This window comes from Pleurodeles waltl, chromosome 7 (assembly GCF_031143425.1).
Source record: "Pleurodeles waltl isolate 20211129_DDA chromosome 7, aPleWal1.hap1.20221129, whole genome shotgun sequence".
NCBI classification, from domain to species: Eukaryota; Metazoa; Chordata; class Amphibia; order Caudata; family Salamandridae; genus Pleurodeles; species Pleurodeles waltl.
Window position 1 is genome coordinate 183277578 of NC_090446.1, and position 72089 is coordinate 183349666.

Here is a 72089-nt window from a genome sequence, read left to right on the forward strand (position 1 = left end):
ATGCAAGGGAATTATATGGGTGTACCAGGGTGCCAATGAGAATTGGTAAATTTAGTCACTAGCCTGCAGTGACAAATTTAGAAAGCAGAGAGAGCATAAACACTGAGCTTCTGGTTAGCAGAGCCTCCGTGATACAGTTAGGCACCTCACAGGGAACACATACAGGGCACATACTATGAGCACTGGGGTCCTGCCTAGCAGGATCCCAGTGACACAAGGGCTAAAACAACATACATACAGTGAAAAATGGGGGTAACATGCCCGGCAAGATGGTACTTTCCTACAGATGGCTGTCAGGTGTCTGAGTGCTTGCGTTTGTGTACTTTGGGGGGAACAGACACAGTGGGAGAGGACACAGGGGACGTGTGCATGGATGGTTTGGAGGTGTCTGCCAGTGAGGTGTGTCTAGTGCTTGGTGTGGTGTTGATGATGGTAGTGGATGTTGATGTAGTGCATGCAGGGGTGAGTGTGGATGTAACTGGGTGGGAGGTGGAGGAGGAAGAGGGGGAGACAGTGGAAAAAGTGGATGTTGTTCTGTTTGCAAATGAATGTTATTTGTGTGAATGCCTGTGGGATGAAGTGTGGTGCTTGTGTTTGCCTGTGACACTCCTCTGTGTTGTCTTGTGTGCATGCTCGTTTGCCTGTGTGCCTGGGACGGGTTGGGGTTGAGGAGAATGGGACTGGGAAGTGGAAGTTTGAGGGGGATGGTTGAAACGGGGACAATGGCTGCCATCGGAAAGGAGGCCAGAACCTGAATCGATCTCTGTTGGGCCGCCAATCCACTGTGAATGCCCTCCAAGAATGCATTAGTCTGTTGCATCTGGGTTGCCAGCCCCTGGATGGCATTCACAATGGTTGAAGGCCCTACAGAGATGGATCACAGGAGGTCAATATCCTCCTCACTCAGGGCAGCAAGGCTCACTGGGGCAGGGATTGAGGTGCCTGCGGCGAAGGAGATGCCCACCCTCCTGGGTGAGCGGGGACCGGCAACTCGCTGAGGTGCTGCTTGGAGGGCGGTGCTGGTACAAGGGATGGAGGCTGTACCTGCAGCTGGGGTGGTGACAGAGGTGTCTGCCACCACCAGGGAGCTCCCATCAGAGGAGGTATCAGAGTCTGTGTTGTCCTCTCCAGTCTCCGCCGTGGTGCTCCCCTCGCCCTCTGTCCCACTGGTCGTCCCTCTCGGTGGACTCTGCCTCCAGGGTCCTGTGGGATGCAGCTCCTTCTGTCGCGGTACCTCTGCTCCTCTGCCAGATGATGCTAATGCACATAAGGACAGGATGACACAACAAGAAAGGGGGGAGAGAGACAAAGGATACACTGGGTCAATGACTGTCCTAACACCACAGTTGGTGTACACAGCACCTCCGCACAGAGGGAACAGGCCTACGCACTATGCATTACACTACCAGTGAAATGGCTACTCAACAAGGAATGAAGAGGGGTACACACCACCAACTGCAGCACACCTGGGACCCACGTAGCCCTGACCAGTAGTGAATACTAACAAGCTAGGTAAGAAGTATTTCATAATCAAACCCTTAGCCACCAGAGGACCTACACTGCTATGTCTGGCCTGGGCTAGGGGCACCCACTGACACACAACCACCCCTCCAGCCGTGAGCTTCAATGATGGCCACTCTACTCACCCCCTTGTGGCTGCTGTGATGCCCTCAAGTGCCCATACAGCTCAGAATAGGCCACCACCAGTATGCAGCCCATCATGGGGGTGAATGTCCGACAGGCACCCCTTCCTCGTTGGGAGGCCATCCCCAGCTGGGCCTCCATGGTCTTCCGTGCCCAAAGTTTCAGGTCCTCCCACCGTTTCTGACAGTAGGTGCTCCGCCCGCCATAGACCCCCAGGGTCCGCACTTCCTTGGCAATGGCACAACATATTCCCTTTTTTTGATTGGGGCTGACCTGCAGAGGCAATACAGACAGGAGAACAACATTGGACAAACAGTCCAACCAGTAACGTAAATGGCCGACCATACCCGTTTCCATCACCGTTGGCACACACATAGCCCAGCACACAACATGTACACCGCAAAGAGGACATCCACCCACCCCCATTACACGAGGCCTTCACACACACAACCCCATGCGTTCATGCCACATGCATCGTGCCCACAGTGTACTCACCTGCTGGTTTGGAGGCCCATACAGCAGTCCTTACTGGGGTAGGACCCCATCTACCAGTCGCTCCAACTCCTCAGAAGTGAAGGCTGGGGCTCTTTCCCCAGTCACACGGGCCATGGTAGGTTCCAGACACAGGTCACAGCAGCAAATGCAGTGTAGGTCCTTTCCTATGGAAGGTCAGGAAACAAGTGAGGAATCTGATAGAAAATGGCAGTCACGTCTGCGGCGGTGCATACCATCACTGCCGGCGTGGATCATCATTGGCCACTGTACCCCATAGGGTCCAATTATAACCAATGAGGAATTGCACGGCGGTTCATGACCGCCTACTGCCACGGCGCACAACGTCAGCTGCATAACCTCACTTCCACCTGTCCATCCACACAGGACAGGCGGACGCCATTTGAGGGGGAGGAGCAGGCCTATGGATTAATGCTGCATCACAGGATAAATAGGCACATACTTCACATATTACACTGTCCCATAACATGTTTGCAGATTGCAGACTGCTGTTGTGGCTCCATTGTTCAGCTTGTGACAGCCTCCTCACTCTTTTGTCCCTTAGATACCTATCGCTGCAGATGAATAGGAGACAGAAACATACCCCTGTGTACAGACCTCTGGTGGACTTGGCTACACTGGATGACAGGCATATAATACTCACCTATAGATTGAACAGGGTCACAATCACAGAGCTGTGGGCCCAATTGGAGCATGAACTGATATCTGCTATCCGTCACTGAACTGGGACCCCCCCCTCCTGTGCAAGTGCTATCAGTTCTCCATTTCCTGGCAACTGGATATTTCCAAGTGACAGTGGGCTTGGCAGCAGGAATGTCACAGCCAATGTTCTCAAATGTGCTGACAAGAGTGTTGTCTTCCCTGATAAAACAAATGTGCAGCTACATTGCATTCCCCCAGGTTGACGATTTGGCCACTGTGAAGGCCGGATTCTATGCAATGGGACATATCCCCAATATAATAGGTGTGACTGATGGAACACATATTGCATCCCCCCCGCCAGAATGAACAGGTGTTCAGGAATCGTAAGAGTTTCTGCTCCATGAATGTGCAGATGATGTGCTCGGCGGACCAGTTCATCTCCCACATCAATGCTAAGTACCCTGGGTCAGTGCATGATGCGTTTTTCGAGAGGAATAGCAGCATCCTATATGTGATGTCCCAACTACAGAGGCACAGGGTGTGGCTAATAGGTGAGCCCTGGTTCCCACCCACTGTATGTTGGTGTCTGCATATGATGTTGGCCATATAGGACAATGTGTGGCTAAATGTTGTTCCTCAATATTTGCAGGTGACTCTGGTTACCCAAACCTGTCATGGCTGCTGACCCCTGTGAGGAATCTCAGGACAAGGGCAGAAGAAGGTATAAATGAGGCATATGGGCAAACCAGAAGGTTAATTGAAAGGACCTTTGGCCATCTGAAGGCCAGGTTCCGGTGGCTTCATCTGACTGGTGGATCCCTGTGCTACTCACCCAAGAAGGTCTGTCAGATAGTAGTGGCATGCTTCATGTTGCACAACCTGTCCCTCAGGCACCATGCATCTTTTCTGCAGGAGGAGGAGACTGGAGATGCCCCTGTGGCAGCAGTGGACCCTGTAGACAGTGAGGATGAGGAGGCAGAGGATTAGGATGTCGACAACAGAACATCTGTGACACGTCAGTAATTCCAATGACACACAGGTGAGACAGTACCACTTTACATTTCTATTACTTTGGTTGTATTCTGTGTGGCATTGGCATGCTGGCATTTGCTACTTCTTTGCCCACTTACTGTTACCTCTGGATATTCATTTTGCAGATGTTGATGATTTGAAAAATACTCCTGGTGTGATTACAACAGTCAGCTAAAGTTTATTAATTCTATGCTCATTCTATGTACAGTTCATTTGCAATGGTTGTAGCTGTTTCAAGCAATACATATTTGAAATACATGACATACTCAAAGTTCATTTTGATCAAAGGGTGTTTATTGTAGTTCTAATATATAGAGGGAAAAGTGCAATGAGATGGCGTGATGATAGAGGAAAGTCCAGGGTATTGTTCCAGTCTGTTCGTAGCACAGGTGCATTGTCCATATGGACATAGGAAGGGGATCAACGGCAGTTCAAGGTGGACAAGGTGACAGAGTGAGACACAGGGGGGACAATCAGGAGAGTCTCATTTCCTCGCGGTGGTCTTGGCAAGTCTCTCTAGCTTCTGTCTGGTTCGCAGGGAATGTTTGCAGGGCCGTTCACCTTCTGCAGGGGCAGGGGTGCTGGTGGCCTGTGGGTCCTGTGGTGGGACCTTCTGGCCACTAGCGGCAGCGGAAGTAGAGGGCTGTTTAGATGACTGGCTAGTGGCAGGGGCCCGCTGGTGTGACACTGCCTCCCTCATAATGTTGGCCATGTCTGTTAGCACCCCTGCTATGGAGATCAGGGTGTTGCTGATAGTCTGCAAATCCTCCCTGATACTGTCCCTCCTGCAGCCACCTGTTCTCCAGCATGTTGCCTAGATTCTGGCCCATCGTGTCCTGGGAATGTTGGTAGGCTCCCAGGATCTCAGAGAGTGCCTCCTGGAGAGTCGGTTCCCTGCTCCTGTCCTGCCCCTGGCACACAGCAGTCCTCCCAGTGTCCCTGTTGGCCTGTGCCTCTGTCCCCTGATTGTCTTGTGTGCAAGGTGTGGGCTGGGGTCCCTGTGGGCACACTGCTGGTTGATGTGTTCTGGGGACACGCATGTTTGGGGACGCTGGGTGGGTGCTGTGATGTTGGTTCCATATGGGGGAGGCTCTGTGGTAGTCTGTGACTGGCCTTGGATGACCGGCTGTCCAGTTGTCCCTGATGGGCCAGGTAGATCGTCCACATCCTGAAGACCAGAGTTACTGTCATCACTGTGGGCCTCTTCTGTTGTGGGACTGGCTAGTGATGGCACCTCCTCTCCTGTGACATTGGCTGGGGTACCTGTGGGGATGTAAATAATGTATTGTGCTTCATGTGTATAACATATTGGACATCCCTGGCTTCCCCTCTATTGTTGGTGTTGCCCTGACAGCTTCTACTTGTGTATGTTGGTGTATGGTGGGATTGTTAGTTTCCCTATGCTGTGCATGATTTAGTGATGAGTGTCCATGCAGGGCTGTGAGGGGTGTCCATGCATTGGTACAGCATGCAGGGCTTGGCATTGGGATTTGTGTGATGTGATGGTGGAGTGTGTGGGATGGAGTGGAGTGATGGGAGTCAGGGTGTGTGATGGCATGCAGGTATTGGGGGTGATAACTGTTGAAAGTTGACTTACCAGAGTCCAGTCCTCCTCCAACTCCGGGGAGGCCCTCAGGATGCGGTATTGCCAGTACCTGCTCTTCCCATGCTGCGAGTTGGCGGTCCACCGCCAGTCCTCTGTATAGCGAGTTGTCGCAGTGTTCTTGGTGTCAGTCTTTTGCCAATGATTTGTATTCGTAAGGGGTTGTGGGGTACTGCGGGTGTGTTTTATAGTGGTGTCGGTGTCTGGGTGTGGTGTGTGTATGGGTTTCAGGTGTATGTTATTTGAATTGGCCAATTTTGGTGTTGTTTTGTATGTGGGTGTCCAGTGTGAGCGCAGCGGTATGTCCCGCCAATGGTTTACCACCGTTGAATGTCCGCCGAAGTGATTCATGGGTCATAATGTGATGGGTGTAACGGTGTAGGTTTTGGGACCCCCAGTTTATCACTGACCTTTGGTCTGGCGTATTTGTGTATGTGGCTGCATTCTGTTGGATTGGTGTGTGTGTCATAATATGTAAACGGATATCAGCCACCGCAGCGCTAAGTTGGCGGCCGTCAGTGTGGCGGTAAGTGGGATTTACTGCTAGTGTCATAATGAGGGCCTTAGCTCTGACGTAACCCCTCACTTGACTAACCTTTTTAACCAAGTAGTTGACTCACAAACAGTGTCCCCTACTATGGGAGATGCCTTATTCACAGTCATCCCTAAACCAGGAAAAAACCCTTGACTATGTACCTCTTATAAGCCTATCACCCCTCTCAATTTGGACGTGAAACTTTATGCCAAAATCCTGTCAAATAGACTGGAGGATATCATGCCTGACATAATTAGTCCTGACCAATCTAGGTTTATTAAAGGCCGCCAAATGCATGGCTGACATTTTGACTGACACAAGGAAGGGCTCTGACTATATCTGAGGTAACTTGGCACAGTTCCTCTCTAAGGGGCTCCAGGTTTTCTTCTGCCATCCCCCCGTATATGAGTACTCAACCTGTTCCAGGTATAGCCACCCTTGATCCCGTTCTCCCCCGGAGGTTGCTCTTGTTTTCCCATAAACCACCCCCACCTGGGATGGTTCCTACCTTTGACTAAGCATTGCAATCACTGTTTTTTCCATGCTAAATTGGTCCAATTGTTTTTCTAAGATGTGTTTGTTTCTACCTGTCTCCTTTTTATGATGTTTCATATTAAAGCGTGGTACCTTGTTAGCTAATCTGTATCACTGAACGATAACCAAGAAGCCTTAGGCCCTCATTATGAACTAGGTGGTCTGGGCCGCCATACCGGCGGTGGCGGCAAATCCCGCCATCCGGCATGGCGGCCCAGACCACCACATAATAGGCGGCCCTCCTCCACTGACAGGCAGCCTGGCGGTGGACAGCATCATTATCTGACAGGGCAGCACTGGTGAAAGGGGTGCTCCAGGACCCACTGGGGCCCCTGCACTGCCCACGCTCTTGGCATGGGCAGTGCAGGGGCCCCTGTGCAGTGCCCCATCGCACAGGTCACTGCCCAATTTACGGGCATTGATCTGCACGACGGATGCAGCTGCACCCGCCGCACAGAGCCATTGACGGCGGCTCCATGTGGAGCCTCTGGCAATGTCCCGACCAGGCATTCTGCTGGTCCGGCGGACAGAAACAGTGTTTCCGCCCGCCGGCCGAGCAGAATGTTTATAATACAGCCAGCGGAGTTACAGGGGGGCTGGCGGTCACTAGAAAGATCGCCAGCATGAACACGGTGGTGAAAACCGCTGTGTTGTTCATAATGAGGGCCGTAATTGTTATGTATACGTCTACAGTATAGGCCACTTAAACTCCAATAAAGAAAGTTTGACAAAAAAAAATTCCACATGAGCAATTAATGCACAATGAAATAATTCTGAAACTTTTTTTAGATGTAGTTGCAAATTTGATTTATCTATGATGGTATATAAACATTAAAACTCCAATTTCATGCCTGTGTAAGTGTTCTCATAGCAACACGTGTTTCATTAATCTCATTTGCTGAACATTAAAATACACATTTCTAAATTTCCTATTAATGTAAACATATGGAAAGCATAGTATTTTATAGATGACATGCGGTGTTAATAATATATAAAACTAATTTAACCTTGTCTCAATTATCACAGAGTAACTCATGGTATACTTATCTTAATTGTAATCATTTGAAGTGGTTAAGTCGACATATGCTATCCTCAATTATATACCACCCCAGAGTTTCTAAAATATATTCTGAAAGCATGTCTTTATTACACTGGCCTGGTCTATATCTCATTACATTGTGTGTTCGAATAATGAGCTTCGGGGCACTTTTTGTGATCATATATGTAGGTCTTAAGCTGCCAAGCATATACATGACCATACTCTTTCATTAACAGTCCTATAATATATTGATAATCTGTTAGGAGTTTGGTATTCTAAATATCAATAATTACTGTTATTCACATCAGTTCCCCATAAATACATGCCTGAGAAGTCAAAGCTTTGAACTTGGACCCTTTCACGATAATGTTAAACTTTTGAAAAAAGGGACTATTAGACTTGTATATCAGAACCATGTTTCATATAATATTGCTGTATTCTCGCAGAATCATGTCTCTAATTTGTTTATTACAGGTACTATAGCCACTGGTTCTTGCACAATGACAATTAGAAATTTCCAATACTGTCCTGCAAATAGTAAATAACAGAAAGTATCATCATTTAAACTATGGGTACTCACAAACATTTCCCCAGGGGCCAAAAAAATGTAGGGTCATATTTATAATCCCCTAGCTCCACCTTGTGCCACATTAACGTCATTATTTTTTACGTTAAAGTGGCCCGACAAGGCAGAAATCCCCACGCCCTATTTACAGAGTGGCGCAATGCATGACTTCAGAATGTGTGCTGTACAAAACCTTCTCTTGTGTTTGATTCAATAAACTATCAAAATAAAAAACAATCAAGACCAGAGAATTATGTGATTGTGCAGCTTTTCTTCATAATTATGAATTCACTACATAACCCATCATCCACAGATGTTAACAAAATAAAATTGTTTCTAGCTCAAATGGATCAAGATTTAGTAAAAACACATGGGTCAGTGTTGCTGTGCAGTGGAAAACTTTTTACAAAGGTTGTCTGTGCATCGTCTATTGCTTATTGCTATCTTTGGGTGTTAAACTGTCACTAATGAGGTGCAACCAATACCCAGACAGTGGTAACAAGTGTAAGAATGATGAAATAATGAAGGAATACTGCTCTGGTGGTGTCAGGGATCTGATCACAGGTGCCTGATGTCTTGGCACCGTTTACTGGAGTCCAACTAGACCAGGAGCCACTGACTAGCTATTGGAGGGTATTAGCTGGCCAGAGTTTCAGTACACTCTGGTACCCCCATGTTTCACAAAGAGAAAGGCTTGGTGGAATCAAGCTTCCCGTCTCCCTCTGTTGATGTCCTGCAAGCTTCCCTATCTTGAGCAGCTGTTTGCAATTGCCTTGTCTTCCAAGCCAATACAACAAGCCCCACAAATAGCCAGTCCTCTGCATCTACATTCAGGTTGCTGATTGATTCTTTTGCTCCTTCACAGCTGGCAAATTCCTTCACAGCAGAATCCATCCATCACAGAAAAAACCCACATTCCAGGTAGACAAAGGCAACAGGACCACAGGCAAAGAAGACTGCACAGGCTTGATCAGGAGGGTGGCAACCCTCCCCCCCCATCAAGGGTACGAGGATACAGGTATCCCTGACTATACTTTTATTGCTGTCACCACTGTCAGTCTACCATTGCCTTGGTAGAGAGGGCAGTAGCCACTCTCTGTGAAATAGGGGTGCACTATGCATGCCCACCTGAACTCAGAGCTATGCTTTAGGGTCTCAGTCCATGCAAACAGGGAGATCCTCAGTGGTCATACATGTTTGTCATGTTCACAAGGTATGGATCCAGAAACCATACAGTAACTTTTAAGTGACTTGCCTGTAGATCACCATAGGGCAGGGGAAGCATGTTCTCCAGAGACATGCAGAACACCTACCGTCCAACATCCCCTAACTGCAGAATTGCTCCTCTCACATAATTATATGTAATTTTGTGAAATTATAAAGTAATTCCACCTGATTATGCTACAAGTGAATTATGAGAGTTACACCCACCCCAGGGAAAAATGAAAAGTTAAAGTAATGTTATTGTTAGGTGAAAATGTCACTTAAAACATACCATTTTAAACTAAAAAACAAAACTGAAATCGACCTGTTTAATTATTTGAGCCAACTATATCTTGCACTTCCACAAAGAACTGCTTAGGATCTCACATATTACACGACTCACGCCACTGCCATACATAGTATAGAGTTAATGGGTGTACCTATGTGGGTCCATAGCATGGAAATAGAGTAAGACCTGGAGCCAGGCATGATTGTGTGTATAAAAAGTTATGTGGTGCACCTTTAACATGTCATTAAAGTTTGGGGTGCAAGTATTACTCATTGTTAAACAAGATAAATGCTGAACACACATAGGGGGTCATTCTGCCAGGGCCGGGGACCACGGAAGCACCGCCAACAGGCTGGCAGTGCTTCCTGGGCTATTCTGACCGCGGCGGTAAAGCCGGGTCAGAAAAGGGGAACCGGCGGTTTCCCGACGGTTTTCCCCTGGCCCAGGGAATCCTCCATGGTGGCGCTGCTTGCAGCGCCGCCATGGGGATTCCGACCCCCTTCCCGCCAGCCTGTTTCTGGCGGTTTTCACCGCCAGAACCAGGATGGCGGGAACGGGTGTCGTGGGGCCCCTGGGGGCCCCTGCACTGCCCATGCCACCGGCATGGGCAGTACAGGGGCCCCCTAACAGGGCCCAATACAGATTTTCACTGTCTGCTTGGCAGACAGTGAAAATCGCGACGGGTGCCACTGCACCCGTCGCACCCCTGCAACTCCGCCGGCTCCATTCGGAGCCGGCATCCTTGTTGCAGGGGCTTTCCCGCTGGGCCGGCGGGCGGCCTTTTGGCGGTCGCCCGCCGGCCCAGCGGGAAAGCCAGAATGGCCGCCACGGTCTCCTGACCGCGGAGCGGTCATTCGGCGGTAACCGCATGGCGGGCGGCGAACGCCACCCGCCACGGTCAGAATGACCGCCATAATCTGGATTTGCAGAGGTATGTTTGAAAGTAGGCTGAGATTTAAAGCCAAAGCCTATTCCAAAATGTCTGTGAGAAAGGCCAAACCTTCTCTTGCCAATAGATAACCCACCAGTAAATATTTGGGCATGTCCCCATATTAAATAGCTGTAATACAGTGCTATAGACACATTTTATGTAGCAAGGAGGTTTATAAGTGGGCCTGTGCGGAGATTAATGGAGTCCAACTCCGTGGAATTCCGCAGAGTTGAAAAAACCTTAGTGGAATTCTGCAGAGGCGTAGTTCTGTCACCCGTGGAGTCCTGAATGCGCCTGGTCTCGGAAGCGCTAAGCAGGGTCAGGCCTGGTCAGCCAGGCCCGACCCTGGTAAGCTACTCCGAGATCGGACACATTCAGGAGAGGGCCTCAGCACTAAAAGCTGCAGTTTCAGGCCTCTTGTGCACTGGCCTGTTCCGTGTGTAGTGCACATGGGACAGGCCAGTGCACAAGAGGCATGAAACAGCAGCTTTCTTTTCCTGCCTACATCTTCGGCCTGAATTTAGGGCAGGACCTTAGGCAGCAAAATCTGCCAGCCCTGTTGTGCACCGGCCTGCCCCATGTGCTGTGCACGCAGGTCAGGCCAGTGCACAAGAGGCCTGAAACAGCAGCTTTCACTGCTTATGGCCCTGGCCTGAATTCAGGCCAGGGTCGTACGCAGTGATATCTGCCGTTTCAGTCCTTGTTTGTTCACCAGTGTGCACAAACAAAAAAAGGAGAGTAAGAGATAAGGACTTAACTGAGTCTTCCTGGGGGTCCTCCTTTCCTTGTCATCTGACGGCAAAGAGTCTCTCTCCGCAGAAGCTGCCTCCCTCTGTGCACACTGCAGCCCAGTTATGGGCTGCCCAGCACTAGTGCAGACTGTCTGCCCATACTGGGCACAGGGTGAGCTCTGCTCCACTGGCAGGGGAGTTTTTGGACTTACTCGGCACTCCAAGCGAAGCGTGCAGTTCTAGAAACTTTGTTAACTCCACCAGTGGAGCAGAGCTCCCTGCACATCCCTAATTTTAAGGTGTGGATGTTTATTTAAAAAACTACTCCGAGGTATTGGAGATTGAAGAATAATGTAGAATGAAGGGGTGTCTGACTGGGAGGCAGTTTATCGCCCACTGATGTTGTAAGGCATAGCTCTACATTTGGATGCCACTGTGCCCTTCTCAAGAACGTGGGCCTCACAGAAGGTGTCTCTTAATTGGCAAATGTATATTTGCCAATCCCTTGACTTAAAAGTACAGGTCATATGAAGTCTTTAAGTGGTTAATGTGTTAATGTGTTGATTTACTTCAAGGCCACAAACCCTATAGAATAGTGTCTGTTGTAAGCATAAATGTAAAAGGACTACATATTTTAATGTTGTAAATATGTAAATATAAATATTTATACAAATTAGTGAGATATATTGAACCCCTTAAATGTACATATTTAATGTCTTTATAGTTTAAATAGTACGTTCCACTCACCTTAGAATGTTGAGTTTTGGATCACCCTGGAGTTTGGTTCAGAATGTTGAGTGTGTGTGTAGCGGCAGTTGATTGTGAGGAGTCATTGAATAAACATCTTACGTTCCAGCCTCTCTGCGTGATTACTACAGAAATAATTCTTTTGGCGACGAGGATGGGATACATCGTCTGTTGAGATCCATCTACCGAGGAACTGCGCAGGGGCAGTGTGACTCCTCACCCCTGAACCACCCCTGAACCAGGGAATTCGTGTTAGGCCTAGACGCCTGTGTAGGGTGGTAAAAGTTACGGCGTTCTCTCATCGGGTACAACTGAGAGGACATCGCTGTCAAGGAGGAAATTGACATTTTGAACTATTTGAGTCGGAAACTGGTGCGGATATGAGCTGTCACTGAGGTGCTGATTTGCGAACCAGGACGTATGGCAGTCCTTGGAACGGAGTAGGAGCACCACGTCGAGCGTGAGTACCTGGGGGCAGGCTGGAACCTTGTTGTTAAGATTCTCGACGTGGTGCATGGCTGTGCGTTGGCACAAAACTCCCCAACTTTCCTAACCTCATCGTGAGGTAGTTTGACAGCTCGACGGGGCCAACAGGGCGCTGTGTGGCTCACCTACAATCGTTCTGCCTCTTCAGAGGAAGGTTCCGACTAGCCGATCCGAAAGTGAAGTGCGCTCATCTCGGACGGTGGCAGTGTTCTCCGTCCCTCCAACCGAAGTTTTGTATCGTGTACACATTGTGCGCTGGAAGCGACGTTCCCGGTCTCGCGGGGAGACTGAAATCAAATTGAAGGTGAGGTGCGCTCATCGCGTGACAGTGGAGGCGTTCTCCGTCCCTCCAGCCGACTTTGTTAGCGGGTGCACATTGTCACGGAAAGCGGCGTTCCCAGTCTCTTTGAGAGACTGCATCGGACTACGCAATTGCGGTGAAGGAAAAAAAAAAAAAAAAAAAAGGGGCAATCGAGCAAATCTCCTGCTTTTCATTTGGCAGCGTCTCGTACCACGAGCCTGTGACGCTCCTCAAGAGATCGAGGATTAACCCCTGACTTTCCAGAACAAAATAACTTTTGAATCTCCAGTACAGAATATAATATTGGAAGTTTTTTAATATCTAAATCAAATCTGGTTGGGGATGTATTGATAAGTAGATGATTAAGGCTTTAGGAACTTAATTATTGTACATAACATTTTAACAATACTCGAAAGTAGATATTAACAGTAAACAAAAACAACAGGTAGTAAAGTGGTCATGGCTGCAGCTAGTATGTCTCAACCCCCTCCTTTCCTAAATGATACAGGGGAACCCAGTTTACTATGGAAAGATTGGAGACGTTTGTTTGAATCTTACCTCATAGCGATAGGAGGAGAGAAATTTTCACCACTAAGGAAACAGCATATCCTACTACACAATCTAGGGGTACAGGGACGTAAGGTATATGACAACTTAACAGATTTTGGAGAAGAAGTGGAGAACGAGGAAGAGGAACTGGATGTGTATGAAGAGACTCTTAGAAAATTGGAAGGTCATTTTGGGGTAAAAATAAATGTGGTGTTTGAAAGACACAAATTTTTCAGTAGAGTCCAAGGGAGGGATGAGAGAGTTTCGAGTTATATAGCCAGTCTTAGGGGTTTGGCTTCAACTTGCGATTTTGGTAACCTAGAAGACTCTCTTATTAGAGATCAATGGGTGAGATGTACTAATAATAGCAAAGTTCAGGAGAAACTGTTAATTATAAGTCCATCTTTGAAAGAAGCTATTGAGGTGGCTAAGAGCATTGAGCAAACAGCAGAATGTATAAGAGCTTTCAAAAATTCCAGCATAGTAGATGGAATAAAGGAAGTTAGAACTATATCTAACCAAGAAGACAAGGAACCTAGAGGTAGTGAGGAACTCAAAATCCAGGAAATTACTAATAAAAAAAATTTCATGGGGAATTTGAGGAACAAGTGTTACAGGTGTGGTAATACTAAACATTTGGCTAACAGCCCGGAATGTCCAGCTCGTAATTGCATATGCAGGAAGTGTGGGAACAAGGGGCATTATGCGAGAGCATGTAGGAGAGAAAAAGATGAGAATCTAAGTAGAAAAATTGTACATAAAGTGGAAGATACCCAAGACAGTTATAGCAAATTTGTACTACAAGTGAAGGAGGGCATGGATAACACAGGCCGTAAGACCACCTACCCTTCGTGCGAAATAGATCTTAATGGAGAACGTATATGGGTTTATGCTGATTCCTGTTCTCCATTTACCTTTATAAACTTTGACACATTTGAGAGTAAATTCAAGAGCAAGGGATATGAGTTACAACCAGCAGATATCTGTCCAGGTGGCTACAACAGTGATCCCATACCCCTGAAGGGAATGTTGTCCATGCACATAACCTTCAAGGGTAGATCCACTAAGGGTAAAGTGTATTTTACCAGTAAAGGCTCAAATCTTTTAGGATGGGAGCATCAACGGGATTTAGGTATACGTTTGGACCCTAACAAGGAGGAACCGGTATTGCTGGTAGGGAATACAGACAATGATTACACCGTGTGTAAGGAGTTCCCAAGCCTTTTTGAAGATAAACTGGGTCGTTTGGTAGATTATCAACACAAAATCATAGTTAAAGAAGGGGCAATTCCTATTGCACATAGAACAAGGCCGGTACCATTATTGATGCAAGAACCTCTGAAACAAGAATTGTGTCGTTTAGAGCAGTTGGGAATCATCGAACCAATTGATAGTGCGTTATGGGTCGCTCCGGTGGTGATTACAAAGAAAGCTGGAAGCAATGGGATACGGGTCTGTGTAGATCTGAGAGATTTGAACGCTAATATTTGGGTAGAGAGGTTCCCCTTACCAAAAATCAATGAGATGTTAAGTACAATGGGACCAGCCAAAATCTTTAGTGTTTTAGATCTCTCCTCAGCATATCACCAAGTGGAGCTTCATCCCTCCTCACGCTCTCTCACCTCATTTATCACACCTTTCGGAGCCTATAGGTACTGCAGGATGCCCTTTGGACTGGCCTCAGCTGCGGCGGTGTTCCAACGGATCATGCAGAAAATATTGGAAGGTATGGAACACGTGTTGTGTTTCCAAGATGATGTATTGATCTATGGTAACAGTAGACCTGAGCATGATGACACCCTAAGGAACGTTCTTCGAGCTTTACACAAAGCTGGAATGACAATTAGAAAAGAAAAATGTCAATTTGGGGTATCATCAGTAGAGTATTTAGGTCACAAAATTTCAGAGGAAGGGGTTAAACCCAAAAATGATCTGGTTAAAGCAGTAAAAGAGGCTTTAGCTCCCTCAAACAAACAAGAGCTTAGATCTTTTCTGGGCCTAGCCGAATACATGGCGAAATTTGTGCGGAATTTTGCTATAATTACAGCTCCTCTAAGAACACTTTTGAAAAAAAACAATCAATTTCTATGGAGCAGTGAATGCCAACAAGCGTTTTGTGACATTAAGGAAGCCATAATGCATTCACCACATTTAGGAAAATTTGATCCTAAATTAAAAACATATGTAACAACTGATGCCAGTAGCCAAGGGTTGGGAGCAATGTTAGGCCAGAAATCAAATGGGCAGGAGAAAATCGTGGCATTTGCTTCTAGAGCTTTAAATGAAGCAGAAAGAAGATACTCAACCATCGAAAGAGAAATGTTGGCTTGTTTTTGGGTCATAACTCATTTTAAATTCTTCTTATGGGGTTTACCATTTACAATCAAAACGGACCACAAACCATTAATCAATGTATTCACTACTCAAGGCAGGGAACGTGCTACTCCACGGATAGCCAAATGGTTATTAGGTCTGGAGGGGTACAATTTTAATGTAGAATACGTGCCAGGTGACAAAAACAACATCGCTGATTTTCTGTCCAGATCTACGGGAGGCAATAGAGTAAATGAGGAAGTAGCGGAACAAGAGGAGGATTTGCAAGAAAATGAATCCATATTGTGGATAGATCTTGCTAGCCTCACAAAAAAAGAATGGATAGAAGAAACAGAAAAGGATCAAACATTGCAATTAATTAAGAATAAAATTGTTAATGGGTGGCCTGATAAGGTTAAAGATGTAGAAGAACCTTTAAAAAGTTATTGGAATGTCAGATTTGAACTTCACATCTCAAATGACCTGGTAATGAGAGGTGAAAGAATCGTACCTCCTTGTAACTTGTGGACCAAACTTGTAGAACTGGCTCATGAGGGACACTTAGGTCGTAGTCTCACGAAAAACAAACTACGTGCCACGTACTGGTTCCCCCAAATGGACAGTGAGGTAGAGAGGATAGTGCAGGATTGTTGGGCATGTGCCGCGAGTGATAAATCTCACTCGACACGTAAGGCTCCACTGTCTCCTGTGAATATTCCGGTGAAACCATGGGATAAGCTTGGCCTGGATATATTAGGCCCAATGAGTTATTTAGGAAATAAAGGTCAGTACATGTTTGTCCTTGTTGACTATCATTCACACTGGACCATGTTCAAGATAGTTAACCAAATAACTACAATTGAAGTCATCAAATTTCTGACAGAAGCATTCATGAGAGAAGGTATCCCAAGCACATTGGTGACAGATAACGGAGTACAATTCACCTCGGACCACATGAAAGAGTTCTTGAAGAAGTGGGGGGTGCATCATTTTAGAACAGCATTGTACAATCCTAAGGCTAACGGTTTAGTCGAAAGAATGAATAGAGTGATTAAAGAGTGTATCCAAAGAGCCAAAGTATCAGGTATGCAAGGGGAAATAGCACTGAATGAGATGCTGTGGTCATATCATAATACCCCGAACTCAGTCACGGGTTTGTCACCTTTTCAATCATTGAAGGGAAGGCAACCTGGAACAAAATTGAGCCCTAATTGGTTAAGAGGTGGTGAACATGTGTGTGAACAAAGAGAGGTATCTGCCGAGTGTTTTAAACAAAAACAAAATAAGTATACGGAGTGGTACAATAGAAAATTTGGAACCAAAAACAAGCATTGGTATGTGGGTCAATGGGTGAAAGTTCGACTTCCTAGATGTGATCAAGATAGTAAAAGCAAATTTTCTAACCCCATTAAAATCAAAGAAGTACATCGTAACGTAGTTAAATTACAAGATGGTAAAGTATGGAGCATGGATCGCATTGTACCAAGCAATGGATGGATAAACAGGCCAAGAAAAGAGGCTGTGATTGTTGACAATGAAAGACAAGTTTCGAATACCTCTCAGAGAAGAACAAGTTCCCGTTACCGAAGATTTCCTGTGTGGCAGAGAGACTATGTACTCTATCCGTAAGGGAAGGAGATATGTTGTAAGCATAAATGTAAAAGGACTACATATTTTAATGTTGTAAATATGTAAATATAAATATTTATACATATTAGTGAGATATATTGAACCCCTTAACTGTACATATTTAATGTCTTTATAGTTTAAATAGTACGTTCCACTCACCTTAGAATGTTGAGTTTTGGATCACCCTGGAGTTTGGTTCAGAATGTTGAGTGTGTGTGTAGCGGCAGTTGATTGTGAGGAGTCATTGAATAAACATCTTACGTTCCAGCCTCTCTGCGTGATTACTACAGTGTCACAATGATTACCTGATGTCATTAGTGATGTCATCAATAATGTCATGGAATATGTGATGAACAATGTAAAATGGGAGATTTAAAAAAAAAAACATTTTTTACCTTTCGTAATGTCTTTGAATATGTGATGAGCAATGTAAAATGGGAGATCAAAAAATATTAGAATTTTTTGACCATCCATAAAGTAAGTGGCACTGCTGTGGTGAAAACATAACCAATGAGAGGATCTTGCAAGGATCCTGGGTGGGTTTTACTTTCTGTTTGGTACTCACAGGACTACAATGAGACCCGGGAAAATAAAAAAATTGTGTCCACTTTGATGATTTTGTTTATTTACACCTTGAGTCCTGAGAAGGTGTTGTTAAGGCTTTAGTGAAACTGTTTTGTTTTTAGGTATTGAGGTACTGCAGTACCTGAAAAAGTTATCACAGTACTTCTGGTACAGAGGAAAAACATCTCATTTGTTGCAATAACTGTTTTTGTATAATTATAGGACGTTCCCACCCTTTCCACAAAATTAGGGTTTAGCAAATTCATAGTTGTGTCTTGATCATCCTCTTGAAGAGATTTATTTTTAGGGAATTTTACTAAATAATAATGGGATCTCGTGGAGAAGCGGGATATGACAACCAGGACGAGGAACCCACCAGGATGAGAACAGAGTCCATTTTATAGCAGTTTTTTCAATTCCACCTGGGAGAAAAATGTTTTTGTCAAAATCACCATACGCAACATGTGCCAGAAGGAGTTAGGTAGAGGTACCGAAAAAAAGGACTCCTTTGGCACTGCAGGGATGAAAAAAAATCTTAAAGCCTGGCATAGCAGACAACTTTCTAGTGCAGAGAAACGATGTGATGATGAGGAGGCTTCCAACTCAAGTGTAGCACTCTCTGTGAAAGTTGGAGACAGTGTACCACCCGAAGTCTTGCAAACATAAAAGGATGTAAATCCAAACTACTCCAATATAGTCTTGTAGTGCACAGGGCTCAAAAATTGCTTTTAATGGAAGGCAAATTGTCTGAGTTCAGGACAAGTTGATCTACGTTCATCATTCAGATTACAGAGAATATTTTTGTTGACTCCAAGTTCGGATGCAATATTTTCTTTTTTGAGTTGAATTCCCGCCCGAAAAAAAAAACAAATATCTGGAAAAAAAGCTTTCAAAAAGAAAAAAGCTTCTTTTAGGAACCACATTTCTTGGTTAAAAAATAGAAAAAAATATGATGTTTGTCATATCTGTCTGTTAAAGTTACCTTTAGAGACCATTGTTAAAGGCTACAATGACCACTAAAAGGCTAGTCCACTGTTAAACACCCTAAGGCTTGATTTTGGGCACCCACAGGGAGTTCAGTGCAAGGTTTGGGCACCTGCAGGGGGTTGAATGCAGGGTCTGGGTGCAGGCATGGCCTTGTGGCCTCACTTTAATCCAAAACAACCTGGCCCACTCCAATTTACCCCAGTCCAATTCCAACCCACCCACTCCAATCCACTCCACCCTTTCCAATCCATTCCACCCCACTCCAATCAAGTCCACCACTACCCAATCCACCTCACTCCAATCCATCCCACTCCATGTCAATCCACTTTAATCCACCCCACACCAGTCCAATCCAGTCCACATCAATCCACTCTACGTCATCCCAATCCACCCCATTCCAAACCACCTTAATTTACCCCACTTCCGTCCATTATACCATTCCCCAATCAATCCAATCCACACCAATCCAATCCACCTGCCCACCAGTCCAATCCTCTTCAACCTAATCTCCTCACTCCACTCCTCTCCACTCCAATCCATCCATTCACTCCAGTCCACCCGAACCCAAACCAATCCAATCCACCTCATCCCAGTCCAGTCTATCCCACCACTATTCAAGAAACTTCAATCCACCACATTCACTCCAATCCACCCCAATCCATCCCACTCAATCCAATCTACCCACTCAATCCAAACCACCTCACTCCAATCTACTCCATGCCATCCCTGTCAAATCCGATATTCCCCAATCCGATCAACCCCACTCCAGTCTACCCCACTCCAGTCCAATTCACCCTTCACCAATCCAATCTACCTCACCTCAATGAAATCCACCCTGGTCCAATCCACCTGAATCCACCCCACCCCACCCCAGCCCAATTAAATCCACCCTTCCAGTCAACCGCACCCCAGGTGAATCCACTCCACTCTACTCCAATCCACCACAATGCACCCCACTCCACTCCAATCCACCCCACTCCACTCCAATCCACCCCATCCCAGTTCAGTCCAGTGCACTCCAATCCATCCAGCCTACCTCACTCCAATCCACTCCACTCCATTCCAATCCACTCCACTTCAATCCACCCCACTACAACCCACCTCACCCAATCCCAGTTCAGTCTATCCCACTCCATTCCAATTGATCCACACCACCCTAATTCAATCCAACACTCCAAACCTCAATCCAGTCCACCCCATCACATTTCAATTCTGCTCACTCAATCCAATTCATCTCACCGAAACCATCCTGCTCCACTCTAATCCATCACACTCGCTTTAATCTACCACACTCCACTCCAATCCACCTACTCTATCCCATTCCAACCCATTCCAGTTCATCCCATTGCAGCCCACCCCACTCCAATCCATTTCAATCTGCTCCCCTCTAATCTGCCCCACTTGAATCCAAAGCAACCTGGGCCAACCCAACCTGCCCCACTAAAATCCTAAACAACCCAATCCAGTCCAAAACAATCTGCTCCACTCTATTCCAATCCATCTCACCTCACCTCACCCCAGTCAATCCATGCCACTACATCTCAATTCACCACACTCCAATCCACCCACTTCAATCCAGTCCACTCCACATCAATCCAATCCACCCCCACACCGATCCAATCCAACCCAATTTAGGACAATCAGAGTTACCCCACTCCAATACAATACATAGCACTCAGATCCACCCCACCCGCCCAATCCAATCCATTCCAACCCACCCTACTCTAGTCAAACTCACCCTATTACAATCCAATCCACCCCACTCCAGCCAAGTCCACCGCTACCCAATCCACCTCACTCAATTCAATCCACCCCTCTCCAATAAAATGTACTTTAATTCACCCCACTCCAGTCAATCCACCCCACCCCAAACCACCTTGAACTACCCCACTTCAATCCAGCCTACCCCACTCCAGTACACTCCACCCCACTACAATCCACCCTAATCCAGTCCAACCCATTCCAGTTCATTCGACCCCATACCAATCCAATCCACTCCACACCAATCCAATCCAAAACAAACCAACCCATTCCAATCCAATCCCCTCCAACCCAACCCAGTTCGTTCCACCACACACCAATCCCATCCACTCCACACCAATCCAATCCACCCTATTCCAATCCACCCCACTCCACTCTACTCAACCTAATCAAATCCATCCCATTCCAATCCAATCCACCCAATTCCTATCTAATCCACCCCACTCCAATCCACAACAAGCAATCCAATACATCCCACCCCACCCCAATCCGATCCACTCCACTCTGATTCACCCCACTCCAGTAAACCCCAATCCAGTCCATCCCACTCCAGTCCACCCCACTCCAGTCCAATTTGCCCCACCCCAATCCAATCCACCCCACCTTAGTGCAATCCACCCCAGTCATATCTACCTCACTCAAATGCACTATACCCCAATCCTACCCACCCCACCCCAATCTAATCCACCCCATCCCACCCAAATACAATCCACCCCTCCAGTTCACGGCAACCCAATCCACCCCACCCAACCTCACCTCATTTAAATCCACTCCACCCCAATCCAATCCAACCCACTCCATCTAAATTCACTACACTCCAATACACCACAATCCACCGCACTACAATCTAGTCCACATCACACCAATCCAATCCACCCCATTCCCACCCTGTCCAATCTACACCACTCCAATCCAATACATACATTCCAATCTACACCACCCCACCCCAATCCACTCCAGTCCAATTCAACCCACCCCACCCCACCCTAGTTCAATCCATCCTACTCCAATCCAACCCACCCCACTCAAGTCCAACCCACCCTAGTCCAGTCAAACCCACTCTACTCCAATCCAATCCAATTCAATCTAATCCACCCCACTTCAATCAAGTCCACTGCTACCCAATCCACCTTACTCCAATACAATCCACTTTAATCCATCCCACTCCAGTCCAATCAATCCAGTCCACAATGATTCACCCTACTCCAGTCCTATCCGCTTCACTCCAGACCACATTAATCTACCCCACTTCAATCCAGCCTATCCCACTCCAAACCACCCCACTACAATCCACTCCACCCCACTACAGTTCACCCAACCACAATTCAATGCAATCCAACCCATCCCAGTTCATTCCACCCCTCTCCAATCCATCCACCACACTGCACCCCTCTCCAATCAATGCAGCCCACACCAATCCATTCCACTCCACACCAATCCGATCCAATCCACTCCAATTCAATCCCTGCAGTCTGATCCACCCTCACTCTGATACACCCCACTCTGATTCACCCCACCCTGATTCAACCCTCTCCAGTCCATCCCACTCCAGTCCACCCCACTCCAGTCCAATTCACCCCATCCCAATCCTACAGATCCTACCCCAATCTAATCTGCCACGCCCCAATCCAATCCACCCCTTCAGTCCCCTGGAACCCAATCCACCCCACCTCATTTCAATCCATTCCACCCCACTCCAATTCACTCCACTTCAATCCACCCCACTTCCACCCAGCCCACTCCAATCCACCCCACCCCACTCCCCTCCAATCCACCCCATCCCAGTTCAGTCCACTGCACTCCAGTCCAATCTATCCAGCCTACACGACTCCAATCTATCCCACTCCAATCCAATCCACTCTAATCTACCCACTACAGTCCACCCGACCCCAATCAAATCCACCCCATTCAAGTTCAATTCATTGCACTACAATCCTGTCCATCCAGCCTACCCCACTCCAATCCATCCCAGTCCAATCCATTCCACTCTAATCCACCTCACTACAGTCCTTCCGACCCCAATTAAATACACCCCACCACATCCCATTGCAGTCCACTGCACTACAGTTCAATCCATCCAGCCTACCCATCTCCAATCCATCATTTTCTAATCCAACCCACTCTAATCCACCCCACTAGAGTCCCCCCACTCCAATCTATCCACCACTGCACTCTCATCCACCCCACCTCAATACGAACCAATTCACTCCACTCCATTCCACCTCAATCTAATCCAACTCACCTCATCCCAATCCACCCCAATCCAAACCAATCCATCCCCCTGCAGCTCACCACACCCCCAATCCAATACACCCAACCACATTTCAGTCCACCCCACTCCAATCTACCCTCTCACCCCAATCCAATAAACTCTACTCCAGTCCATCCACTCTGCCCCAATCCACTCCACCTCACCCCATCCCTCTTCAGCCCACCCCACTCCAATCCATCCTGCCTCCCCCATTACAATCCATCCAGTCCAGCCCATCCCAATCCAACCCATCCCACTCCAATCCAATCCTCCAACCCAATCCACCCCTCTCCAATCTAATCCACACCACTTCACTACAATCTAATCCACCCCACTCCAGTCCAATGTAATCCACCCCATTCCAATCCAATCCACCCCTCACCAAAATACAAACACCCACCCCAATCCAATCTGAACAACCCCACTTGAATCCACCCTGTGATATCCACCTCACCCAATTTCAGTCCACCCCACTCCAATCCTATCCACCCCACACCAATCCACCACACTCCACTCAATCGATCCCATTTTACCACAATCCAATCCACCACTCTACTCCACTCTAATCCACCCCACTACCACAATCCACTCCACCCTATTCTGTCTCATTACAGTCCTCTCTATGACACACTCTGCCAATAAACCACTGAACTTCTACTCCCCTCTACTGTATAACACTGTACTCCTCCTACTGCACTCTATGATATTCCAACAAGTAGACTCTAAGACACTATGGCCCTCATTACGACGGATGGGGGAGAAGTGTAGCTATTTCTCTGTCTCCGGCACCCCGGTGTCCCCTGTGTCTGTTCTCACTTCTTTTCTCTACCTTTCAGTGCGGTTCCCTGCACCCCTCGCCCCTTCTGTATTTCAGTTTTCTAAACTTCATGCACGTGCCATCCTTTTCAGTGATCCTTCCAGAACCTTCCAATCCAGAGGGGTATATATTATCTAAATTTGATAAGACAACTTAATTTCTCTACATGTCTGTTACTGGTGATAAAACCCCGAGACGTTTATGACCCCGAGAGCTGTGTGTGAGACTATCAGCGACTTATTATAAAAAAAAAAAAAAAAGTGTAACTGGATTTCTCTGCGCAGATGGCTGGGAGCCATGCACTGAAATATAATTCAGTTGCACGCGGGGTGCAGTCAATGCGGAGGGAGCCAACCAGGTACAAGCATCCACACTGCAGAAAGGAATGGGGCAGGGGAATAGGGCCACCAATCCGTCCGGCACCCAGCGAGGTCTCACTCCGCCTTCATAGCCAGGACACTGGAATAATGCAAAAGTGGAGGACCAAGTTAAACAATAAGCTTGACTAAATTATACGGCAGGAAAATGTAAATTAAGCGGCGTATTGACACACAGTTAGATAGTATTAGTTTATTTTTTTTTCTCCATTTTTACACGTTGACATTGTCTGGGACAAAGTTTAATCTCCCGATTACCAGTGTAACACCCAGATACAGCAAAGTTTCCCGTGAGTAACTTCTGAAAACTCAAGCTAGAAACATTTTTTTGGTTAATATCTAAAGATTATACAGAAGATGTTAAAATATGGTGCAAATGCCACAGAACCATAATTATGCGTAAAACACATACAATTCCATCGGCCTTGATCATAGTGCATGTGAGAGCATGATAAATCAGGGATAAAGGAGAGGACGTTTGTTTTTAGGGGTCAGGGTTAAGAGAAAATGGGGTGGAAGGAATTTGCATTGCTTTCTGCTGCATATGACAAATACCATGTATGTGAAAGTGTTTCGTCGGTGGTATTTGCTACAGTGTGTGTATTTCTGAGTATCACTAGCAGTGAAATTTTCTCAAAATCAGCCCAGGCTGAGATGTGACTTCATAGGTGCATGCAAGAGAATAGAATAGAATAACTTCCAGAAAAAAATTAAAAAAATATTCGCTTAAGAAAACAAGAAGCCAATGGTGGCTGCAGCTGCATCAAAGAATTTAAGAAGGCAATGTAGGCATCCTCAGAGACTATCAGGCAAATTTATTAAGGGATTGCATTGTTCTTGCATGAAGCAAGCCAACTCAAGGCAACAAAAGTCCTTTAATGGGATTTATAAAGTCTCCCAAGATGCGATTTGGGCCACATTGCATGAATTTGAAAAGAAACGAACACAACACAGTGGCTATCTATGTTGCATTATATTTTGTTGTGGTAGATGTTCCATGGGTGGAGCATAGGTGTCCCCATGGAATTTGACGCAATCCCAGATTTATTAAAGCCAGTAAACCTAGGATTGAGCCAAAATGGGGTGGCTACCAAAGAGAGGCGTGACAAAGAGAAATACCTTCATTTGTACTCATTATTTCCTCTTTCCATTAATAATTGTGAGATGACGGTTCTGACTATCTGTTCTGCCATGATTTTTTTCTTTTGAATCAGCTGGACTTTTACCTTTTATTGTGAGGAAGCCTTATAGTGTGGGACTCACCCACAGTAAACTCATGATAAAACGGACTGCGCGTATTTACCGCTGCCTTGTTATGCAAAGGCTCCTGTGATGGCAACAAGAGTAGGAGGCCCAGGGCTGGCTACATGTGATCACATGTGCACATGCATGTGCACCTGTTTGAGGGCTGCGCAAGGAGGATTCCTGTTGTGCGCAGCCCAACAACTGCACCTAGGTAGCCTGGCACAGAGGGGACCACGTGGAGTGGGTTGTGACTTGGAGTAGGCCTTATGAGATGGGTGTACACATGTGAGGGATAGTCAGTGTGCTTACTGTCTAGATTGTAGTGATACTATTGTTAATGGAAAGGCTGACTTAGGGCACAACCCCAGGTCCCAAGGGTTCACAGACTCCGAAGCTGCACCAATGTTCAAGGCTACATAGATTACAAAAACATAGATGTGCCATTTATGGGTCATTCAGGAATGTTATCTTTCTCTGACACACCTCGGGATTAGGGCCAATTACTGCTCTATCCAGCTGCAAGTGCAGGGCCTTGCATCAATCAGCAAGCTGTCATTCTCTGCAAAGAACTGGCCTGCCCCAGGCCCCTCAGCGAGGAGGGGGCTCCTTGGAGGAATTGCAGGGAGAGTCCCTGATAGGAATGTAAAGGATGAGGGGCTAAGTCTCTCAGATCACATGTGGCAACTGACACCTGGATGACACCATTTTGAGCTTTCCCAGAAGACTGTGCAGGAAGGTTGGGACGGGACAGGGAAGTGATGTGGCACATCAGGATAGGCCAAAGGCACAGTCCTGCAGGACACTTTCGCCCCCACTTTAAAGGTCTTGCACAGGGTAGGGTTCTCTCTTGGCTGTGCTTCTCTGCAGAGCACTGGCACTGAAGACGGGATCCATGGACAACTGGAAAGAAGAGCACCCTGACTGCCCATTACTCTGCCTCTGAATGACCCCTGACCCAGTGGGAAACACATCCCAGGACTAGGTAAGCTGGTCCCATTATACCTCCTGAGGACCAGTAGGGGGAAAGTCTGGACTCTGGTGCAAGGAGAACATGCTGCCAAGAACAAAGGAAGAAACCCAGATGAAAGGCTGGCACAGCGAGTCAGTGGGACAGGCTCCCTACCTTGTTGGGAACCTTAAAGGGCAGGAGGCCTAAAGAAAGGGCTCAAGGTGGCCAGCGCTCACCACCAGGAGCAAAATTACCCAAAGGTCATCAAAAATGGCCCAACAAGTGATTTCCTTTAGGGGCTGTGTCAACTGTGCACCATTGATATGTTGAATGTTTCATTATTGTTAGAAATGGGGTCTTTGGTTGGCAGTCAGGTTACCCCCTGTCCAAGCAAGGACCTTCACTCTAGTCAGGGTAAGTCACACAGAATCCAAAGTATCCTTTGCCCACCCTCTGGTAGCTTGGCACTGAGCAGTCAGGCTTAACTTAGAAGGCAATGTGTAAAGTATTTGTGCAATAAATCATACAATGCCACAATATAACACCACAGAGTGTTTAGAAAAATATATAATATTTATTTGAATAAATGCAGGTCAAAACGATTAAAGATGAAATGAGCAAAAGAAGTGATATCAAGTGTCTTTAGAGTTAAAATATTACTCTAAAAGCAATACAAAGAGTCTTAAGTTCTCCTAGAAACAATAAGTGTCTCCCGCAGGGCAAAGTACCTGGTTTGCGTTGAAAAATCCTTGCAGAGGTCCGCAGAGGAGGAGATGCATGGAAAACGGTGAGTGTGCATCGGTTTCGCCCCTTCACACACGAAGTTGCGTCATTATTTTCCATGCGGGGAAGACGTTGCATCGATTTCCCGCGCACGGACTGGGATCCTCTTTGGGTTGCGGGGTTTTTAGATACCCCGGGGACGATGCGTGGAATCCTGGGCTTGCAGAGCAAAGTCATAGCGGCTGCATCGATTCCGGTAGACGATGCGTGGAATTTTCTTCCGCACGGCAGACGCTGCGTCGATTCCTCTCAGGAAGTCGGGTGGCGTAGTTCTGAGTTGATCCAGTAGGGTTGTGCGCTTAAGTTCCGGCCGCGTCGCTGGTGCTGCGTCGATCTTCTGTCTTGAAGTCGGGCTGCGTCATTCCGGACTCGGCATGCAGTGAAATTTTCACCGTAGGCAGGCTGTGCGTCATTCTTGGCAGGCGGTGCATCGAATTTTCACTGCATGGGAATTTCAGCTGCAGGAGAAAAGTCTTTTTGGTCCTGAGACTTCAGGGAACAGAAGGCAAGCTCTACTCAAGCCCTTGGAGAGCACTTCTGCAGCAAAGCAAGAGAGCAGCAAGATAGCAGGGCAACAGCAAGGCAGCAGTCCTCTTCAGAAAGCAGTCAGGTGAGCCCTATAGGCACCCAAGGCAGTTCTTCTTGTCAGGGTGCAGGTTCTGGTTAAGGTTTCTTCTCCAGGAAGTGTCTGAGGTGGTAGGACAGAGGCCCTGTTTTTATACCCAAATGTGCCTTTGAAGTGGGGGAGACTTCAAAGAGTGGCTTAGAAGTAAACCAGGCCCCCTTTCAGTTCAATCCTATCTGCCAGGGTCCCAGTAGGGGGTGTGACAGTCCTTTGTTTGAGAGCAGGCCCTCCACCCTCCCAGCCCAGGAAGACCCATTCAAATGCAGATGTATGCAAGTGAGGCTCAGTATCCTGTGTTTGGGGTGTGTCTGAGTGAATGCACAAGGAGCAGTCAACTAAACCCAGCCAGACGTGGATTGTAAGGCACAGAAAGATTTAAGTGCAGAGAAATGCTCACTTTCTAAAAGTGACATTTCTAAAATAGTAATATTAAATCCAATTTCACCAGGATTTTGTATTACCATTCTGGCCATACTAAATATGACCTTCCGACTCCTTTCAGATCAGCAGCTACCACTCAAACAATGTATGAAGGCAGCCCCAGTGTTAGTCTATGAAGGGAGCAGGCCTCACAGTACTGTATAAATGAATGTAGGAGTTTTACGCCACCAGGACATGTAAACTACACAGGTACATGTCCTGCCTTTTACCTACACAGCACCCTGCCCTAGGGGTTACCTAGGGCACACCTTAGGGGTGTCTTATATGTAGAGAAAGGGGAGTTTTAGGCTTGGCAAGTACTTTTAAATACCAGTCGAATTGGCAGTGAAACTGCACACACAGGCCTTGCAATGGCAGGCCTGAGACAAGTGGGTGGCACAATCAGTACTGTAGTCCCACTAGTAGCTTTTAATCTTCAGGCCCTGGGCACATATAGTGCACTCTAGTAGGGACTTATAAGTACATTAAATAGCCTAACTAGGTGTGATCCAATGTTACCATGTTTAAAGGGAGAGAGCATGTGCACTTAAGTACTGGTTAGCAGTGGTAAAGTGTGCAGAGTCTAAAAACCAGCAAAATCAGTATACCAAAAGTGGAGGGAGGCAGGCAAAAAGTTAGGGGTGACCACCCTAAGGCTGTCAGGTCTAACAAATATGGAATATGATGAACCTTGGCCCACACTCTTTAGAGGTGTGGGTACAATGCGTGGATCACTAGTGATCAAAGTAGATGCACTTTATTGCCAGTATTAGGTGCTCTAACTCCAAGTCACAGTCAAATATTGCATTGGAATACAAATGACTGGTCTGCCATGTGGGTTGTTGGTTTATATCTCCCTTTGGGAGAGACAAGAATGGTTACACAACATCATCCAAAAGTAATTCTAGCAGCTTGTGTATATTTGTAAATTGTTGCATAGTATAGAGTCGTGTGAGTGTAATAAATGTACCTTTACTTTATCAAAAGAGAAAGCAGAGACTGGGCAATTATTTATTGAGTGTTATTCTTGTGTGCTTGTGAATGGTGATTATGAGCACACACCACCTCCCTTAAGTAAGCCTTAGACTGATGTGCAACGCTACCCTATGAGAGTCAAGCATAACAATAGAGTGTTTGGTTCCCAGTGGTGGTCAAGTGCGAAACCATTACTTGTGCAGGCCACACAACTAATGACCCACCCTCCAACAATGATGCATTCTGCATCACACATAGAAAGAAGACATTGCCTCTTGATATATCTTCCTGCACAAAAATAATCCTGCACAAACGTAGGCACCTTTGCAACATAGTGCAATGTTGCCTGTGTTGGTGCTATAAAGCACACAATGCACCACAATTAAGAAGAGCAGGTGTACGCCATATCTTAGTAGATATGATGCATCTCTGTTCTCTCCCGTTCACACAATGTAACATAGCACGTTGTCTCGCTGGGTTGCATGAAATATTGGGAAATCTGCCCCTAGATACACATTTGGAAATCTGTTTCATTTCCAATTACCTCATTTTTGCTCTGAATAACTGACCTTTACATTGGCCTTCTAAACAGATGTTAAATGCATACTCAGATTTTAATGACAATGTCGTTGGCCTTTAACCTGCCATATTAGCTACTCAAGTTAGTCAGTTCTTTGTCTGCGGGGTTCTTGCATAAGTACAGGGACGGCATTGGGAATAATGGATATATTTTGGACCTGCTCCAAAAAATAATGTTCATTAGTAGTTGTTCATAGCAGTTTGTGCTACAGACATTATCCCTATTGTGTAAAAGGTATTAACTGCTGAAATATGTAATAGAAATCACATTTACAGCATATGGGTGATTGGGGTTATCAGACTGTTAACCACTGCTGGTATATATTACCCTTACGCCAGTGTTGGAATATGAAACACGTTCTACCAAGATCCTAGATGATGTACCTTTCAACAGGCATACAATTTTTGTAGCGGGGATCGTATCTCTTTCACGTCTTTCATTCTTCCTTCCCCGCCAGCTTCTACATCAAAGGAATGATCACACAACAGCCAGGATCAGAGTGGAAATTTTCTTTGGGGTGCCAAGTTGGACATTCTAAGTTCGAAAAGCCTCTTCGGTCCATGTCTCTCGTAGAAATAGCATGCTTAGCCTTATTGGAGCCAGGTTGCACCGGAGGCTTGAACTATGTCTTAGCTCTGAGGTGAATATTTCCTTTGCAGTACAGTGGGCTCTACTGGGTGATGTAGACTGTAGAGAGTTTACAAATCTGAGACAGAGATTCCCCATCTTTGCTTTTGAGTACAGTGTAGTTGTGTTGCCATGAACCATTTCCAGAGCAAAATAAGTGAATCACTTTGCCGAAAAACTTGAGGTATAAAAAATAAATGTTATCATGGACGGCTAGACCTCCAGACTGGAAGTTGACTGGCTCAAAAGGGCCTTGCTTCTTCCACTCGAAAGAACCCTCCTGCAGCTTCAAAAAACAGAATACTTCTCAGATTCCCTTACAGAAGTATTGTTGACTGCTGACTTGAGTAGTGGAGAGAGTTATCTTAAGCTCGTTATTAAACATTTGTTCTCTTTGTCAGAATATATATCATTAGTTTCTTGCCTTATGGTTCACTTAGACAACTGTACCCATTTCCTCAGAAAAGCCTGCCTTTTAGAGGAACTTGCTTCAAGATTCCTGGTTGCTTTTGATCAACGTCATGGTCATTATTGGTGGAATTGGTCGACAAGGATCATAGGTGCTGAGGTAGCTGAGATGAGCCCATGTCCAGAAGAAGCTAATCAGTCAGATTGTTAAATGGGGCCTAATTTTCTGTAATTAATGCTGCAATTTGTACACACGAATTTGCAACTTATTCCAAATAATTCAGATTTTCGAGCCTTGGACACTTTATCAAGCATGATTTGGAGCCCCGTTCAGAACTCTATTTCTTGCTGATAAACATCTGCAGGCTGTTTGGACTCAGCAACCAAAAAACATTCTCTTTGGCATTGACAGGAATCTCTATACAGACTCATCTTCAAGGTAACAACAACCCATCTCTTAGCTTCAGGTCTTTAGGCAAAGGACTATCTTGCTTATCTCCAAGAACACATAAAGGGTGCTGAGAGAAATAATTTGAAATAGTAGAAACTACCGTCAATCAATCTAGGCAGTATTCTCACCGACTGCTTTTCAAACCATGTGCCAAAAAAGTCAGAGGCTTAACTTTTGCGAAACCATAGTGACTCTGCTCCTCAAGGGAACAGACCATCGGACCAGCCAGGTGAGGCCCTGTCCAAAAGGGAACACAAGCAACCCCAGACCAGTTTCTGTCTTGTTGTGCCTCATTAGTGAGGCTGTTGTGTAGCCATTTTAGTTATTGCTCCATGCACGTTAGTTTAATACACTAGGCCGCTGTGCACTTTGATCTAGATATTTTTTTCGGCTTCGCATTGTTATTTTTACAATAACCAGTTTTACGATCTTGTTTTAATTTCTTCTATCTAACTGCTTTGCTTAGCCCAGCACTGTGTTCTCAAACAAGATATTCTTGATCACTTTGTGCTTCAGTCAAGGCTACAGCTTGGGACATTACTGGTGAATGTGGTAGAAGTGTAGTCTCTAACATTCGTCGAAAATACACATCCTTACGTAGGGACATTTTCTAAGAACATTAGCTGTGTTATTATAAAAACACGTCCTAGTCCCATTACACGTCATGAGGGAGATTCCAGCCAGGGAGCCACAACTGTATGCTGATTGCTGAATGCTTCGCTGCAGATGCTAATGCAGACTACAGGCCTTTGCTCAGGTATGAGGGTTGATGTCCTTCCGGGGGAACCTGAAAGGCAGGATTAGAGCTTAACTTGCTGTGCTCAAATTATGATTCAGATAGAAAATAGTCCAGCAATTCTAGTGGCAATATGATAGCGTTATTCTTATGCTTCACTCTCATCGTCACCATTTTAATATTGTCATGTTGTGTCGTTCTGGTATTTGCAGCTCACGCGTTGCTATCTAAAATGCAGTCATTTTATTAAACCAATCTTTAAAACCTATACTGCTTTCATTGTCATTTATATATGAGACCGAATTGCGAATGAGAGAACCGGATGCGACCTGAGTTACCACGACTTCCCTGAGAAGAATGATTTGTCATGCACTCAGCTGCCCAATTATCTCTACCTTTCGGGAGAGACGAGGCACTGCTAGTTAGCCGGAGCAAAACCCAGATTTAGAGCGACAGGTGTCACCCACAGTGGGTCAGACTCAGGGGGTCATTACAACATTGGCGGTAAAAGCCGCTTACCGCCGTGCAGAAGACCGCCAACACACTGCCGCGGCCGCGGAAATCCGCCACAGCTATTACGACCCACATCTCGAAATCCGACAAAATGCAGACACCCACACAAGTCCGCCACACCAAAAGTCAGTGATAAACTGGCGAAAACAAAACCTCCACCGTCACGCCAACAGAAGTACGCCCATGCTATCACGACCCACGAATCCACGCGGCGGTCTTTCAACCGCTGTATTCCATTGGCGGTTCACACCGCCGCGCTCAAAATACACACACATCTCCAAAACACCACCACATTGGACAATTTGAAATACACACACCTGATACACATACACACACCACTTCCACACACCCAATACAATATAAAACACACACCCACATCACCCACAAACCCCTACGACCACAATTACAGAGAGAAGGCCAGAGAGAGACACCACCATCAACAAACTAGCAGCCACAGGCACTCAACACCATCACCCACACAACTTCCATGCACAAAACACCACACACCACTAAATATCACCACACTTATCACCACACACACCACCCCACACATCACCTACACCACCCCATGGCACGGCAAAGACACCCCAGGTTCTCGGAGGAGGAGCTCAGGGTCATGGTGGAGGAAATCGTCCGGGTAGAGCCACAGCTATTTGGAGCACAGGTGCAGCACACCTCCATAGCTAGGAAGATGGAGCTATGGCGAAGAATAGTTGACAGGGTCAACGCAGTGGGACAGCACCCAAGAAATCGGGACAACATCAGGAAGAGGTGGAACGACCTATGGGGGAAGGTGCGATCCGTGGTCTCCAGACACCACCTGGCGGTACAGCGGACTGGCGGCGGACCCCCACCTCCTCCCCCACAACTAACAACATGGGAGGAGCAGGTCTTGGCGATTCTGCCTCCTGAGGGCCTCGCAGGAGTCGTGGAGGAATGGACTCTGGTAATTCAAACCTTTAACTATCAAATCCCCCACCCTACCTGCTTGCTATCACAGTCCCCCACCCTCGCCCCCTCCCCTATCACTCCAACTCCTCACAAATGTACTAATAACACAAACCACACATCCCAACACCAAGCCCTGCATGACACAACAAAGCATGGACACCCATCACTAAAGCATGCCCACTGCACATACCCATAACACCCCCCTCAACCATCATCACACAAGCCCCCACACAGGAATGCTAGCACTGGGGTATATGGTCACCCACCCATTGCACACCATGACACGCACAGATGCAATAATCATGCTTTTACACCCCTGCAGGACCACTACCCAACGTCACCAGACAGGAGGGTCCAGACATCTCCACCCCACCCACAGAACAGGCCCACAGTGATGACAGCAGCTCTGTCCAACTGGATCTAGATGACCAGCCCGGACCATCGTGGGCCTCTGGGCAGTCGGTTCCCCTCACACAGGCACAGCCCACCACAGACCTTCCACCCTCTGGTAACACCAGCACAGCACCCACCCAGCGGGCCCATACCTCCGTCCCCAGGACACGTCAATCAGCTGTGTGTCCACCACTACAGGGAACCCAGGATAACCCACCACCCCAACAACAACAGGGACCTGGGGGCAGTGGCAGTGGGCACACGGTCCAGGGGACAGAGGCACAGGAACACAGGGGAACTGGGAGGGCTGCCCTGCGACAGGGGGTGGACAGGCCAAGGGAACCCACTCTCCACGAGGCCCTCTCCTCCATCATGGGAGCATACCACCACTCCCAGGAGACGATGGCAACGGTCCTGACCAAGTTTCAGGAGACCCAGCGCATGCAGGAGGAATAGTATTTGGGGTTCAGGGAGGAACTCAGAACCATCAGCTCCACCCTGGGCACCATTGTAGGGGTGCTGAAGGAAATACTTAACACCAGGAGGGACACTGTGGCACTCCAAGGGGCCCCTGACACTAGCATGGACGATGAACTGCCCACCACCTCCGCCAGCGCTAGTGGACAGGAGGCACCGTCACAGGACCACCACACCAGCACCCCACCCCCTGCAGACGGAGAACCACCCCGCAAGCGGTCCCTGAGAACCAGGAACAAGACAGAGCACGATGCCAAGACCCCCGCCAAGAAATGAGACCACCCTGATTGTCAAACCACTGTCCCACTTTGTAACCCTGTCCATATTGGAACTGCCCCAGCTCTACTTCCTATGCCCATATGGGCAATGCACCTGTGAGACTAATAGACTGGACTCTGCCATGGACGTTCCTCCACCATCACCCCTCACCATTTTACAACCCCCCTCCAATATTGAGCACTTCAATAAACACCCTTGAAGCACAAAACAATCTGGAGTCAGTCTGTGATTTTGAAAATGTGTATTAGCAATGACAGTGACAAAATGCCTTTTCAAATGTAATGTCAACATACCTATGTCACACATCTCAAGTCCATGAGGAAGCTAAGCAGATGACACACGTTGGAAACCACACCTGTGAAACCGTAAGGGAAATGTACAACTCAGTGACCATATACTGGTTGAAATCGACAGACAGGATAGCGGTAGAAGTGTGAAAGTACTTGTAGTAGGCAGGAATGTTTTCTCACCTGTGTGTCACTGGAAATATTGCTGGATAACTGAGTCCCTGCTGTCAATGTCTTCTTCCTCTGCTTCCTCCTCATCACTGTCCACAGGCTCCACAGCTGCCACAACACCGTCATCTGGACCATCCTCCTGCAGAAAAGCCACCTTGTCGTCGCAAAGCCAAGTTGTGAAGCATACAGCAGGCCAAAATGATCTGGCACACCTTCTTTGGTGAGTAGAATAGGGAACCACCTGTCATATGGAGGCACCTGAACTGGCCTTCAGGAGGCAGAAGGTGCGTTTGATCACCCTCCTAGTCCGCCCATGGGCCTCATTGTAGTGTTCCTCTGCCCTGGTCCTGGGATTCCTCACTGGGGTCAGTAGGCATGACAGGTTGGGGTAACCAGAGTCCCCTAATAGCCACACCCGGTGCCTCTGGAGTTGACCCATCACATAAGGGATGCTGCTATTCCGCAGGATGTAGGTGTCATGCACAAAGCCAGGGAACATAGCATTTACCTGGGAGATTTACTGGTCTGCCAAACATACCATCTGTACATTCATGGAATGATAACTCTTCCAGTTCCCGTACACCTGTTAACTCCTGTGGGGGAGGACCAGAGCTACATGGGTCCCATCAATGGCACCTATGATGTTGGGGATATGTCCAAGGGCATAGAAGTCACCTTTCACTGTAGGCAAATCCTCCACCTGAGAGAAAACGATGTAGCTTCGCATGTGTTTCAGCAGGGCAGACAAGACTCTGGACAACACGCTGGAAAACATAGGCTGGGACATCCCTGATGCCATGGCCACTGTTGTTTGAAATGACCCACTTGCAAGGAAATGGAGCACTGATAGCACCTGCACTTGAGGGGGGATTCCTGTGGGATGGCGGATTGCTGACATCAGGTCAGGCTCCAACTGGGCACACAGTTCCTGGATTGTGGCACGGTCAAACCTGTAGCTGATGATCAAACTTCTTTCCTCCATTGTCAACAGGTCCATCAGCGGTCGGTACACCGGAGGATTCCACCATCTCCTCACATGTCCCAGTGGACGGTGCCTAGTAAGGACAACAGCGACCACAGAGTCAAACAACTCAGAGGTATGTACCCACAGTCTACACAGAACACCATTCATACACAAAATGTGGCCTGTATTTGTGTTGTGAGACAAGGCCTAGGTATGTGTGACGCAGTTGGTAATTAGGCCATGTGGGCCCCTGAAATGGCGGCTGCCTGACCTGTAAAGTGGAATAATGGGATGGGAGGTAACTGCGCTGGCATTGTACACCGTCGCGGTAGGCGGTCGAAGACCGTGGCGCAATGCTGCATTGGTTAACATTGGACCCTATGGGTCCCAGGAGCCAACGACGATGTACACCGGCGGTGATGGTACGCACTGCCGCGGACGTGACCGCCGCGGACGTGACCGCCATTTTCTATCTGTTCAATCACTCGATACCTGATCTTCGGCAGGAGAGGACCTACACTGCAAGTGCTGCTGTGACCTCGGTCTGGAAGAGACAATGGCTCGTGCGTCTGGGGAAAGGGCCCCTGCCTTCACTGCAGAGGAGTTGGAGAGGCTTGTGGACGGGGTCTTCCCCCAGTACACGCTACTCTACGGTCCTCCAGACCAACAGGTAAGTACACAGACAGCACGTTGTATGGGCTATGCCTGTGTGGAGAGGGCTGGTTGTAAGAATGAAGGGGGCACAGTTCTGCGTGCATGAAGGCCTGTGAATGCATGTGCCACATGGCAAGGGTAGGGATGTGGGCCACTCACTTAGACGGTGCAGTTGGTAATGACTTCTCTTCTTCCCCTGTACATGTCATGTAGGTCAGCGCCCACCAGAAGAAGGATATTTGGCGTGCCATCGCCAAGGACGTCCGGACCCTGGGGGTCCACCACAGACGGAACACCCACTGCCGGAAAAGATGGGAGGACATTCGCCGCTGGAGCAAGAAGACGGCGGAGGCTCAGCTGGGGATGGCCTCCCAACGTGGGAGGGGTGCCCGTCGAACCATGACCCCCCTGATGTTCCGGATCCTGGCAGTGACCTACCCTGAGTTGGATGGGCACTTGAGGGCATCACAGCAGACACAAGGGGGTGAGTAGAACATCATTCAGTGGACTTTGCGTGCAGTGAAGGTGTCTGGGTGGGGGAGGAGGGCTGTGGGTTTCCCGAGGCCAGGGCGAGTTCCGTAGGCTAGGCCCCTCCATAATGCAGGCCATGTGGCACCCCACCCCAACTCTGTAGAGTGCCAAGTACAAGTATTCATGCCCCTGTGTCATCTATGTGTGCAGATGTCGTCCATAGCCATGTAGGCCATATCCCAGAAATTGCATCTGTAGAGCCCAAAAGCGCGACGTAGTGCAGGGGGGTGCTGTGTCTGTATTGTCCGCCAACAGTAGCGCTAAGCCATGCACTCAACCTGTCTTTCTTCTGTCGTCCCCCCCCTTTTTGTGGTCTCCCTGTTCTTGCGTGCATCAGCATCATCAGGCGGAGATACAGTGGGACAGGAGCACGAGGGAGCTGCATCCCACATGGCCATGGAGGGCCACACCACCGACTCAGAATACACCAGTGGGACGGAGGGCGAGGGGAGCAGCACGGCAGTCACAGGATCTGCAACCAGCGACACGGACATGTCCTCCGATGGGAGCTCCCTTGTGGTGGTGGCAAAATCTGTGCCCCCCACTTCTACAGGTACAGCTGCCACCCCACCTACCAGCAGCGCCCTCCCAGCAGCCCCTCAGCGTTCGCCCCGTGTCCGCTCACCCTGGAGGGTGGGCATCACCTTCTCCCCAGGCACCTCAGCCCCTGCCCCTGTCACCTCTGCTGCCCTCAGTGAGGAGGCCATTGACCTCCTCAGGTCCCTCACTGTTGGGCAGTCTACCATTTTGAATGCCATCCAGGGTGTAGAAAGGGAATTGCAACACACAAATGCATTCCTGGAGGGCATTCATTCTGGTCAGGCTGCCCTTCATCGAACCCTGCAAACTCTGGCCTCAGCACTGATGGCAGCCATTGTCCCTGTATCTAGCCTCCCCCCTCCAACTTCCTCCACCCAGACCCAATCCCCTGTACCCCAGCCTATCCCAAGCACACCATCAGACCAGCCTGCACACACCTCACCACACAAGGGAAGCTCAGGCAAACATAAGCACCACACATCCCATAGGCACTCACGCAAGCATCACAAACATACAGACACACCAACATCCACTTTCTCCACTGTGTCCCCTCCTCATCGTCTCCCTCCTCCCTCCCAGTCTCGTCTACACTCACACCTGCATGCACTACCACTACAGCCACTACGTCCTGCACCAGCACACCCACCACCACACCCCGCTCACGTGCAGTCACCATCCCCACTACCATTTCCACGTCCCCCGTGTCCTCTCCCAGTGTGTCTGTGACGCCCCCTCTGAAGATACACAAACGCAGGCACACACCCACCCAACAGCCATCCATCTCACAACAGCCTCCAGCCCATGCACCTGCACCACAATCCACAAAAGTTACACGTCCTACAACCACCACCTCTTCCTCCACTCCAAAACCCCCTCCAGCTACCCATCCCAGTGTCTCCAAAAAACTTTTCCTGTCCCCCCCTTAACCTATTTCCCACCACCCCCATCCCCTTCCAACTCAAAGGTCCCGTACTAGCACCTCAGCCCAAAAATCTCGAGGACCAGTGGTGCCTGTTGTTACAGGTATGTGGAGTACACCGGCCACCAGGACAGCCAGTGTGGCACGGAGCCACAGCACAGCCAGTCCCCCCCTGTGAAGCACCAGAAGTTGGACAGTGCCCGGCGGGAGAGGGGGAAGACTCCAGCCAGCAAAGCCGCTCACAAGGGTCCCGGGGGGAGTGTCGACTCAGCTGTGACTCCTCCCAAGGTGGGGAAGGGGCAGAAGAAATCTCCAAAGTCTGGGAGGAGCAGCACGGTGGAGAAGACCGCCATCATCCCTGCTGCCCAGGAGGCCACCGCCAGCCCCATCGTCACTGGCCAGGAGGCCACTGCCAGAGTCACTGCCCAGGAGGCCAGCCGCTTCGTCACTGGCCAGGAGGCCAGCCCCTCCTGGCCAGCCCCATCGTCACTGCCCAGGACGCCAGCCCCATCGTCACTGCCCAGGATGCCAGCCCCATTGTCACTGGCCAGGAGGCCACCGCCAGAGTCACCGCCCAGGAGGCCAGCCCCATTGTCACTGCCCAGGAGGCCAGCCCCATCGTCACTGGCCAGGAGGCCACAACCAGCCACAGCCCAGCTGGCCAGGAGGGCCCCGCAAGCCACAGCTCAGCTGACCGATGAAGGACCGCCAGCCACTGCCCTGCTGGGCAATGAAGGACCGCCTTGGCAAGGACCGCTGAACAGGCCAGGGACCGCTGAACAGGGCAAAGACCGCCATGGAATGCACTGCTGAACAGGTCTGACACTGGCAACTCAAGCACCGCTGAACAGGCCAGGGACCGCTGAACAGGGCAAAGACGGCTATGGAATGCACCGCTGAACAGGTCTGACACTGGTAACTCAAGCACCGCTGAACAGGCCAGGGACCGCTGAACAGGGCAAAGACCGCTATGGAATGCACCGCTGAACAGGTCTGACACTGGCAACTCAAGCACCGCTGAACAGGCCAGGGACCGCTGAACAGGGCAAAGACCGCCATGGAATGCACCGCTGAACAGGTCTGACACTGGACACTCAAGCACCGCTGAACAGGCCAGGGACCGCTGAACAGGGCAAAGACCGCCATGGAATGCATCGCTGAACAGGTCTGACACTGGCAACTCAAGCACCTCTGAACAGGCCATGGGACCACTGAACAGGGCAAAGACTGCCATGGAATGCACCGCTGAACAGGTCTGATACTGGCAACTCAAGCACCGCTGAACAGGCCAGGGACCGCTGAACAGGGCAATGACCGCCATGGAATGCACCGCTAGCCCATTTGCGACAGGGGCGGTGACGCAACTGGAACCGTCACGGGGTGTGTGCTGCACTCTGGGCACCAGTCCCCCTCCAGAACCAGTGGAGACTTGCATCCACTCCGTCTGTCCTGCACAGGATGAAGCACTCTGGCCACCAGTCCCCCTCCAGAACCAGTGGAGACTTGCATCCACTCCGTCTGTCCTGCACAGGATGAAGCACTCTGGGCACCAAGCCCCCTCCAGATCCAGTGGAGAAAGGCATCCACTACCTCAGTCCTTGGCAGGATGATGCACTCTGGGCACCAAGCCCCCTCCAGAACCAGTGGAGAAAGGCATCCACTACCTCTGTCCTTTACAGGATGAAGCACTCTGGGCAGCAAGCCCCCTCCAGAAGCAGTGGAGAAAGGCATCCACTACCTCAGTCCTTGGCAGGATGAAGCACTATGGGCAGCAAGCCCCCTCCAGAACCAGTGGAGAAAGGCATCCACTACCTCAGTCCTTGGCAGGATGAAGCACTCTGGGCACCAAGCCCCCTCCAGAACCAGTGGAGAAAGGCATCCACTACCTCTGTCCTTGGCAGGATGAAGCACTCTGGGCACCAAGCCCCCTCCAGAACCAGTGGTGAAAGGCATCCACTACCTCAGTCCTTGGCAGGATGAAGCACTCTGGGCACAAAGCCCCCTCCAGAACCAGTGGAGACTGTTATCCACTTGAGAGACTGTGGCTCTGCACTCCCCAGGATGGTACAGTGGGCAAACCACCGACTGAAAAGACTTGAGAGACTGTGGCTTTGCACTCCCCAGGATGGTACAGTGGGCAACCCACCCACTGCGGAGACTTGAGAGACTGTGGCGTGGCACTCCCCAGGATGGTACAGTGGGCAAACCACCCACTGTGGAGACTTGAGAGACTGTGGATTTGCACTCCCCAGGATGGTACAGTGGGCCAAACACCCACTGCAGAGACTTGAGAGACTGTGGCTTTGCACTCCCCAGGATGGTAAAGTGGGCAACCCACCCATTGCAGAGACTTGAGAGACTGTGGCTTTGCACTCCCCAGGATGGTACAGTGGACAACCCACCCACTGCAGAGACTTGAGAGACTGTGGCTTTGCACTCCCCAGGATGGTACAGTGGGCAAACCACCCACTGCAGAGACTTGAGAGACTGTGGCTCTGCACTCTCCAGGATACATCAATGGGCATGGAGCCCCCTCGTGGATCTGGCGTGGTGCACTCTTCCGGCTGAGGTGCCCCCCCTTCCCTTCCCCCTGAGGTGCCTGTTGTATTTCTATATGATGCCCCTGCAGTGTTCTCTCCGTTTTGATCGGGTATCTTGTGTGGGCCTCGCCCATGCATTTTGGGCCCAGTGGTCCACGGACTATGAATAGTGCAATGACTGCACTACTAATCATGGTATATATTTTGTTTATTGTGTATATATATATATATGTATATATTTCCTTACTGTATTTTGATATATTACAATGGTTCAACTCATTTCCTTTTGTCTTTGCATTCTTTCAGGGGGTTTGGGGGGTGTTACTGTAATGTATAGATATCCATTGGTGTGTGTGTTGTAGTGGGTGAGGGTCGGGGTGGGGGTTGGGATGTTGGTTGTGTGTGTCCCTGTGTTTTTGCCTCCCCCCTCCCCTATGTCGTAGGTGCAGTACTCACCGTGGTCTTCGCCGCCAGCGTTGATGATCTTCGTATAGGAGCAGGAAGACTATCGCAGGGAGAATATGGAGTTCCGGCTCCATGGTGTCGTTGTTCCTCATGGAGTGTGTAGAGGTGAGCGTTTTTCCTTTGAAATTCCTGTTTCCGCCGTGTTTTTATCCGCAGTGAATCCGCCCCGGAAAAGGTGGCGGATTGGTAGGTTGAGATACTGTGGGCGGTACATTGTCCTTCGCCTGTCTGTTGGCGGTGACCGCCGCGCTGTTTGTCTGTACCGCCGTGGCGGTCTGAGTGTTAAAGTGGCTGTCTTTGTTGGTGGTTTCCGCCACGGTCATAATTCCAATTTTTTTTACCGTAGGACTGTTGGTGGTTTTACCGCCGCTTTAACACCGTCCGCCAGGGTTGTAATGACCACCTCAGTCTCCTACACCGTGGATGATCTTGCTGCTCAAAATCCAGTAGTCTCATTAGAATAATGAGAGCCTACGCGACAAGGCACCACTTGGATCATGTGGCACAGTGAACAAAGAAGCCACATCTGGGCTACCCTTGGAAACTTAAAGCATTACATCAAATGCACAGAATGCCTGCAAATAGTCTCACCCACTTGCAATCACCCTGGACAGCATATAAACCCATCGCGTTTTGCCTACTTCACCACTCTAGGCTAAGGGCCACCAAATACAAACCAGTGCTGAACCTGCTTCCCATCCGAACAGCCATCTCGAGCTTCCAGGTGAGATCTCATCAGAAGACCATACAAACCAGGCTGCTGCACGTGTTGGTCTGCATCATGACCCAAAAGACCAGCGGGAAGTGTGATTGACTCCACCTCGGTGATTGCATGTGCCCGACGATGATTTCCGTACAATTGAGCTGCATGTTTTAACGCTGTTTCCCCTGATGTGATTTGTTTATCAGGCCATTTAGACAACGGGATTTCCACCAGCGGGGTATTTACTTCTCTTTCACGTGTCCTGATCGGGCCAGAATTTCAGAATGCTGAAACAATTCGACTTTTCATTACGGAGGAGTCTTTCAAAATGGACTTTTGTGCAGATGGATTGTTCTGTCAAAGAGCTAGGAAATTAGGAGAGATTTCTCCAATTTCCTGTTTGTATCTATGTTATATTGCTGTATTTGTTGAAATGAAACTGACTCATTAGCACCTTCTAAGCTGAATGCTTTAGGAGACAAGAAGGAGATGTAAACTGCATAAATATCACTAAATATGTTGCGTGTATTGTTCAATGTGTTCATTACGTGTCTACTAGTCACATGAATGTATGTGGGTACATTCAGAGGTTTTGATGAACTGTAGATACGTGTATGGGTTGCCATGCTGAAATATTTATACCAATTTGTGAATCATGTTTGATTAAATCAGACTCCAATGATAATTGTGTGTCTCATTATGGATAACTCATAGAAGTTACAATGGTCCTCATTCTCTACCATTTTGTGGTTTTGAATAGAGTAGCCCCGGTTTATGGGCTAAGATGAGCAAATCGCTTTTGGCCAACAATGTGCCACTCTAGACACAGGTCTGGATTCTGCAAATCAGTACTGGCCCTGTTCCTCATAGGTATTGTCCACCCTGAACTGCCAGTTGAGGACTCATCAGAAGGGAACACAAGTAACCGTAGTCAGGCATCAGTCCTGTCCAGCCTCATCTGACAGTTTTGCTTGGATGCTGTGGCACAGCAAACAATGGATCCACTTCCCCACTTAGGACATTACATTAAAAAAAAAGAGGTGGGAGGAATGCTTGCAAAAAAGTCAAATCCTGTGGGAAATAATCTGGGTAGCATGAGTTTGTATGCCTTTACAAGCATTGCATGACTTTACCATGCATGTCTTTACCACGCATGCCTTTGCCATGCATCCTTTACCACGCATGTCTTTACCATGCAGATGTCTTCATCCTGCATGCCTCTACCAACCACGGTAAGTATATTTAAGGAGGTATGTAAAAAACACTAAATATATATAATTCTGTTCTGTGGAAATCCAGTAGGAAGGAGAGAAATTTGCCCTTCACTTTTAAACTATGGGTGCGCAAATGACATTTTACAAATCTTGGGAAAAGTACATTAAATTATGTGAAATTATGTTTGACAGTATGTTGTTTTGCTGATAAATTCATGAATAATAGTGTGTCTTCTCAAGTACTTAGTCATTTTGGTGTAAGCTAAGCCTACACTTTACAATTAACTGGTTCAAACTCTGTTCATGCATTTATGAAGGAATAATTGCAAGTGAACTATCTGTGGTCCCAAACTCAAGTTTACAATGGTTTATTGGATGCCATTTTCTTGTATTCGAGTGGGGTAAAAATAAATATTCATGAAGATCCTGTTGTAAGTTTTAATTCTTAACTCCAGCTTGTAGGCTAGAGTGATATGCCCATCAGAGGAGCCAGTGGTTTGCACTCCTATCCTCCTGGTCTTTACTGCTTAAACAGTGGTCACTGAAGGGAAAAGGGAAATGGACCATTCTGCGCAGTGGCATCACAAGCACACCATGCACTAGGTCCCACACTGAGAGAATCGTAACACACAGGATACCAGGTAAGGCTCCAGATCGTATTTTGCATTTCGTAGAAAATTTTTTTAAAAAAAATCCCTTATCCAAATAAAGCTCACACAGACCAAACCTGATGTTTTAAAAATTTCAAACGGTCAAAATATGTTGATAAAAAACAGTGACCATGGTCTTCAAAAACAAAGCAGTAGAAAAGCACTGATTCCCACGGTTCTGCATGAAAGAGTTTCTGCAATGCCAGCTTCTCGGACAAAAGTTTTAAATGTAAAAATATAGCCCACTAGAAAAACAAAACAACATTGCAAACATCGCCCCATGATATTGCCCCATAAAGGCGCGGCCTTCCGCTGCACTTAAGATTTCACATGAGAAGAGTCTACCCATCGTAGTGGACACAGCAGAAGGACACTGTTGTCTATGGTACTGTAAAAATGCTCTGCTCCAAATGGTAGAAATGCTCTGCTCCAGTAGAGAGGCACCACTGTCTGTTCTAGTGAAATGTTAGACGGCGGCTGCAGTTCATGGTAGTGGAAACGGGAGGAGGGTGCTGTTGTATGAGGTTGTGGAAACAGCAGAAGTGTTCTGTTGTCGATGGTACTAAAGGCCACGAGCAGCAGAAGGGCATCACCGTCTCAGCTAGTGAAATGACAGAAGCGCACTGCTGTCCATGATACTGAAAACCACCAGCAGCAGAAGGGCGCCGCTCTCTATGGTGCTGAAGAAGAACCCCAGCAGAAGTGCACTGCCGCCTGTGGTACTGAAGACCCTCTTGCGGTCGAAGAGTGTCGCTGTCCATGGTGTTGAAGTCCTCTGCATCAGACATACACTGCTGTGCATGGCACAGGAGACTGTAGCAGGAGGGCACTCAATGGTACTGAAGATCCCAGCACAACAAAGGCACCACTGTTCACGGTGCATAAAAGGACCCCCACTCCAAGAAGTACACTGCTGACCACCAGCAACATAAGGGCACTGCTGAAGACGAACAGTAGAATAAGGGCACTGCTGTCTATGGCGATGAAAACCAGAAAGCACAGCAGCCCACCACTGAGTTTCACTCATAGCAGAGAGACGCATCAGTACATGGTGCTGAAACTCCTAATAGCAGAAAGTCACTGCTGGTAACAACACTGAAAAGGCAATGGAAGACAACTGCTGTACATGGTGCTGAAGGGCCAGACAGACGATTTTACTGCTGTCTGTGGCACTGAAGGCCACCAGTGGTAGAAATGCTCTGGTCCCTACTATGCCGCAGTCGCCAGCCAGCAGCAAAAGTGCACTGCAATCTATAGTGCTGAAGACACCAGCAGCAGGATGGCACCACTGCCTATGGAGCTGAAGAATCCCCCCCACGACGCCCCTACCACCACCTTCCACCGCATAACCCCTACCCCCGAGGTAAAGTGCATCGCTGTATACAATGCTGAAGACCCCAAAAGCAGAAGCGTTCACAATGCTTACCCTGCGAACAAACTACCACCATTTTCACTTTGTTATCAAGGTCCATGTTTAAGAAGAGTTAGCGTTGCCTTAGCGTCATTTCTTTTGATGATAAAGAGGAACTAACTTAACTCCATATTTATATTTTGACGCTAGACCCATCTAGCATCAAAATATTGAAGTTAGCGCCATTTCTAGAAAGCGCCAACCCACTTTGTATCGATAAGGTGCAAGGTAGGCGCTCCCTTCCTAAAAATGAAGCTAGCCCCCCAGCACCATATTTAACACCTGTGCAGAAACGACACGCAAATAGGAGGCAGTCCTAAATAATGGCACTAAGCTGCCCACCCCAACCTCCAGCATCCCCACCACCCACACCACAGGGACACTATAGGAGATGGGAGCCTATCCCAGGTAAGTGGCCGGTAAGTGTATGTGTGTGTGCATGGTGTGGCACTGGGGGCCCCTTACATGGGGCCCCCTGGCTTGCACCGGGTATGTTGGGCTTGCCCTGGGGACCCTGGCCCACTGTGGCGGGCATTGGGGTGGTGGTAATGACTCCTGTCTATACTTAGACAGGAGTCATTTTTTGGCTGCTTGTGCATAAAAAAATGACACTAGACTGACTAGAGGCACATTTTTTCCGCTAATCAGCCTACCGTCATTTTTTACCCACTAGCACCATTTCACCTAACGTCATCCCTCACGACTAGCATCTTTATATATATATATCTATATATAAAAAAATATATATATATATATATATATAGATATTTTTTTCCACAATGCGGTCATAAGAGATGATGAGCTCCACAGCTGGTGCTTGTGGCAAGAGGGGAGACACAATTTTATGTGCCAAAAGAATTTGCACTGCACTTGGTGAGCGTATTAGGGCCCGTATTTATACTTTTTGTGCGCCGCATTTGTGTCGTTTTTTGACGCAAAAACGGCGCAAACTTGCAAAATACCATTGTATTTTGTAGGTTTGCGCCGTTTTGCGTCAAAAAGCGGCGCAAATGCGGCGCTAAAAAAAGTATAAATACGGGCCTAGGTTCCTTATTTGCTTCATAGCTTGCAACTCTACCGACGCATTTCAACCACAACGGTTGTTAATTTGCTGTTATACCTAGGGGAGCATATACGATCCATAGTAGGAAATTGGTGTATATATATATATATATATATATATATATACATATATATATATATATATATATATGTAGATCAAACACAGTAAGAAGGAAGTCACCGTTCACTAGTTTATTGATTGCTTAGTGAAATACGATTCTTGATTGAAGTAGAAAATGATGAATTGATGAATTCAATTTCTTGAAAATATGTTTTCTTTGTTTTACTTTTGAAGTTGTATCATTTTAATTGATATACTACATGCCCCAGAATGCCTCCGTATAGGCAATTGTGACTTCTGAGTATAAAAGGGTAACACAGTAAAAGGACTCACTAACCGTGGCAAAGACTGCTGTAGTCGAAACGCATTAGTAGAGCTGGAAGCTTTGAAGCAAATAAAGGAACTTAATATGTTCACGGAGTGCGGTGCAAATTATTTTGGAACACAGATATATATATTGGACTATATATATATCCCCCATTACTAGTATTGAAGTGGGGCCAACTTCAGGCAGGAGACAGCTAAGTGAAAGCTATTTTTGGCTGATAAAATCGAGTCTCCCGTTTGAATCAGGTCTGTTGGCATGTATGTAATACTAACACCTCTTATTTACAGCACTTAGAAACAGCATACGCATCACAAAAATGGGAATCCGGGAGAGAAGGGGACTGTTGTTCAGGTGGTTAAGACCCTACCAGCAAGCTATTATTACAGTGCATTTACCAAATGCATTGCTCTTCAGTGTGTTAAATACCATTGAGGTAACACTCGTGCTCATGCATTGAAGTATCTGGGCACTGAATAACAAGTGTTTATAATTACCTGGATTACTGCTGCACATTTTATTGTTACCCTGTTCAGCAATACTCTCTTTACTGACTGCAAAGAATTAAAGTCTAATGGGCCTGCTGAGATTTGAACCTATGGCCATGAGGTCAAACACAAGTTTCTGGAGCAAATGCATCAGCCTAGTCAGCCACTAGGCCGAGGTACCGTAGAAGGGCAGTGCTGGCCACAGTGCCAAGAATCTCCAAACTCAGAGATGTGAGCCGTGGATCCCAGAAGGCCTGCTCCACAACTGCCTTTCGTGCCCACATGCAGTACATTCGAATAAAACTCAGTTACACAATCTGTGGTTATCCTGCAAATAAGTCACAGAATATGGCCTCCTCGGGTAACCCCCTCCCAAATGTTGCTGCCTTGAAGATTTGAAACCTGCCAGGTCTCTCAATAAGAAATAATTTAGGAAAAAATACATGGCTGTCTACAATTTACACATTTTCCACAAAGCTGAAGACTGTGAAAGGGGCCGTCTAGTTTAGAGAAAAATAGTCCTTGTCCCCTAACAATCACTAACAATAAGTATTTCAGAAAGTTGCTTTATTAGATCACGTCTGTTTGGGCTTTGTGATGCAGTGTGACACACCATTCACCCAATGGCCCCTTCAGTAGCTGATGGGCACTGCTATCTGTAGAGCTGAATGTTCGGTGTAAGGATAGCTCCCTGAAGCCCACGCATGGAGTTTCTAAAAACATAAACAGCAAACACTAATTTTACAAAACATAGGCCCACATTTAAGAGGGCCTTGCTTCTCCTTGCGCCACATTAGCGTCATATTTTTTACGCTAATGTGACCCAAGGCCACTTTATACCCCTTTGCACCACATTATGCCTGTGCCCATCATAATGTATGCAAGAGGGGGCGTTCCCCCATTTTTTGCAACATTTTTATCACCTGCATAGAGCAGGCGTTAAAATGAGGCACACTATTATTTACAATGAGCCTCAATGTGCTTTGCAGGATTAGCGTGCTTTTTTTTTACGCTAATCCTGCAAAGCGCCAAACTAGCATCAAAAATTTTGACCCTACTTCCCTAACTACGGCCATGATGCGCCGTATATTTAATACAGCACACACATGGTGGTGATAAGGGTTGCAAGAAAAGTGGCACTGCATTGGATGCAGTGGCAGTTTTCTTAATTTGCCCCCAAGTGTACAAAAATATAGACCTTATTTAAACATCTTCCTGTAAAATGCTGGCATGCTCATAATACTGCAGAACACTTGAGGCTACATACCACTCTAGTACTGCCAACCACTTGCTGTTGAGGGTGAGTTTAAAGCAATTATTGGAGCTGAATTAGTTTAATGTTAGCTTTAAACATGTCAACATTTTTGTAGGAATATATTCATACACGGTGCAGAGGTTGGCAGTCTATATTTTTGAGCCTATATTTTTGAGAACATATTATTTCTGGTTACAGCTTAACTTTACCACAGGTGACACAAAGCAGCGCAATCGGTAGGGGTGATCAATGTACACGTGCAGAAATTTTTTTAAATGATAGGTGATATATGAGCAGCCTAAATGGCCTAAGACATTATGCAAAGGGCGTGTGACAGGGATAAAAGGGTACAAACACTCCCAATGGACCTAAACTAAAGACATTTATCAAGGGGCGGAGGGTTGACATGGCAACATATTCCCCATTTGTAATCTGTCTATTTTGCTGAGAGTAACACATATTACGCAAGTCTCTCCAATGTGGTCAGATGAGGGTTTCCATTCCGTACAATGACAAGGAAGGCAACTTGTGACCCGGACCTGTGTGCCTTGGTAGAACGCTATAACAGGCTTAGGGTCTTAGGGGCAGATTTAAGAAAAGAAGCAGTGCACCTAGTGCAGCGCCACTTTTCTTGCGCCCTTTAGCACCCCCCCTAACGCCACTATATGTGCGTCATATTTAAAATACAGCGCACCGTGGCAGTACTCGGGGTACTAGAGTCATCATTTTTTATGCTAGTCCCGCAAAAGATGTTGACGCTAATCCTGCAAAGCACTCAGAGGCCCTTTGAAAAAAATGTGAGCCTCCATTTAACACCTTCTCTTAGCAGGCTTTAAAAATGCTGATAAAAATGACGTAAAGAAATCTCTTAGATTTCTTTGCTCCTTTGTTTCAGGACCCCTAGTGCCGGAACGCCCCTCCTTGCATACATTATTACTGGGACAGGTATAATGTGGCGCAAGGGGTTACAAAGTGGTGCAATGCAAGCATTGTGCCACTTTGCAAATATGGCGCAGTGTTTTTGGACTTCCGACACCACATTAGCATCAAAAAAATATGCTAAAGGGGCATTGGAATGGAGCTAGGCCCTCTTAAATCTGGGCTCTAGAGTTTTGTAGACAGGTACTCCTTTGAAAGGTGCTGGATATCCCGTCCGCCGTATTATAAGTGCCAAAGGCCGTAATACACTTGTAACATGGCAGACAGGACCTCTGCCATGTTTGCGATGGAGGATCCTATGCGCCAAACTCAAAATAAGGCCCCTACTGTTAGACGGGTGCCACATTATTGGTGTCTGCATTGCCGCTACTGTGTGGCTACAATACTGCACTGTATTTTGTTGTCATTCGTGCCTTGCAACTCATGCTGATTTTCATGCAGCATGGCGACGCTCATTTAAAAAAAAAAAAAATTTCATCTGTGCTGGTACCAGGACCAGTGCTTTTCGCCGCATTGCTGCAAGCCACACATGAAAAAGAATATTGGAGAATTGGAAGAAGCCAAAAAGCACCCCCATCCCTTCCCGCCCACCCATCGCTGACAATTCACTGGAAGTATCTGTATTGATTTAATAACCTCCAACAGGAAGGGGGAAATGTAGCAGCACAGAACTGTAAATTTAGCTGCAATTATGCTTAATTAAAGTAAGCATGCATAGCTATTAGACGTACAGCATGCCGGTGCAGGTGTCCTCATTGTACTTCCTTGGATGAACATTGGCTCTTCTAGAGTGCGCTACTGTAAATCAGGGCTGCGCCGCAGGGCATCCCGCCGCTTGCTGCGCTCATCAGCAACTCGAAATTGTCATCAAACTACTTAAAGTGAACGTAACCTGGGGAGAACGCATCATTTTACACCTTTTATATCAGCACTAATGGAAGTCCATGAAACATTTCTCTCTTTTGATGCAGTCACAAAATGGTCAGGATCTGGGCAAGTGAAAGAAAGAGATGAAGGACTAGAGCCTACCAAAAGCTTAATAAGCTGTGGTTGTCTTGCATGTGCCATTGCTTGCAGAAACCTGTGGTTGTCGAATATCAAGGCTGCCTACTTTTGGTCCCGCCTTATGTGTCAGTGTTATACCACTTTAAAGTCCATGTTTGATTGCCTCACTTTGGCAAGTTATTTTTCACCCTGCCTTTCCCCCTTGTCACTGTCTTACATTCTCTCTCTTTGTAGTGCCTCGACACATTTCTTCCGTTCTGTACTTGCCCTAGGTTAAATATGATAAAGGTGAGAAAACTGCAGTGGGTGTCTCTAAGTAAACAGTGGTTAAAGCAGAATCTGTTACAAAGTCATCTATGTCGCAGAGCAAACAAGCAAGCAAACGTGAGGCAGGCAGTTTTGACGTGCACTGGACGAATCACTAACGCTGCAGCTTATTCCTTACAGTGTGGGCACTCACAATAGTTGGAAGCAGACAGCAAGAATCTCACTTTGGTGTAGGTGTACCATTGTACCAGCCTGCATGTTTTGTCTCTTTCACCACCACCCACCCCTTTGACTTCTCACTGTGCAATATTTGTAATTATTCATCTGTAAACCAAAAATCACCTGTTCAGGGGATAGTAAGGAGCCAGGCAGCAGGGATACAGGCTGTTTGGTCTAGAGGTACTGAAAGTGCTTCTTCACTCAAGAGAGTAAACTCTGTGACCGAAAGTGACTCAACATTTGCTGGCAGAATATGTTCCCAATAATTGTGGTGCACTCCTTTTCCAAATCCCCTTGGACTGAGGTCTACGACCACACAACTCACGTACATCTAGTGTGGTCCCCTTTATGCTCTAGCTCTACGTTTTCCCTGTATCTGTGCGTATGTAAAACAAGGAGGGACAGATTTACATTTTTTCCATGAATCGAAGTGCAGAACCCAAATTTGCTGTGCTGCACTGCCCAAGGGGTAAAACTCAGCTAGAGACATAGCTACTAAGATCGGTGTGATGCTGATATCATCCTCTGCACTGGCTTACAAACAAGACTCCTTCGTGTGAGGCACAGCTATGCCTCGTAGCGCAGAGGTAAGAATACACTGTCTGGCATAGGATTTGACCCTATCTGCCACAATCATACCCCTCTATGCAAAATACTGCAAAACTGTAGTTGTCCTGAAAAAAACAAGGTATATTTTGCACTGGATAGTAATTAACATTCGCTTCTTTCTCCCGCTTTGCAATGATTGGAGCAAAAGCCTTAGTAAATCTAGTTAGGGGGCTCTGCATCTTTGACCACCATTCCTCCAAGAATGTTTGATGACAGACTGTGTGTCTCTACCATTTCCAATTCCACCCCTCTCTGTGTACTTCTCTTCCCCTTTTGTAGCAGCTGAGAAGACTTAGGCCCATATTTATACTTTTTTAGCACCGCTTTTACGCCGCCTTGTGACGCAAAAGTGGCACAAACTTACAAAGTACAATTGTATTTTGTAAGTTTGCGCCACTTTTGCATCAAAAAATGATGCAAATGCGGCGCTAAAAAGTATAAATATGGGTCTTATTGTCAGCTCCATGAAAAGTCTCATCGCTCAGTGAAAATCTCTCACATACTGTCTCTTGGAGGAGCTGCTGGGGAACTGTATAATTTTTGGGAGCATAAAATGCCCTCAGCCTTGACAGCCTTAGCACAAACCAGTTTTGCTGGGTGCTAGTCAGGGCTTAGTTTAAGCCGATGGTTGCAGGTGGGGCCCACTAGCACTTATTTTTAGGTACCAACACTTATCTTTCCTCAACAAGAAAACACAAGAGAAAAGGAGGAAGAGAAAGTTGAAAAACAATGACAAAAGGAGAGGTCAGATATGAAAACGAACCTGCAAAAGTGCACTAAAGAGGCAGAGTGCCTTGTGGTCGATTAAAGAATCATGAGGGGTTCTCCAGGCTATTCAACCTTAGTATTTGGCTCCCTGGCCTTCAATGGTAGCAGCAGCGGGCTTCTGAACAAAACCTTGGGCCCCAGTACTTATTCTTTCACACATTAGGCACTAGTGCCAACTCAAGGAAAACTTCACATTTGAAGATTGTCCCTCATTTGAGCTTGCTATGATTTGTTTAAAGAAAGTGCCCCTGCCCATTAGATTTGACATAGGAGATCAGGAAGATTGTTTACCTGACTAACTCAGTTACTCAGTTGGATATCTGTTTGGTGCTGCTCCAGACATGGACCTTTGCTCACATCACACCTTCATAGCTGGACAAGCAAACGTACCCTCCTGGTATACGAATCCCATCAGGAATCCAGGATTGCTTTGCTGTTCCACCTTTGAGTCTGTATTCACTGAAGGGATATAACTCAGGAACAAGTCCAAGATCCCAAGGGAGCTTTGATTGAAGCCAGATTGGCAATTTTACCAGTTTGCCATTTTCCTAGAGGGCTTCAGGCCAAAGGGTCCGCTTTCAGAGAAGAATGGGTTGCCGTGAACCAACCATTTCACCCTGGCTGCATTCTAGTTACAGCCCACTGTACTGAGGGGTTAGTTTGAACATTTCTGCCGGGTCTGATATTGTTTCGGAGACCAGCCCTGACTTTGATGATGACAAAACAATCATGAAAGTGAGCAGCCATTGCTTAGTGACTGTAACTCACTCCCTGCATCATCATAAGGAAATTAGTTATATCAACCAAAAGAAAAACCCCTACCTATTGTTCTTATGGTTGGATGGTATAAAACACAAAACGTGATAGGAGGAATGCTTAGAAGAAGTCTAACCACTTTAAATTAATTAGGTAGAATTATAACCCATCATTCATTTACTCACCATGCCACCTCAAATTAGATGTAGCTATATGCAAATCAGTCTTGGTCCTGCTCCCATAGGAACAGCCCAGCCCAAACTGCTAAGCCAGGTCCTCTCTGAACTGGAACACAAGCAACCCAACACGTTTGTTTGGACAGATTGTGCCTATTAAGTCAGTTGTAGCTTGGTTCCAGTAGCACAGTGAACAAGAACCTCAGATCTGGGCATATGCCTGGTTGCCTAGGTGGAAAAGTCAAACACACAATTGCTGATCATAGGAATACTTGCTATAAGTTTACGCACTGGCTATTGTTCAGGAAGCACTGCAACCCATGATTCTTTTGCCGTCCATGCCAACCTAGATTAGACCCACCCAGCCTATGCAATCTTGGTCCTGCTCCAAAAGGAGAAGTGCAGCCTGAACTGACAAGCTAAGATTCTCTGTAATTCAGAACACAAGCAACCCAAGACCTGTTTCAGCTTGATTGGGCCTCCAAAGTCAGGTCTAGCTTGGTTTGAAGGGCACAGTGAGCAAGGCACCGACATCGGGGCATACCGCTGGCCACTTAGGGTGCTTGTTAGAAATGGGGTCTTTGGTTGGCAGTCAGGTTACCTCCTGTCCAAACAAGGACCCTCACTCTAGTCAGGGTAAAAGAGAATCACCCTCAGCTAACCCCTGCTTTCCCCCCTTGGTAGCTTGGCACGACCACTAGGCTTAACTTCAGAGTGCTAGGTGTAAAGTATTCATACTAACACACCCAGTAACTTAATGAAAACACTACAAAATGATACAACACAGGTTTAGAAAAATAGAGAATATTTATCTAATCAAAACAAGACCAAAACAATATACATCCACAATACACAAGTCAAGTTATCAATTAAAAAGCAAAAAGAGTCTTCATGTAGTTTTAAACACACCCTAGCACGCCCAGCGGTGTTGGCGTTGGAAATTCAGCCGCACGATGTTCTGAAAACCACGCAGCGTGGGTTGCGATCTCACCAGCCTCCGTCAGCGATGCTGCGCATCGATTCTCCAGCTCCGTGTGTCGATTCTTCGGTTGCGTTACAGGCGAGCATTGATTTTCAGCTGCGAAGCAAGCGGCGTGTCGATTTTCCAGCCGCAGATCAGAGTCGGGCTGATCTTTTCCCCGCACAGTGTTCTGTGCGTGGATTTCTTCGTCTTAGGCTTCCAGGTTCTCCTTTCAGGGTCCCAGGAACTGGATGGGCACCACGGGGCAGAGTAGGAGTCTCTCCAGAGACTCCAGGTGCTGGCAGAGAGAAGTCTTTGCTGTCCCTGAGACTTCAAACAACAGGAGGCAAGCTCTAAATCAAGCCCTTGCAGATCTTCACAAGATGGAAGGCACACAAAGTCCAGTCTTTGCCCTCTTACTCTGGCAGAAGCAACAACTGCAGGATAGCTCCACAAAGCACAGTCACAGGAAGGGCAGCTCTTCTTTCTCAGCTCTTCAGCTCTTCTCCAGGCAGAGGTTCCTCTTGGTTTACAGGAGGGTTCTAAAGTCTGTGGTTTTGGGTGCCCTTCTTATACCCAATTTCTCCTTTGAAGTAGGCCTACTTCAAAGCAAAGTCTCTCTTGAATGTGAAATCCTGCCTTGCCCAGGACAGGCACCAGACACTCACCAGGGGGTCGGAGACAGCATTGTGTGAGGACAGGCACAGCCCTTTCAGGTGTGAGTGACCACTCCTCCCCTCCCTTCTAGCACAGATGGCTCATCAGTAAATGCAGACTACACCCAGATCCCTTTGTGTCACTGACTAGTGTGAGGTGCAACCAGCCCAACTGTGAAACTGACCCAGACAGGGAATCCACAAACAGGCAGATTCACAGAAATTGTATAAGCAAGAAAATGCTCACTTTCTAAAAGTGGTATTTTGAAACACACAATCTTAAAATCAACTTTACTAAAAGATGTATTTTTAAATTGTGAGCTCAGAGACCCCAAAGGGAATCTACACTTTAATCATATTTAAAGGTAGCCCCCATGTTAACCTATTACAGGGACAGGCCTTGCAACAGTGAAAAACGAATTTAGCAATATTTCACTGTTAGGACATATAAAACACATTACTATATGTCCCACCTTAACCATACACTGCACCCTGCCCTTGGGGCTACCTGGGGCCGACCTTAGGGGTGCCTTACATGTAGGAAAAGGGAAGGTTTAAGCCTGGCAAGTGGGTACACTTGCCAAGTCGAACTTACAGTTAAAACTGCACACACAGACACTGCAGTGACAGGTCTGAGACATGATTACAGAGCTACTTATGTGGGTGGCACATCCAGTGCTGCTGGCCCACTAGTAGCATTTGACTTACAGGCCCTGGGCACCTCTAGTACACCTTACTAGGGACTTACTAATAAATCAAATATGCCAACCATGGATAAACCAATTACATACACATTTTGTTAAGGAGCACTTACACTTTAGCACTAGTTAGCAGTGGTAAAGTGCCCAGAGTAACAAAAACAGCAAAATCAGAGTCCAGCACACATCAACAACCTGGGAAACAGAGACAAAAAGTTAAGGGAGACCACGCCAAGGAAAAAAAGTCTAACAGTGCTACATCAAATTAACAGTGAAGACTTAAATGCCAAGCCAGATCCTCTCTAAACTGGACCATAAGAAACCCAGGACAGGTTTCAGCCCGGTTGGGCCTCTTTAGCTCAGGATAGCTTAGTTTTGTGTGATTCTTGTGAAACTGGCCAGTACTACGCCTGTGGCTGAACTTCTGAAACCCTTTCCAAAGGCTCTGGTTTGGAGCTTTACTTCAGTTACACTACATCCTCTGCCGTTTCACATCTCTCATCAGAAGCCCTGGTTGGGAGGTGTATTGGAGATATTCTACATCCCTGGCTTTGACACTGCTCCCTTCTGCGACTTTGCTATGGAACTGTGACTGGAGTTCTGCTCCAGCCCAGTGTCTATCACTGCTCTCTTCAGAGGCACTGCTCTAGAGTTGTACTGGACTTTCACTGCAACCCTTGTTCTAGTGCTGCTCTCTTCAGTGGCACTGCTCTGGAGCGGTACTGGAGATGTACCACGTCCCCGAATCTAGCGATGCTCTCTTTAGTGGCTCTTCATTCGAGCTTTACTGGAGATGTGCTACACCCCTGAATCTACCACTGATCTCTTCAGGCCCTCTGCTCAGGAGCTGTACTCGACATGCACTACAACCCTTGATCTAGCACTGCTCTTATAAGTGCCTCTGTTTTGGGGCTGTACTGGATCTGTACTAAACTTCTAATTATGACGATGAACTCCTCAGCTACTCTGATTTGGAGCTGTAGTGGAGATGGTCCATACCCCAGATTGTAACACTGCTATCTGAAGTAGCTCTTCTTTTGAGATGTGTTTGAGTTGTACTACAACAATGAATCTAGCGCTGCTCTCTTCAGAGGCTCTATTCTGGAGCTGTACTGGAGATGTACTACACCACAGATTCTAGCGCTGTTCTCTTCAATAGCTTTGCTCTGTAATGTCTTTGCACTCCTGACTTTATCACTGCTCTCTTCAGGAGCTCTGCTCTGGAGCTGTACTCGACATGTACGACAACTGGCATACTTTCCTAAGTAGCTCTGTTTTGGAGTTGTACTGGAATTGTACTACGCCCATGATTCCAGTGGTGAACTCGGCAGTGGCACTTCGTTGGAGCTGTATTGGAGCTGTTCCACATACCTAGTTCTGGCATTGCGCTCTTTTAGTGGCTCTTCTTTCGAGCTGTACAGGAGCTGTACTACACCTCTTAATATAGCGTTGCTCTGTTCAGTAACTCTGCTCTGGAGCTGTACTGGAGTTGTGCTACACCTCTGAATCTAGCGATGCTCTCCTCAGTGGTTCTGCTCTGGAGCTGTACTGGAGTTATACTACACCCTGAACCTAGCGCTTCTCTCTTCAGTGGCTCTGCCCTGGAGCTGTACTGGAGTTGTACAACAACTCGACGCTGATCTCTTCGGTTGCTCTTCTTTCGAGCTGTATTTGAGGTGTACTACGTCCCTGAATCTAGGGCTGCTCTCTTCAGTGGCTCTGCTCCGGAGCTGTACTGGAGTTGTACATCATCCCTGAATGTAGTGCTGTTCTCTTCAGTGGCTATACTCTAGAGCTGTGCTTGAGGTGTACTACCTCCCTGAACCTAGTACTGCTCTCTTCAGTGGCACTGCTCCGGAGCTGTACTGAAGTTGTACTACACTCCTGAATCCAGCAGTGCTTTCTTCAGTGGCTGTGCTCCGTAGCTGTACTGGAGTTGTTAAACACCCCTGAATGTAGCGCTGCTCTCTTCAGTGGCTCTACTCTGGATCTGTACTGGAGTTGTACAACAACCCGGAATCTAGCGCTGATCTCCTCAGTGGTTCTTGTTTCGAGCTGTATTTGAGGTATACTGCGTCCCTGACTGTAGCGCTGCTGTATTCGGTGGCGCTGTTCCGGAGCTTTTCTGAAGATGTACTACAACCCACAATCTAGCGCTGCTCTCTTCTGTGGCCCTACTCCGGAGCTGAACTGAAGGTGTACTGCACCCCTGAATCTAGCGCTGCTGTCTTCGGTGGCGCTGTTCCGGAGCTGTACTGAAGGTGTACTACACCCCTGAATCTAGCGCTGCTGTCTTCGATGGCCCTGCTCCGGAGCTGTACTGAAGGTATACTACAGCCCCGAATCTAGCGCTGCTCTCTTCGATGGCCCTGCTCCGGAGCTGTACTGAAGGTATACTACAACCCCGAATCTAGCGCTGATCTCTTCGGTGGCCGTGGTCCCGAGCTATATTGAAGTTGTACTACACCCCTGAATCTAGCGCTGCTCTCTTCGATGCCCAGCTCCGGAGCTGTACTGGAGGTGTACTACAACCCCGAATGTAGCGCTGTTTTCTTCGATTGTTCCGCTCCAGAGCTGTACTGGACGTCTGCTAAATGTGCCCATCACTGCCCTCGTTACGGTCATTTATCACAGTTCCGCACACCCTCCTCCGGCGCTGTAAGGCTGCTCCATCCGATCGGCTTTGATTCCAACATCCTTCCACGAAGTCCTGGCTGTACACTATCATTTATCTCAATTTTCTTCATCCTGCATCATCCCTAATTTCCGCTCTGTGCCCCTTGGGTGAATTATATCTCTTGTAGTTGCAGTGATCAGGAAACAGCCGTGGTCTCTTGGTGCCCCGGAGGTGAAAGGATTATCGCTTCCGTAGTAGAGATCAGAAGCGGCCACGGGCTGGTGCAAAGGCAGCCTGACAAGACAAGTTGTAGCTTCTGGTCGCAAAAGTGGAGGGGGGGACGGGGAGGGGGCGGTAGTGTTTCACCTTTAAAAGTCCCTGCAGGGGGCGCTCATATCAGACAAGATGTCTCAAACACTTCCATTTCCTTTGGGTGCTCAGGAACCAGGTCTGTCTGCTGCTGGCCTTAAGAGACAACTGGGAGGGACATTGCCACTGAGTTAGTATTAAAACCAATCCTTTACTTCAGCCCATCCAACCTAAATGTCACCATTTTGAAGCAGACAAAAGGAAGATAGAGATTTACAAGCTCTCATCTGATGGATCTTTTTAAGTTGACTGAAACATTGAGAGTGTTAACAATAATAATTTACGTTTCTGTGAAGCCCACAAGGATGACCAGGAATCAGTAACTGAAGTTAAGTCGTTTTATTTATCAATCAATAACCAATTCAATATATCTGAATGTCATGAAACTGTTAAAAAACAGATAAGAGCTGACGTGATGAAATATTGCAATCAGTTCAGTCTCATCAGATTAAGATACAAGGCAATAATAACCAGGCAAAACACAAATAGAGAATTAGAAATAGGTGTTCCAAAAAGAAATGCCTGCTAAATCATCTAATCAAAAGCCTAAGTAAGGCATGAGGATGGTTTGAATAGAGTCTTAAGAAAATTCTGAAAAGCAAGAAGGTGTCATCATAATGATGGCTTCAGTAGAAGTCTCCCAGGAAAAGGAATACGTGTTTAGCATAAAGCTTTACACTTACAGGAATAAAGAAAGCAGAGAGGTCTGTGTCCCTCAAAGTCTAAGGGAATTTCTAACAGGGCAAGCTTTAATTGAAACAAACAGAACCTTTTAGTCCAATAGTATCTTGTCCCTCCCGTCTAAGACCCAACCAGCTCCTTGACCGTCGTGTGCAACTGCAACATCACCTACATTTCTCATCCCATAGAACTTGAACAGTTACTGCAACCTTGAACATCCCCCATTCCTGGTATGTTATGAACAAAATCCACACCTAATAATAAATCCCATGTTTCTTTCACTTAATATGTTCCCTGCATGCATGTTAGCTGTCAAGCATAATATAAAAGTGCATCTAGCGGGGATGAAAAGGAAAATATATTTAGCTGTTGGTTTCAATGCAAAGTTGTCTATCTGACTGTCTCACAAAATGCAGCTGAGTCTTTTCTTTTTTTTATTGAGCATATTCATTACAATCAATAATACAACATAGAAAGATCAACAGAGCTCAAGTAAATACAGTTGAGTTTTTTCTTTTTAAATTATGGGACGTTATCCCCTATCTTGTCCTTGTAATGAGGAATGGAAAAACAATCTGTTACAAGCACAGTGGTAGTATTCCTCAATCTCATAAAAACATACTGATTAAGCATACTAGATGGTTCTCAGAAGAGTTCTTTCTGTATCTTCCTTCCATCGTCTACACTCTATTTGTTTGTTGAAATGGATTTCTAAATTTCCATGGAAGAAAACAACTTCTCCCTAGTGGCTGTCTCCCCCACTTTCTTCCTGCCCCACTCCCTTTTCTTTTTCTTCTCCTGTATTGCATCTCGACTTTGAAAATATCAGTCATTTGTCATATCTGCACAGTTTCTTCAGGCACCTCTAGGTCCGTGACATAAATAAACTTCTTTGCCTATATTTTTAGGTTCATGGCACATGTATATCTTTGTCTACGTACATTGTCAGCACCATGCATATTTATAAATGTTTCTTTATGCACTAGTAGGTCATTGAAATAAACATGGGACTGCATGCATCATAATGCATGTCTGTACATAAAAAATAGCAGAGGTTTTTCATCTATGCACCTAAGATGTGGAAAACATACCTGTACCTATGAGGACCGCATCTTCCCCTACACTACTCCAATTATGAAAGAGATAAAGACACATCTCTATGAAGAACACTACATCACAATGTAGTATCAATCCAGTAACCAGCTTCTCCTATCACTTGTTGACCCTATACAGTGCTCAGGTGCCTTTTTGGTTGGGTTCACGCTGTACAAATGGCACATATATGCATATCACATACATTGTGTGTTTTATTTACATCTATTTCTATATGCACCCATAGGTCCTTAAAATAAACATTCATGTTCATGCATAAATACTTAGGGGCAGATTTAAGAAAAATGGTGCTGCACTCAGTTCAATGCCACTTTTCTTGCTCCCCTTAGCACCCCCATACCGCCACCATGTGTGCACCGTATTTAAAATACAGGGCACATTGGCGCGGTGTAGGGGGGCAATAGCGTCAAAATTGTTGACACTATTGATGTACTGTTCAGTGTTAGTCGCCATCATTTTGGCGCTAGCCCTGAACAGTACATTGGGGCCCATTGTACCCAATGGTGTGCCCCCTTTAAGGCCTGCTCTGAGCTGGCATTAAAAATGCCGCAAAAAATGTTGCAAAGAAATTTTTTAGATTCTTTGTGCTATTTTTTGGTGCCCCTAACGGGGGAGCAAACATAAAGTCTGGAGAAGGAGTAATGTGGCGCGCGGGGTTACAAAGTGCACCCCTTTGTAAATCTTGCGTGGAGATTTTGGCCTTGTGGGGCCACATTAGCATAAAAAAATTGACGCTAATGTGATGCAAGGAGGAGCTAGGCCCTCTTAAATCTGGGCCTTACTCTTGTGACATATTTGCCCTGGTTTATGCTTGCACCAATCGGATCATGAAATAAATGTAAGTTTCTGCGTGCATCTTTAGGACTGTATCTTCATGCATTTTCAGTACTGTGTCATTTATGCATTTGTTTCTGCATGAACTCATATGTTCTTGAAACAAATATACATGTTTCTGCATGTATGTTTAGGACCAGTGCGTATGTATAGCAGGCACAGCTCGCAGGAGGGAAAAGGGGCGGGGCAGGGGGGAACCAAGAAAAATGAAATAATAAAAAAAAAAGAAAACATACCTTTTTGCACCGCCACTGCTGCACCACTGCATCTGCTTCTCCATCGCAGGCTGCAGGCATAGAATCCCAGCCTGCCCTGTGGCAAGTCCTGACGCTGCTCAGAGCAGTGTTAGGATTGGCTGGGAGCGCCCAGGCAGACTGGGAGCCTGTACATGCTCTCTCCAGCCCCGCAACTGTGTTGCTGGGTTGGGTAGAGCCTACTGCGCATATGTGGTCAGACGGCCCGAGACGGCCAGCCAAACACACATGCGCTCTGAGGGGGAGTGCTGTGCACTCCCCCTCTGTCCCTGTCATGTCCATAGCCCCACCCCTTTTATAGTAGAAACATAATAAACCTAGTTTATTATGTTTCTACTATAAAGGTTTTGCAGCTGCTGCTGCTGAAGGGAGGGGTGCGTGGCGGGGGGAATGACACTCCTCACCATAGTGGAGGAGCCGTCCCTGATGTATAAAAGTGTTTGCAAGCATTATCAATTACGTGTCATGTCATGTACCTACTTCTGCATTCACACATAACGTCTTAAAAAAACAATTAATGGTTTGGCATGCATGTTTGGGTCAGTTGCGAATGTTTCCATGGATATGCCTCAACAGTATCATGCTGTACAAGGAACTGTTTCTGCCTGCACCCAATGGTCCTTGAAATCACCAGGTTTGTTTCTGTCTGCATCTTAAGCATCTTGCATTATATGCTTGGCTTATACGCATCATCAATACTGGGTCATATTTGCAACGGTTTCTGCGTGCATGCAATCCTCCTTGAAATAGGCATGTTTCAGCATGCCTGTCCACTGTTTTGTCATATGTATGCATGTGTATGCATGTGCCTGCATGCGTTGTCAGTCCTGTGTTCTTCCTGCACCATTACCACTTACCCATCCTCCTCTAGGGTATACACGTATGTATTTACAGTATTTATGGTATTTCTATAGCACAAACCTATCATAAAGGGAGCAGAGTGCTGCACTTGCTCAAATATAGTAAAAACACAGCAATAATTGGGTGAAGTGGGCCTGGTGTCACTGCACTGAATGCACCAATGATAACACGCCCCAGATTTGCACTCTTTTCAGGATGCACTCATCGTCCCTTGAAATAAACATGCACATGTCGTTTTATGTTTAAGCCAAGAACATATGTATACATGCGTCGGGGCCCTTCTTTGCTCGTTTTATCACACATACTTAAGGTGTTGCAGTTCTGCCGTCTTTGCATACTGCGTTCTGAATTTTCTTCCGCAGCCCCCTGCATTCCTAGATTATCTGGGGGAGATCTCTAAGCTGTCGCCGCAATGATTGGTAATGTCTCGTCGTCCAAGGTTAAGGAGTTCTCGCTGAAGAATGAAATGCCAGCAGATAAGCCGAGTGTCTCTATTCAAATTAGGGCGGAGAGTTCTGGTGTGCAATAAATGATGAGTGTGGAGAGAGAAAGAAGTGCACAGACAGGACGGTGGAGGAGGTGGGGAATAATGCACGAAGGAGGGCGTGAGGGAGTGAAGAAAGGAAGGTGCATCGAGAGGAGAGGGGCACCAGGATCTCTGGAGGCAGATGTGAGGTGAAAAAGGAGGGATAGAAAAAAACACAGAAAGTGAAACGTGCAGGTGAGGTGGGTGCAAAGGGAATCTACAGCTATAACAGGAGGAGAGAAACTGCGAATGGAGATGTGCAAGGCAAGGGGAGTCGAGAACTCAGAGAAAGGAATGGGGACCTACAGAAAGGTGCAACACAGACAGAGGAGGGGATGGCAAGATGAGGGAAAAGAAGGGCAAAGAGCGACCGAGGCAAAATATCGTAGGTAGAAAAGGATGGAGAAGTGAAGAGGAAGTTAAAGGGTGAGGCAGAAAGTGCTAGCACTTCATGCTTCTCAAGTGGTGACCTGAAGGCAGGGTAGTGACTGAAGGCAGATTCTCCAGTGTCATCAAATCCAGCAGTGCTCTGAAACCTTCAGGATATTTTTAGTAAAGAAGGACCAAATGGAGTCTGGAAAAGCAGGACATATCCATTGGCCCATATGTGTGTCCAGCAAGGTAGAAGCATACATTATGTATGGAAGGATTAAGCTCTATCAAAGCTGTGCTGTATATTTATGGTCTGAGGCCCACACATCCTCCTATGATCCACCTTAACTTGGTTCAGGAGAGAGGCTGAAGTCTCAACCCCAACAATAGTGGACATGAGATAATTAAGACATTTCATATCCATTCGTTTGTGTGTGTCATAAGTATTAACTGATGTGGGTAAGGGCCAGTACCTTTTCTGCACGTAGAAAGCACAGCACCACATCACCTGGAGCCAAAACTGTCAGTGATGCTCCCCTCTCCCAACAAATTACCAAGCAAAGACCGTGGTTAGTGCACCAACTATAATTAGCACAACATGTGCAAAACATGGATACAGACAAGAAAGTGAACTTGAAGTGAATATGGTGCACCCAGAACCATAGGTTCTAGAAGAAATAGTACAGTTGTGTCATCCATTTTTTAGGGTATTTTACTGATGGTCCTCGGAAGTGACCCCTCCATCTAGAACTTTCTTCTATAAATTCAGCAATTGATCTTGAGTAATTAAAAAATTATGGCCCTCATCATGACATTGGCGGCAAATCTCGCTTACTGCCGCGGTGGGGGCCGCCAACATACCGTCGCGGTGGCGAACATCCATTCGCCATATTATGAGACACACACACAAAACCGACAGAATACTGCCACAAACACATATTAGCCAGCCCAAAGGTCAGTGTTAAAGTGTTGGTCAGAACACCCATACTGTTAAGCCAACAAAATAATGCCCACAACATTATGACCCACGAATCACCACGGCGGACATTCAATGGTGGTAAACCATTGACGGTACACACCGGCGGGCTCAGATTGGCCACCCAAATACAAAACAGCACAACCTTGGCCAAAACAAAAATCATACACCTGACATTCATGAACACACCCACACACAGCACTATAAAACAAAGACTCTCATTACCCACAACGCTTTATGAACATCAAAAATTGTCACGAGACAGAAATAAAAATCACAGAGACAGCTACACACACAGACTACAAACACCCATTCATCCGTCACGTACCCCACATCCCACACCCCACCACATTACTCAACACCCTCTGCACAACACACACAACACAGGACCCATGTCCCCACTAAGGCACCCCCGTTTCACTGATGAGGAGTTGCCGGTCATGGTGAATGATATAGTCAGCTGTTTGGAGCACAGGTACAGTAAATATCCATTGCCAGGAAGATGGAGCTGTGGCGGAGGATCGTGGACAGGGTGAACGCCGTGGGACAGCATCCAAGAACAAGGGCTGACATCAGGAAGAGGTGGTGGCAGCAAGGCACCAGCTCGCCATCCAGAGGACTGGGGGTGGACCCCCACCTCCTCCCCCACAGCTCACAGCATGAGAGAAGCAAGTCTTGGCAATTCTGCATCCTGAGGGACTCACTGGAGTAGCCGGAGGACTGGACACTGGTGAGTCAATATTTACTACTTATCACCCCCCAGACCTGCATGCCATCTCACCCCCTCACCCTGACTCCCATCACTCCACTCCATCCCACACAGTGCACCTACACATATGACTAACCCCAAAGCCAAGCCCTGCATGCCATACCAATGCATGTACAGCCCTCCCAGCCTTGCATGTACACACATCACAAAGGCATACACAGCATGGAGAACTAACAACCACACAATACATCACCATACACAAACAAAGGTGGCAGAGCAAAAGCAATGATAGAGGGGAAGCTAGGGTTGTACAACATGTCACCGACATGAAGCATAATACATCACCTACATTCCCACAGGTGCCCCAGCCAATCCCAGCGGCGAGAAGATGTCACAACTATCCAGTCCCCCAACAGAAGATGCCTCCAGTGATGACAGTAACCCTGGGCTTCAGGATCTGGATGAACTACCTGACCCATCAGGGACCACTGGTCAGTCGGCCACCCCAGCCCACTCACAGTCCACCACAGAGCCTCCCCCATCAGTATCCAACACCACAGAACCCACCCAATGTCCCCACACCTCTGTCCCCAGGACATGTCAATCAGCAGTGTGCTCACCTTTACAGGGACCCCAGTCCATACCTCACCCCCAAGACAATCAGAGACCTGGGGCCAGTGGCAGTGGGCACACTGTTCAGGGTACACAGGCACAGGGGGAACAGGGACACCGGGAAGATAGTCTTGCGCTAGGGGGAGGACAGCCCCAGGGAACTGACTCTCCAGGAGGCGCTCACTAATGTCCTGGGGGCTTACCAACAATCCTGGGACAAGATGGGTCACATCCTTACCAACATGCAGGAGAACAAGCGGCTGCAGGAGTTACACCATCAGGAGATCAGGGAGGATTTGCAGATCTTCAACACCACCATGGTATCCATAGCAGAGGTGCTGGCAGATGTGGCTAATATTATGAGGGAATGGACAGCACACCAGCAGGCCCCTACCACAAGCCAGTCTACTAAGCAGCCCTCCACTTCTGCTACAGCTAGTGGACAGAAGGCCCTGCCATAGGACCCACAGGCCACCAGCACCCACTGCAGAAGGCGAACCACACGCAACTGTTCGCTGTGACCCAGACAAAAGCCAGAGACACTTGCCAAGACCAACACCACCACCAGGAAATGAGACTCTCCTGATTGTCTCTCTTGTGTCCCACTCTGTCACCTTGTCCACACTGAACGGCTTTTGCTCCCCTTCCTATGGCCCCTTGGACACTGCACCTGTGCTGCAAACGGACTGGACCAATACCCTAGACTTACCTCTACCATCCCCCCATTCCATTGCACCTTACTGTCTATATTTTGCACTACAATAAACACCCTTGAACACAACATGAGTGATGATGTTTTATGTTATGAAAATGTGCAATGATGGAAACAGTCACATCTAGTGCAAATGATCTGAACAATGTGATAGCATACAAATGAAGACCTGTAGCTGTCTGTAGTCATTAAATCAGTACACAGTGGTTATAGCACCAACATCTGCAAAATTAGAAGGCATAGGTGACAGTCAGTTGAGATGCAAAGGAAGTGAATCCCATCCTGCTACAGCCACACAGAAAACATCAATAGTCAGAAGAATGGTCAGTAACATTGGCTTACCTGTGTGTCATTGGAAGTGCTGACCTATAATTGATGTTCTGTTGTCCACATCCTCATCATCTGCCTCCTCATCCTCACTGTCCTCAGGGTCCATTGCTGCCACAGGGGCATTTCCAATCTCCTCCTCCTGCAGTTAAGGCACATGCCATCTGAGGGCCAGGTTGTGCAACCTGCAGCATGCTACTACTATCTGGCAAGCCTTCTCGGGTGAGTAGCACAGGGATCCACCTGTCAGATTGACGCATCTGAACCTGGCCTTCAGGAGACCGAAGGTCCTTTCAATAATTCATCTGGTTCACCCATGTGCACCATTATACCAATTCTCAGCCCCTGTCCTGGCATTCCTCACAGGGGTCAGGAGCCACAATAGGTTTTGGTAGCCAGAGTCACCTGCAAGTATTGAGGGACAAACATTTGCCTTACACAATGGTATGGGGTTAACTCCTGAAGGCATACACTGACATACATTGGGTGGGGATTCAGGCTCACCTATTAGCCACACCCTGTGCCTCTGTAGTTGTGCCATCACATTTGGGATGCTGCTATTCCTCAGAACGAAGGTGTCATGCACCAACCCAGGATATTTGGCAGTGACGTGGGAGATATACTGGTGTGCCAGGCACACTATTTGCACATTGAGTGAGTGAAAACTCTTCCGATTCCTGAACACCTGTTCATTGTGGTGGTGAGGGGGGACAAATGCGATATGTGTTCCATCATTCACCCCAATAATATTAGGTATATGTCCTGTTGCGTAGAATCCTGCCTTCACAGTGGCTAAATCTTCCACCTGGGGGAAAGCAATGTAGCTGCACATGTGTCTGACCAAGGCAGACAAAACCCTTGCCAGCACGATTGAGAACATTTGCTGTGACATTCCTGACGCCAAGCTCACTGTCACTTGGAAAGAACCATTTGCCAGGAAATGGAGCACAGTTAGAACTTGCACAAGAGGGGGGTATTCCAGTGGGGTGACGGATAGCTGATATCAGGTCAGGCTCCAAATGAGCACCCAGCTCTGTGATTGTGGCCCTGTCCAGTCTATAGGTGAATATTATGTGCCTGTCCTCCAGTGTAGCCAAGTCCATAAGGGGTCTGTACACGGGGTCTTGTCTCCTCCTCCTATTCATCCGCAGTGGTAGGTATCTAAGGGACACAAGATTGATAGGGTGTCACAATACGAACAATGGAACTGCTACCTCAGTGTACATTGAGCATTTATGTGTTTGCACTATGGGAATGGTAATGTATGTGCAAATCATAGCAATGACGCAGTTCTTGAATATCTGAATGCTGTCCACCACCACAAAATGGTGAACGCCTGTCCTGTATGTAGGGACAGGTGGAAGTGAGGTAATTCCACCGACGTTGGGCGTAATTGGCGTAAGGTGGTCTTGCACCGCTGTGCTATTCCTCATTGGCTAATATGGGGCTCTACGGAGTATAGTGGCCAATGGGGATCACCGGCAGAGGTGACAGTGTACACCGCCTCGGATGTGACCGCCATTTCCTATCTATGATCATCTCTTGATTCCTGACTTTCCACAAGACAACACCTACACTGCGTGTGCTGCTGTGACCTGTGTCTGGACCCTGCCATGGCCCTTGTGATCAGTGAAAGGACCCCTGCCTTCACTCAAAGGAGTTGGAGCGCTTCGTGGATGGGGTCCTAACCAGGTACGGACAGCTGTATGGGCCTCCAGACTAACAGGTGAGTACACCATAGTCACGATTCATGTGACAAGGTTGCATGGAAATGTGTGTGCAAGCATCGTGTCATTTGGGGGGGTTTTATGCCTGGTGGTAGTGTACACGGTGGGCGCCGGGTGATGTGTGTGCCAATGGAGATGGAAATGGGATTTGTGGGCCATATGTGTGACAGGATGGATTGTATGTGTAATGGTGTCCTCCTGTCTGTATTACCTGTGCAGGTCAGCGCCCATCAGAAGAAGGGATTGTGGCATGCCATCACTAAGGACGTGTGGATCCTGGGGGTCTACAGCAGGCGGAGCACCCACTGTAGGAAAAGGTGGGAGGACTTGAGATGCTGGGCCCGGAAGACCGCGGAGGCCTAACTGGGGATAGCCTCCCAGTGAGGGCAGGGTGCCCATCAGAACCTGACCCCCTCTGATGGCCTGCATACTGGCGGTGGCCTACCCAGAGCTGGATGGACGCTTGAGGGCATCACAGCAGCCACAAGGGGGTGAGTACAGTGGGCGTTACAACTATAATTAGTGGGTGGCATGGGATCCTGGTGGTGGGTGTCAGTTAGAAAGTGCCCCTTAATGCCAGGTCAGACATTGCAGTGTGATCCAGCTCAAGGGTAATGGGTGTATTTCAAAATCTGGTAACCTAGCTAGGTTGCATTCCATGTCAGACAGGGCTTAGTGGGTCCCAGGAGGGGTGCAGTTGGCGGTGTTTGGCTCTCATCTTGCTGTGGTACCTAGCCAATGGAATGCCAGTGCGATGCATGGTACTCAATCCTTATCCCTGTGTGTGACAGTAATGTGTATGCCATCTGAGGTGTTGATGCTGTAATTTTACCCAGTGCTCCCTTTCTCTCTCCCCCCTTTTTTCTTCTGTCATTCTGCCCATGTGTGCATTAGCATAATCTGGCAGAGGAGCAGGGGCACCGGTGACAGAGGGAGCTGCATCCCACAGGACCCAGGAGGCACAGACCACCAACGCTGAGGGATCCAGTGGGACAGAGGGCAAGGGGAGCACCACGGTGGAGACACGAGGTGACAACACTGACTTTGATTCCTCCTCTGATGGAAGCTCCTTGTTGGAGGCGGAGACCTCTGGGACCACCCCAGCTGCAGGTACAGCCGCCACCCTCGACATTGTTTTTCTTTACCTCTTCCCTGATCCTCTTCAATTAAATGATCTCTTCACCGCCAACATACATCGGACAGCCTCGTGATGACTGTACGTCTCCTGGGAGTCAGATGATGGCTGAGGCACTGATGGGTTTCATCAAAAAGGTGCCTGTTGGAGAGATTAGGCTCACCAAAGACTACGGAGGTTACTCTTTTGATGAGCCCTTCAGTGGTGCCAGTTTCAGCTTCCTAAGTCTAAGGCCTACGATTTGAATGGTGTATGTAATGCAGCTTGTAAGGCCTAAAACCTTGTCCATGAAGTGTTTTATGTATGCCTGGGCGGAGTTCATGGAGTCCGACCCAGTAGAATTCAACGGAGTTGATTAAAAACTCTGCGGAGGACTGAGTTCCATGACCCGCGGAGTCCTGAATGTGTTAGTCAGGCTGGACCCTGCTTAGTGCTTCCGAGATCGGCCGCATTCAGGAGAGGGCCGTAAGCAGTGAAAGTTGCCATTTGAGACCTCTTGTGCGTGTCCCGTGTGCACTGCCAGTGCACATGAGGCCTGAAACAGCAGTTTTCTTTTGCTGCCTACGGCCCTGGCCTGAATTCAGGAAAAGAGAACATGAGGACTGGGAGAAGAAAGAGGAAGGGTATGAGAGTATTAATAGAATGAAAAGAATACATAACAGCAAAAGAAGGGAAGAGAATGTGAAAGCGGGTAGTGGGGAAAGGAACAAGCATTGTCTAAGCCAATAGGTCTCACCTATATGAGATCTATTGGCTTTGCCAATGTTTTTACAGCCATGTTGCACAATGGTGCAGCTGCTGTGCAACATGATTAAAGTTTTTAAAAAAAGTAAAACTGCTATGACACGGTCAATGCTAGCCATATGATATTGTTTTTTTGTTTACTTTGAACCATGCTGCTTTCCAACATAACAAACAAAATTGACAAAGCCAATAGATTTTGCAAAGGCGAGACAAACTGGCAATGCCAGTGCTTGTTTTCTTTTTGAAGCTAGGATTATTCAGGCGGCCTTAAAGTATGATGGCCAAGGAAACCCATAACTTTAGAAAGGTGGCAACTGGTATGAAAAATGAAGATTGTGTCTCGAAGAAGTGGAGTTATATCTTATTATTTCTACATGTGTGTTATATCGTTTACAATAACCAATAACGTAAGCTGTAATTCATAACACCACTTTGACAATATGATCTTCGCCCCTGAATGAAATCCTCAAAACAAGTACACTCTAGGGAAGATAGATGAATGAAGCAGAAAGTCAGCAGGAAGGACCTGAAGTAACCACAAGGGGTTTATTTGTTTGACTGATGTAAGCTTACATATCACAAAAGAAAAAGGTCTATCATGCGTCCATCACTATCCACGTCTTATTGTGGGTGTGAGTGGGCAGCACGAATAATGGGGGGGGCAACATGAACAACGGAAGGGAGGGTGATAGCAACAGCAGTAAGAAAACAGCTATGAAGTATCCAGCACTGCCTGCTTCATAACACTTATTTTCTTTTGATGAGTGTGGGGGCAACACAGGCAAAGGGAGATGGGGTGTTGGAAGAAAGAAGCAACACAGACAAAAGGAGGGTAGGGGTGTGAGGGAAGAAGCAACATCAACAACAGGAAGCTGAGGGTGGTTAGAAGAAGCAACATGGATAAGATGAGGTAGGGGGTTGGAATCTAGGAAGCAACAAGGACAATGGAAGGTTGCAGATGGGATATAGGGAGCAGCATGGACGATGGGAAGTTGGAGGAAGAAATTTGTGAGACAAGATGCAACACAGACAAGGATATAGATGGGACGAGGGGTAGCAACAATATCACAGGTGGGAGATGGAGGGAAAGAAGCAACATGGACAAGGAAATTTGGGGAAGAAGAAAATAGTACCTTAATCACATCACAAGCTTCATAAGAACCTAACTCAAGATGAAGCAATCAGTACTTGGTCCATGCTCCAGACAACAAAAGAATAAGTGAAGCCTGCATAAACTATCCAATTAGGAGGCAGCAACTAAGAGTAAAAAATGATGCCAACTAATGGTAAGGACAGGGTGGCTCCAAACCCCCAGGTTAATAAAAAATAAACTACTGTTCAGATGTAAGAAGTCATACATAAATTAAAACTAGAATGTGAATGAAGGACAAGCATGTGAGAGAATGAATGAAGGAAAGAGTGTGCAGTAGAAAAATGAAGGTGGATGAAACCTAGAAGAGTAGGAGTTTAGTTTGAGAGAGAGACAAGAGAGGGCAAATGAGAGGGGAGACGGTGGAGTTGATGCGATACACCAAGCGAGATGCGGAATCACTCTCAAAGCATGTACTGCTTTTGGCTGGAAATGTAGTTGGATTTGTTGAGATGTCTAAAGTTAACAACAGAGCATAACAGAAAAAATACATGCTAAGAAATATAAGAACATGCTTAAGGCATAACACGGCACATCACAAAAAACAGTCAGAACGCCACGCACAATCGCAGAGCAAAACAAAAACGCATTACAATTACATAGCACATGGAACAACAGAAC